At 34.9% G+C, this 69,810-nt stretch overlaps 8 protein-coding genes, 1 non-coding gene and 3 pseudogenes across 10 annotated transcripts; 8 read left to right on the top strand and 4 right to left on the bottom strand.

Annotated features, from left to right (window-relative positions):
* Window positions 1-2,577, bottom strand: part of LOC147947824 (uncharacterized) — a 2,985-nt pseudogene extending 408 nt beyond the window's left edge.
* The window catches only part of LOC109131285 (uncharacterized), a 10,915-nt pseudogene extending 2,414 nt beyond the window's left edge, over window positions 1-8,501 (bottom strand).
* Window positions 8,502-12,994: 4,493 nt separating this feature from the next.
* LOC147947822 (uncharacterized) lies at window positions 12,995-19,627 on the top strand. 2 transcript variants are annotated; one of them, XM_087507003.1, is made up of 11 exons: window positions 13,151-13,412; window positions 13,711-13,770; window positions 16,525-17,023; window positions 17,112-17,315; window positions 17,385-17,474; window positions 17,557-17,664; window positions 17,745-17,996; window positions 18,077-18,115; window positions 18,204-18,503; window positions 18,600-19,118; window positions 19,196-19,627. In XM_087507003.1, exons 3-11 carry the CDS (start codon window positions 16,535-16,537, stop codon window positions 19,469-19,471), a joined length of 2,277 nt encoding a protein of 758 aa, XP_087363129.1. In that variant the 5' UTR covers window positions 13,151-13,412; window positions 13,711-13,770; window positions 16,525-16,534; the 3' UTR covers window positions 19,472-19,627. The 2 variants fall into 2 exon arrangements, with proteins under 2 accessions (XP_087363130.1, XP_087363129.1); XM_087507004.1 differs by lacking the exon at window positions 13,711-13,770 and having other exon boundaries at window positions 12,995-13,412.
* LOC147947823 (uncharacterized) lies at window positions 13,711-16,362 on the top strand. Its single transcript, XM_087507466.1, has 2 exons — window positions 13,711-14,059; window positions 14,157-16,362. Exons 1-2 carry the CDS (start codon window positions 14,028-14,030, stop codon window positions 16,360-16,362), a joined length of 2,238 nt encoding a protein of 745 aa, XP_087363592.1. The 5' UTR covers window positions 13,711-14,027.
* A 1,616-nt stretch (window positions 19,628-21,243) lies between the features above and the next one.
* Window positions 21,244-23,120, top strand: LOC104778138 (aquaporin TIP2-1-like). The gene is made up of 3 exons (XM_010502509.3): window positions 21,244-21,503; window positions 21,951-22,201; window positions 22,601-23,120. Exons 1-3 carry the CDS (start codon window positions 21,377-21,379, stop codon window positions 22,991-22,993), a joined length of 771 nt encoding a protein of 256 aa, XP_010500811.1. The 5' UTR covers window positions 21,244-21,376; the 3' UTR covers window positions 22,994-23,120.
* An 81-nt stretch (window positions 23,121-23,201) lies between these two features.
* TRNAN-GUU (transfer RNA asparagine (anticodon GUU)) lies at window positions 23,202-23,275 on the bottom strand. Its single transcript has one exon. It is a non-coding gene; the product is annotated as a tRNA-Asn (tRNA).
* Window positions 23,276-23,312: 37 nt separating this feature from the next.
* On the top strand, window positions 23,313-26,985 carry LOC104778137 (tRNase Z TRZ3, mitochondrial). Its single transcript, XM_010502508.3, has 10 exons — window positions 23,313-23,723; window positions 23,805-23,894; window positions 23,979-24,023; window positions 24,108-24,162; window positions 24,252-24,295; window positions 24,378-25,003; window positions 25,097-25,244; window positions 25,330-25,380; window positions 25,471-26,442; window positions 26,516-26,985. Exons 1-10 carry the CDS (start codon window positions 23,403-23,405, stop codon window positions 26,834-26,836), a joined length of 2,673 nt encoding a protein of 890 aa, XP_010500810.1. The 5' UTR covers window positions 23,313-23,402; the 3' UTR covers window positions 26,837-26,985.
* Window positions 26,986-30,585: 3,600 nt separating this feature from the next.
* On the bottom strand, window positions 30,586-32,862 carry LOC104778136 (uncharacterized). The gene is made up of 9 exons (XM_010502507.2): window positions 32,601-32,862; window positions 32,364-32,440; window positions 32,048-32,276; window positions 31,791-31,945; window positions 31,654-31,699; window positions 31,473-31,564; window positions 31,279-31,375; window positions 31,113-31,169; window positions 30,586-31,017 (listed from the first exon to the last, which is right to left on the bottom strand). The coding sequence occupies exons 1-9, from the start codon at window positions 32,736-32,738 to the stop codon at window positions 30,949-30,951; spliced, it is 960 nt and encodes a 319-aa protein (XP_010500809.1). The 5' UTR covers window positions 32,739-32,862; the 3' UTR covers window positions 30,586-30,948.
* A 2,709-nt stretch (window positions 32,863-35,571) lies between these two features.
* LOC104778134 (homeobox-leucine zipper protein ATHB-15) lies at window positions 35,572-40,776 on the top strand. Its single transcript, XM_087507002.1, has 18 exons — window positions 35,572-36,689; window positions 36,794-36,953; window positions 37,080-37,180; window positions 37,276-37,366; window positions 37,480-37,575; window positions 37,682-37,795; window positions 37,872-37,955; window positions 38,045-38,200; window positions 38,295-38,369; window positions 38,467-38,579; window positions 38,666-38,855; window positions 38,942-39,118; window positions 39,210-39,290; window positions 39,377-39,511; window positions 39,598-39,923; window positions 40,016-40,121; window positions 40,205-40,354; window positions 40,438-40,776. Exons 1-18 carry the CDS (start codon window positions 36,484-36,486, stop codon window positions 40,582-40,584), a joined length of 2,508 nt encoding a protein of 835 aa, XP_087363128.1. The 5' UTR covers window positions 35,572-36,483; the 3' UTR covers window positions 40,585-40,776.
* A 1,685-nt stretch (window positions 40,777-42,461) lies between these two features.
* Window positions 42,462-43,395, top strand: LOC104778133 (uncharacterized). The gene has a single exon (XM_010502504.3). The coding sequence runs from the start codon at window positions 42,547-42,549 to the stop codon at window positions 43,171-43,173; it is 627 nt and encodes a 208-aa protein (XP_010500806.1). The 5' UTR covers window positions 42,462-42,546; the 3' UTR covers window positions 43,174-43,395.
* Window positions 43,396-51,651: 8,256 nt separating this feature from the next.
* On the top strand, window positions 51,652-60,393 carry LOC104779320 (jacalin-related lectin 13-like; annotated as a pseudogene).
* Window positions 60,394-63,439: 3,046 nt separating this feature from the next.
* Window positions 63,440-65,406, top strand: LOC104778132 (jacalin-related lectin 12-like). The gene is made up of 4 exons (XM_010502502.2): window positions 63,440-63,722; window positions 63,832-64,269; window positions 64,382-64,813; window positions 64,912-65,406. The coding sequence occupies exons 1-4, from the start codon at window positions 63,519-63,521 to the stop codon at window positions 65,239-65,241; spliced, it is 1,404 nt and encodes a 467-aa protein (XP_010500804.1). The 5' UTR covers window positions 63,440-63,518; the 3' UTR covers window positions 65,242-65,406.
* The last annotated feature ends 4,404 nt before the right edge of the window (window positions 65,407-69,810 follow it).

Raw genomic sequence — 69,810 nt, 5'->3', positions numbered from 1 at the left:
AAAAAAAATATTAATCAGGAATTCAAATATGGTTAATTTAGTAATAATTTCTTACATATTCCCGTAACCAGTCTGCAAATTTTTTTTCTTTTAGGACGTTTAGATTGTCTGCAGTTATCTCATGATGAGTAGCAGCCATCTCCTCTTCAAACAACCTACATAAAATTGTAATATAATGAGAATCATAACAATGTCTTATATATAATATATAAAAACTGTGCAAGTGTAAAGTTATTTATTTTCACGTACCTTTCATATGGGCTTACTTCTTCACAGTTCAAAAGAATATATGTATGTGCAACATGGTAGTCTTCATTTTGAAACCATTTCTCGTTTGCTTTACCACTGCACCTCCCTTGTTGAGAAAAAATATATGGGACTTCATCAGGTTGTTGTGTACAGTGATCATATCCATCATAGTGTCGATCTCCTATTCGACTTTTCGTCTTGATGTGGGGTTCAAAATAATAAGAACAAAATGTAGAAATTTCTTCATTGATGTATTGTTCAACAATCGAACCTTCTACTTTTGCTTTATTTTTCACTTTTTTCTTTAAATGACCTATGTATCGTTCGAAAAGATACATCCATCTAAATTGTACAAGTCCTCCAAGTCGAGGTTCATGTGGTAAATGAATAGGCAAATGTTCCATAACATCAAAAAAAGATGGTGGAAATATTTTCTCCAAGTTGCAGAGAAGAATACAAATGTTTTGTCGCAATGTTGCAACACCGTTTTGGGATAATGTTCTTGCACAAATATCCCAGAAAAATAAGCTAATACCTACATTAAAGAAACATTAAATTATATTCTTCTAATATATACACTAAGAAAAACACTAAGCAAAAGGCCATATACCAAAAGATAAACAAAAAGGTCATGAAATAAATCAACTTAGGAATAATAATAACATTATACTATAGTCATCATAATTCGTAAGTTGTAACGTTACTCCATATACACCGTCAAAATAAAATATTATATTAACTTGGTAGAGTAATGTTATGATTATAGAGTATTTGGGTAAACATTGATATTAACTTAGTAGAGTAATGTCACGAAGCACTTTACCATCAATAAAACCCATTGATATTTTCACGTCAATAAATTAAAAAAACTTACGAAAAACCAAACAAAAAAAACTTTATCACTCACTCACCAGTCACCAAGTAATAAAAAAAGATTAAGCTAGTTGCTATGTCTAACGTCCTCGTGTTCATTAAGCTAATTTTTGGCTATTGTAATCTAAGTCCATGAAAAATTTACAAGATCTCAATCTAAGACTAATCCAATCGACGTAACACAACTGCATTTAATCCAACAGTTCTTAAAAATTCTATTAATAAAAAAGTTAACTTAAATATAATAGCAAGACCGAAGACTATACTCTAATTAATTCAACAAATTAATAATATATATATACCAACGTGAAAGTGCTTCGTGTATAGATTTATTCATAAGCTCAGCAAAAGCAATTGGTAGTAACCGTTGCATTAAAACATGACAGTCATGGCTTTTCATTCCTCGTAATTTTCCTCCGGTTTGATCAATACATTTTGACAGATCTGATGAATACCCATCAGAAAATTTAACATCTTTTTTGAGCCACTCAAAAAATGTTGCTTTTTCATCAGCTTGAAGTCTGAAAATCGGAATTGGTGCCTTTCTATCAGCTGTTAATTCTAGTTGTTTCCGATTACAATACTCCTTCAAATCAAGTCGTGATCTAATGTTATCTTTGGTCTTCCCCTGCACATTAAGTAGTGTATTGATGATATTATCATGAACATTTTTTTCGATGTGCATCACGTCAAGATTATGTCGGAGTTTAAGATCCTTCCAATATGGTAGCTCCCATAAGATGCTCTGTTTATGCCAGTTGTGAGTGTCACTGTATCCATGTAATCGCCCATGGTTTCCACCACAATCAACTGTTTTAGGCAAAATTTGACTTTATTCCACAATTCTTCACCTGTTAGCAATTGAGGTGGACTATCATTCACAACCCTTCCTTTCCGAAAATTTTTCTTGTTCCGCCTGTAGCTATGGTCATTCGGCAAAAAAGAACGATGACAATCAAACCAACTCGTTTTTCTACCATTCTTCAGTTGAAATGCATTTGTCTTATCCAAACAATAAGGACAAGCCAACTGGCCATGAGTTGTCCAACCCGAAAGCATCCCATAAGCTGGAAAATCACTTATTGTCCACATAAGTACAGCTCGTAAAAGAAAGTTCTGCTTTGTATAACGGTCATATGCTTGAAAGCTGTTATACCACAAACATTTCAATTCTTTTATCAAAGGTTGAAGAAAGATATCAAGACTTCTCTTAGGATGATTTAGACCAGGAACTAGAACTGATAAAAACAGAAATTCTTGTTTCATGCACATTTCAGGTGGCAGATTATACGGAGTTAAAATTACCGGCCATAGTGAATAATTATGTCCTGACATACCAAATGGATTAAAATCATCTGTACATAACCCAAGGTAAATATTTCTTGGTTCAGATGCAAAATCGGGATATACCTTATTAAAATGTTTCCAGGCTTCTCCATCTGATGGATGAGACATTTCTCCGGTCTTCACAAAGTGTTATGCGTGCCATCTCATATCTTTTGCTGTATTATCAGACTGATACAGTCTCTTTAATCTATCGGCTATTGGCAAATAAAACATCTGGCTATATGCAATTTTTTTTTGCTCAGGCTTTTCAGTAGGACAAAATCTGTCTTTGCCACAGAACTGACAGTTTTCTTTCGATGCAGCATCTTTCCAAAAAATCATGCAATTATCTCGACAAACGTCAATTTTCTAATAAAGTAAACCCAAAGATCGCATAAGCTTCTTTATATCATAGTAGGAATTCATTGAGTTGTAACCTTCTGGCAAATATTCTTTCACCATTTTTGAAATTGCATCCATAAAGTTTTGAGGCAAATTATAATATTTCTTCAAACTCATGAGTCGAGCTGCTAAAGATAGATGCGAAAGACTTTCTTTACAACCATCATAAATTGGATTTTTTGCAGCGTTCAAAATATCATAAAACTTTTTTGCTTCAGCATTAGGCTCTTCTTCCATGTTTTGATTAAATCTTGACTCTGGATTATCAAATGCATATGAAACCATTGTCACATAAGGATCCATTGGTTCTGTGTGAGACTCAGAACCAAAGACATCTTCGGTAGAAGAATGAATATCAGCAGTATTGTAATTTTCTCCGTGAGAAATCCAAACCCAATAGTTAAGCATAAATCCTCTCGTATATAAATGATTTGTCACGGTCTGCTCATCCCACCTTTTTCCGTTCATCACAGTTTCAAAAATAGTTAACTTTTTAAAAAATAGTTAACTTTCATTATGAACGTGTTTCAAAAACCATGTTAATTATATTAGTCAAGTTTTCACACATCATGGAAACACAAACAAAGAAGTGATATAATGATAATGGACACTAGTTTAATTTTTAATATAACACAAAACTTTCAAGGATACCACATAAAAAAAATTTGAATTAGACTTTTACCTATGAGAAGAAAAATCTTAGAACTGCTCGACAAAAACTTCAAGATCTCTTCTATTGTTCTGCTCTTTAGTATATTTGTGATATCTTCCACAAAAGCAATATATATATATATATATATATATATATATATATATGTATCGATGGATGATATTCCTATTCTCAATAGAATTATAGAAACAGCTAGTTAAGTATTTTGTTGACTTTATCTAATAAGAAAAAAAAATTAAGTATCTTTTAAGTTTATCTAAAAACAATAATAATAAAGATAAACTAAAAACCTGTTAGAAAATCTTTTAACATGTAAATTAGATGATTATCCTATTTCAAAAATATGTTACTAATTTCTGTTTACCATAAAAAAACAGTCAAACAATATGACACTCAAGTATAACATATTTTTGCAATTATTTCATTACAAATTAAGTTAAAATAAATAATTGTTAAAATCAACCACTATTATGACAATCTTGTTACAAAATTATGTAACTATCTATCACAAAATATTATGCTAGTCATTCGTACCAATTTGTAACTACATTTTCGTCACTTTAATGTCACAAATTGTGACTCATATATCTGTTATAAATTCGTAACTAATTTACGACTATATATTAGTCACCAAATCATCACATTTGTTACAATCAATAATATCGTCACACTTTCAACATTAATTGTGACATAATTTTTTTCTGACTTCAAACGTCACAAAATTGTGACAAAATATCTACGAATTTGTGACAAAAATAGTTAGTCGCAATAACGTATCTAAAGTATCACAAATTTGTAACGTGAAATTTTCGTCACAAACGTTCGTCTCAATAAGACCATTTTTTTGTAGTGAAAGGAACGTAAAATTTTAGTTGAGAAAGCAATATTTAGCGTTTAATTTGAATTTATTTAAAATTTATTTCAATCTTAAGTAACTATTTAAAAAATGTTGTGTCGACATTAAACTAGTACTTTATTCCTCTGGTTATATCATGAGTTGAAGAATCAATTCGAGGTTGCTGTTATTGCCATATTAACTAGAATAATGATACAAATTAAAACATGTTGAGACTAAAAAACATAGATAATGAAATCAAAAAAAGAATTGTTTTCGAGATAAAATTATAGTGTATATTAATAAAAAATGAAAACTAAAAACAAAAGAGGTTTGTGTTAACCCTCTGGTATCTATATGTGGCCAAGCGATGACGCATTTAGCTAGAGCAGATATAGAGTTGAAAGTTGCTAAAGCTAGTGAAAGAATACAAAAGTATAAAGAGAGATGTTGCATCACCATGCACAAATTCAATTTGCATTGGAAAATCTTGACAAATTAATGAGGTTGGAAAATCTTGACAAATTAATGAAGGTCAAATTATAGGAAAAATTGTATTGAACTCTCACTAAAAGGGATACATGACTTTAAATTCTTGACCTAAGATACATGATTTAAATCCGTGGTATACTGATGAACAATTTTTTGTTTATACAATCATAGTAAAATTAACTTAATTCGACATGTCTAATATTCTAATTTTGGTGGTATTAGGAAAATAATAAAGTGATGGTATAACATAGGTTAATAAGATTTTGAATTTATATTAATGTCTATCTTAAACTGTCCCATCATATAACCTGTTCTGAAGTAACTTTTCTTAAATAATTCAAATGTTCATAATGTTTATATTTTTTAGTAAAGCTTAGTTATATCATTAATAATATTTTTAACTTTTAATATCTGGTATAGTTAAACTATTTTATTAAAAAAACAAGATTAAGCCGATAAAAAAATTAAATTTAGATACTTGTTAAGTTCAAATTTTCTATTTATTTGAATATAACCGATGTAGAACATTGAACATACACTTTTTCATTAATTTAGTAATATATGTCCGGTTTTAGAAAGAAACACAACATATGCAGAAAAATAACTTTAGATTTTTATCAACTAACTTTTTTACTAACTAATTTTCTATATAATATGATGAGTAAACAATTTAAAAAAATCATTTATGATAGGAGAATCATAATTTTATATATTAACAAAATCTTCTATATCTATATTTATCTATATATAATAGCAAACTCACTTTTTTGTGTCAACTTTAATCCAATGGTTTAGATTAGTTCTATTATTCCATCTAACAGTTTAAAATTATTAATGATCCTACCAGTTGCAAGTTTTTTCTTTCAAATAATCGCATCTATTTATTTTTGCATCTCTTCGTCGTACCCCCATCTTTCAAAAATCGCACCTATTAATTTTTGCACCTTTTTGTTTTACACATCTATGTTTTACACCTTTATATTTTACACATCTTTGTTTATTATATATAAACTTTTAAGGACTACAAAAACAAGTTTCGAATTTGTTGTTTTCTGAATATTTTTTAAACTTACAAGTTAATAAAGAAAATCAAAAATTTTTTTTATTGGAGTGCTTTTTAATTAATCTGCATCAGTCTTCAATTCAAAGTATTTTTATATATGCGTTGTATTGTAATAGATATAGATAGATTAATGAAACTCATCGAACAAATGACAAAAAGCTAACAAATGAACATGTTAGTGTCTACTTATGAACTTGTTAGTATCCATTCGGTTAAATACAAATAAAGTTAATTTCTTCTCTATTAGATTATTATTATTATATGTGTGGTCATATAGTTCGGAAAGAGTATAACATTAATGATCTATAAAGACATAAACCTTCAGGCCTACAAGGTTTATTTTACTCTTTTTGTATTGTTCTATTTCTATTAAACTCATTTTTGGGGGTCAACTTTAATCTAATAGATGAGATTATTTATATTATCTCATTTAACGATTTAGAATTATTAATGATCCTAGCTGTTGCAAGTTTTTTTTTCCATAATCGTGTTTCTTCGTCATATCTCCATTTTTCAAAAATCGCACCTATTAATTTTTACATCTTTTTGTTTCACACGTCTATGTTTTACAACTCTGTATTTTACACCTCTTTGTTTATTATATATAGATATTTATGGAATATCAAAAAAAGTTTCAATTTTTTTTTTTTTTTGAGTATTATTTAAATTTTAAACTTACTAGTTAATAAATATAATCAATTTATTGGAGTATTTTTTTAATTTTTATATAATAGCAACCCACTTTTATGGGTCAATTTAAATATAATGGATGAGATTGTTTTTATTGTCTCATCTGACGGTTTAGATTTGTTAAGAATCTCAAAAGTTGCAATGTTTTGATCCAACAGTTGTGTTTCTTTGTTTTACCCCTAGCTTTCAATGTTTGCACTTGTTAGTTTTCGCACCTCTTTATTTTACACATTTTTATTTCACACTTCTTTGTTTTCACACCTCTTTACATATATATACAGATTTTTATAGACTTTGAAAAGATTTATTGTTTTTTGAGTATTGTTTCACACCTCCAAGTTTTAAAAATTCTGAGTATTATTATTTTTCAATTTATTAATCAACATTGATTCACTCATCTTTGTTAAAATTTGGATTGTTTTATTTATTGATTCCATCGTCTAACTTTTGTTTGGTGTCGTTTTCTATTTATACCGCATCAGTCATCTCTTCCAAGTATTAATCTAGGTAATTGATTGTGATTTCTAATTTTTTTTTAGATTTATATGTTTATATATTGTAGCAAACCCATTTATAAAGGTAAATTTAAATCTAACGGATGAGATTATTTTTATTATCTCATCTAACTGTTTAGATCTGTTAATAATCTCGAAAGTTGAATTTTTTTGATCCAACAATTGTGTTTTTTCATCGTACTCCTAACTTTTAATGTTCGCACTTGTTTGTCTCATACATTTTTGTTTCACACCTCTTTATTTATATATATATATATATAGTTTTTTATGGACTTTAAAAAGATTTTTTATTCTTTGATAACACCTCCAAATTTAAAAATTCTGAATATTCTTTTCTTTCAGTTTATTAATCAACATTGATTCACTCATCTTTGTTAAAATTTGGATTGTCTTGACATTCTGAACAAACGTTTCCGGCTCTAGACCTAGAGGGACTAGCTAGGTAATCCTGGACGTCCCAGAAGACGCATGTGCCAACATCTGCGAGGTTTAAGAATCAAATGAAACCGGTATATACACAAACAATTTGATTCAACATATGAGCGAGGTTTAAGAATCAATTTGATGCAAATACCTCTTCATTTGATTCAACATGCAAAGTCGAATAGCAATGTATGAGCGATCGCCCATTTATGACCACCTGAATGTATATAAGTTTTATGAGTTAAGAATGAAAAAAATAAGCGGAAAGCCAAATCGATATAACGAGGTTCCTTGAAAAAAATACTCTCCTTAGAGGGGTGCCACCTGTTAACGTCCCAGAAGAAAAATGCCCGAACATCTGCGACACGGAACAACTCATACACAATCACGAAACGGGAAAAAAATATACTCATAAAACAATCATCAGACAATTAAAAACAGATGAAATCTAGAAATCTAAAAACAGAGAACTTACGGTCTAGGATTCTTCTTCTGACCTTGGTGATGGTGGTCTAGAGTCTAGACGGAGTGCAATATCGAGAGAGAGACGATAAAGAGGAAAAAGAAGAAATACAATGGACGTGAGAGTTAAGGGCAACCCCAATGGGGAAATATATTTTAGGCCTCTTAAGATTGTTTATTAATAGATTTTGTGTTTTGAGTAGATTAAGAACTTTGTGATTATTAATTAAAAGTTTTCCTCCGAATTCTTATTTTGAGTCTCTTAATTTAATTTTTTTTTGCATTTATGTTTACACTTCTACCTACATTGGCTTTGGTGCTTTGATCTCTGAAGAGCTTTCTTGCAAAGTCAAAGGTACATTGAAGGAAAGGTCATACCCAGACCACAGTACACGAACTCCATTGCCGGATCCGACCAAGACGGAAACGAAGACTCGTCCCAATTCTCCCTTCCGAAACCACCACCACCGCCGCCGTAGTTCCATCCCTTTCTGCCTCCATCGTTACCTCCGCCTCCAAATCCGAATGGACCGTTGTTACCACCGAAATCACCATCTAACAGAAAACGACTAAAATCTCCCCGTCGTCTCCATCACCACCAAATGAAACTCGCCTCGTCCGTCGCTTTTTACGGATCTGGAGGATGGAAAAAATTGCAGAAAACCGAACAATTATACAATATTTACCTTATGTAACGCGATGAGATTATTTTTCTACTATGTTACAGAAGCAATAACAGTAAATGGACCAGAACAATTGGGAAATATTCAAGTTCCTAAAAGGGCCAGCTATATCAGAGTAATTATGCTGGAATTGAGTCGTATAGCTTCTCATCTGTTATGGCTCGGCCCTTTAATGGCAGATATTGGTGGACAGACTCCCTTTTTTTCCTACATGTTAAAGAAAAAAAAATGTAGGAAACTGAAACGCTAATCCAAGATTGTAATAGTAAAAAAAACCTAAAACCTAAAGGATTATTCAATTTTTCACTAACATTTACACCTTATTCATTGATATGACATTTTGCCAGTGTGTACAAAATATTATTGAATCAATGTAGCGAAATTACACAATTCTTCTTTTCGATATATATGCTCATTCGTTAGCAAAAGTTCTTTAAATTTTCATCAAGAAAATCACATTAGAGATTACATACTACTCCTCAACTTAATCCCTTTCGTTTTGTCTTAGTATGGAATATCATCAACCGCTACGTTGGTCATTCATAATAGCCTTTCTCGTGAGTTTTAAGAATATTTTTGTATCTTTTGCGTCTACCTATTTTTGGAAAAAAAAAAGATTATACATGCTTACTGAAAAAAGTAAATTATTCAGGAAATATTTTAATATGTAAAACTTGTTACATTGAGGGCAAACACTAAATCAAAGATGAGTAAAAGTTGGAGTAAAAACTAGGAAAACAATATATAAAGTCAACAACTCTTAATTGGTAAATATTCTTGTTCATGGATGGAGGCAAGACAACGAAATCAAACTTATTATAAAATTTTAAAGATTTGTTTAACTCAGCCTCCAACTTAGCGGCCACCTAATCTCAACCCATTATGTAAAGCGTAAACTAAGTTTAGGTTTGACTTTTAAGTTTAATTAAGTTCTACACTTCTGCTGCATTAACTAATCAAATAAGTTAGATCGTAACACTAAATTCACATTTCCATTTAGTTTTAATAATTAGAAGAAAGTATAATATACACATTAATTACTATTCTAGCCATACACTGTCCATTTCATAAATATATACATATGTATGTTTAGATATTGTTTTGTTTATATACAGAAAAATATTTTGCAATAATGATATTTAACATAATAATTTACTCCATGTTATTGTCGTTGTTCAATCAGCCGAGTTTAAATACGTCGCATTAATACATACAACAACATCGCATTAATACAAAAAGTTTACAATATTACATGGTTTGGTCAACCAAATTACCATCATATTTTGTTAAATCTTGAACTAAAATGATCCGCCAAAAAAAAAATCTGCATAAAAAGGGAAAAGAGCTCTTTAAAATTAGTCAAAGTGTCTTCAAAATCTCACCATATATCACATGGATCACAGCTCTTTGATCACAGCTCACACTTTTTTTTAAACATCTGGAGTTGATTATATTAGGATATTAAGTCCGAGACTTTACAAACGTTTACACTAAGAGCCTTGTGAAAAGGCTTGTCAAGAAGAACATAAGCTTAAATCCCCAAAGGATGGGTCTATACCAAAAAACGAAGGAATACCTAACCGTTCACCTTATCTGAGCCCATAGAGGACTAAACTCTCTCATTCTCAAACACCGAATTTAGCCAAAAGGGGTGACTGATCGCAACATAAGATTGTAGTATGCAATCTGATGTAACGCTTTTTGCAATGAGAGCAGCTCCTCTATTCGCAGCAGGATCTTCTACTATTAATCTCCAAAAAATTATTCTACCTAGTACCCTCCATAACTCTGAAGCTTGATATCGGAAGGAAGGCCATGCATTTGGTCTGATAACCGCAACTAGCTGTACATCTTCAAAAGCGAAGATGACCTGATTATAGTGATGACTGACCATACTTTCTATCGCCCATAACACAACACACAAAGTAGCCGCATCTTTAGATTTTAAGTTACTAAAGGCTCTTCTACTGTGCATCAACACATCCCCTGTGCTGTCTCTTAGAACCCATGAACCGCCTGTCAAACTGTTTCTCTTTAACCATGAGACTCCAATGTTACATTTGACCCATCCGTTGACAGGTGCCTCCCATGAAACCAAATGGGTAGGAACCACCACTGCTTGAGGATTTGGGACCATCTCAACCTCGGTTTGAACAATCTGAGCTAAGAACCATTCTTCAACGTCTAGCTTTATCTTTTGGATGGACTCTAAGGGTGAGAAAGTTTCACCTTCAAAGAAAAAGAGATTGCGGTTTTTCCAGATTCGCCAAATGATCCACGGAAAACTTTTCCTCAAATCTCTAGGCCAATTTAAGTTATCCTTGTTTATGAGAAAGTGATGAATGAAGGAGAACACTGAACCGGTAGCCAATTCTCCTTCTCGCATTGGATAGTCTGAAAGTGCCCAAATCTGTCTAGACAAGGTGCAGTTGAAAATCGCATGTTCAATTGATTCTCCTTCAAGTCCACAGATTTGACATCTGCTGTCCACCTTCAATCCTCTATGAGAGAGTAATTCTGCCACCGGTATTGCTCCACTAAGGAGTTTCCAAAGAAAGACTTTAATTTTGGGATCAGTAGAAACTTTCCAAACCTGTTCCTTAAGTGGATTGATAGAAGGTTGAATGGAGGCTTCATGCAGTAAAGTGTTATCAAGAGTGTTGTTCGCCAACCAATAGGCTAATTTAACTGAGAAATCCCCACTTTTATTATGCTTCCAAATCCAAAAATCCTCCATAGAAACCACTCGCTTAAAAGCTTTAATCAACTCTATATCTCCGGGAAAGAAATGTTCCTCCAGTTTTTCCAAATCCCAGTCTCTTGTTTCAACATTGATCAGTTCCTGAACCCTGAGATCTGGGTTGATGAAGTCATTTTTTATCCAAGGAGCTCTTATGCCTTCAACCTCGTCCTCCAGCCATTTGTCTACCCAAACTCTGAGAGAAGAACCATTACCAACTTTTTTAACCAGACCTTTAGTAAGCAGGTTACGTCCATGCAGAATGCTTCTCCAACCGAAGGAGGGTCTCTGGCCAAGATAAGCTTCAAGAAAGTTACAATCTGGGAAGTATCTGCTTTTCATGACTCTAGAGAAAAAGCAATCAGGAAATTGAATGATTTTCCAGGCCTGCTTTGCCAAAAGAGCTTGGTTGAAGAGTTCAATGTCACGGAAACCTAAACCTCCATGAGTTTTTGGGAGACACATTTTTTCCCAGCTTTGCCAATGAATCTTACGGTTATGCTCAAAGGAACTCCACCAGAACTGAGCCATTGCACTAGAGAGGTTGGAGCAGGTAGTCTTAGGCAATTTGAAGCACGACATCGCGAAGACCGGCATAGCTAAGGCAAATGATTTCAATAGGATCTCCTTACCTCCCTGTGATAAGGGTCTAGCGTACCAGCCTGTGGTTTTGGATTTTAACCTGTCCTTGATGTAGTCCAACATCTGAACCTTGGAACCACTAGAACACTCAGGTAAACCGAGATACGTACCTGCACCTCCTTCATTTTGAATTTGAAGAGTGTTCTTGATTTCTTGTTTGTGAAACTATGGTACTTTTTTCCCAAAGGTGATTGATGACTTGTTGAGGTTTACTGATTGCCCCGTAGCCTTGCCATAGACTTTAAGGATCAACTGTAGCACCATGTTTTGCTCTTTGTTGGCCTTACACACGAAAAGACTATCATCTGCGAATAAAAGGTGGTTGATTGTAGAACCTTTGGAGTCAAATTGGATACCATTGATGGGACCAGATGATTGAGCAGAGTTTAGTATATGTGATAATCCTTCTGTGCAGAGGACAAAGAGGAAGGGAGATAAGGGATCTCCTTGTCTGAGACCTCTCTGGGGAATGATCATACCAAAGGGTTGATCATTTATTAAGACCGAGTAAGTGACAGAGGATACACAGAACATGACCAGATTGATCCAGTTTTCGTGAAAACCTAAGGCTCCAAGAATGGATCGCAAGTAACTCCATTCAACCCAATCGAAAGCTTTTGACATATCAGATTTTACCACCATGTATTCTGAGGAGATGATCGAATGAGCATTAAGACTATGGACCATTTCATGAGCCACCATAATGTTGTCGGAGATGAGTCTTTCATAAACGAATGCTGATTGAGCTTCCGAGACAATTAAGGGGAGCAATGGTTGTAATCTTTGTACAATGATCTTTGAAATAACCTTGTATAGTACTGAGAAAAGACTAATTGGCCTCAGATTAGCCATTTCAGAAGGATGAGGAATCTTGGGAATTAAACAAAGATGAGTGTAATTCCATTCTGTGCACTACAACAAATATGTACATTGATAGCAGACGGATATAGCTCATTTTCCGTCACTGCTATGAAAGATGAGATTTTTTTTCGCTTACTTTTTAATAGCATCTTATTAACGCTATGATAGGAAAATTATGTAGCGGGAAACAAAAGTGACTTTTGTCCGCCAATACTTAGTGAAATTATTCACTTAATCGCCAAATAAAAAAAAAACCCAAAAACTCGACACACTCTCTCTCTCTCTCTCGTTACAACCTAAGCTCAACCTAAGAAGATTTCTTCTTCTAAATTCTCTGTGTGTGCTCAAATTCTTCTAAATTTCTTATCAATTCTTCAGTTTTATCGCCGTTTGTGAAAAGCCCCAATTTCGCCGTTTGTGAAAAGCCCCAATTTCGCCCTAAATCTCCATATCCATCGCAATTGATAGCTCGAATCCATTTTTGAGGCATGTCTTTCTTCTTCCTCCTAATTTCGTTATTTGTTTCGATTATTTGTGATTTCAAACAGCTTTTGATTTCGATAAGGGTCAGATTTAGTTATCTGTTTTGTTAGGGTTCGATTTATCTAGATTTATTTCGTTATCTGTTTTTTAGGGTTCGATTATTTACAGATTTTGAGAATGTGGAGTTTCGAATCCATCTGTTTTGTTAGGGTTCGATTATTTACAGATTTGACTCAAAAATAGCTTTTGGATTTGAGTATTTGCGCCTTCATAAACTGAACGATTTTTTTTTTTTCCCAAGTGTTGGTGATTGAAATGTTGGGGAACTGAAGCTTCTCATTTCTCTGTACTCACACAACAGGTTAGTATCACTCAACCAATAGTTAAACATTATTATTACACACGAATATTGGTGATTGCTATGTTTTGTCCTTTGAGTCTGATTCGTATAAATAGTGATTAGATTAGTGAGATTTTACACAGTTAGATATTGGTTTAAGAGCATCTGTATGTGTCTGAAGTAGTGCAGTATTGTCTGAATTGTTGCTTAATGTGAGCTTTGTATAATATGTATCTCTATTTTATCTATAAAGGTTAAAATTTATATTATAACATATAATGTTGGACAAGGCATGGGTGCATCTATGCAGGTAAGGAATTATATTTCATAATTAGGTTTTATTTTGGGTTTGGATACTTTAAGATGTTCTTTTAGTTATGATTTTTTTCTTTAATTATCCATTGAAGAGCTGATCCTGGTTATAAAAGTGGAGCTTGGAAATTTGTAAGGGATGTGTCTGCGGCTTTAGGTGACATAGAAATGATAATATGTCCTTGTAAAGACTGTCGTAATGTAGTACGACAGTTAAACAGTGTTGTGGTTGAGCATCTTGTAATAAGAGGGATGGATGAGGCATACAAGGTGCATAGTGATTGGTATCATCATGGAGATGTGAAGTCAGTAGATGAATTTCAAAGTAAACCAACTCAGTGGAATGAGGAAGTTTTTGAGTTATATAAAGCTGCTGAATTTTTTGATCAAGAGTTGGCTTTTAGAGGTGACTTAGCTGACCAACCTGTGGGCGACTTAAGTGAGATTGCAGAGGGTGAGGACCAACAAGAGGATGAGTTCCTTGCAAAGATCCGGGATGCTGAAACCCCACTATACCCTAGCTGTTCAAACCACAGCAAGTTATCGGCTATTGTGACTTTGTTTAGGATTAAGACACATAATGGCTGGTCGGATAAGAGCTTCAATGAACTGCTTCAGACATTGCCAAGCATGTTGCCAGATGGTAATGTCTTTCACACATCATTGTATGATGTCAAGAAATTTTTAAAGAGCTTTCATATGGGATATGAAAAGATCGACGCATGTGTTAATGATTGCTGCCTCTTCAGAAAGAAGTTAAAGAAGCTTGATAAATGTCCCAAATGTAATGCTTCACGGTGGAAGACTAATAAGCGGACTAATGAGGTAAAGAAAGGTGTCCCACAGAAAGTATTAAGATATTTTCCAATTATACCAAGGCTGAAGAGAATGTTCAGATCAGAGGACATGGCTAAGGACTTACGGTGGCATTACACTAACAAGAGCACTGATGGAAAACTTCGACATCCAGTAGATTCTGTTACATGGGCTCAGATGAATGAGAAGTATCCTTCATTTGCAGCTGAAGAAAGGAACATACGGCTTGGGCTGTCCACAGATGGATTTAATCCATTCAACATGAAGAATAGTAATTATAGTAGCTGGCCTGTGCTATTGGTAAACTACAATTTGCCTCCTCACCTTTGTATGAAGAAGGAGAATATAATGTTGACATTATTGATTCCTGGTCCACAACAACCAGGTAATAATATTGATGTCTACCTAGAACCTCTTATTGAGGATTTGAATCATCTGTGGAAGAATGGAGAGCTAACGTATGATGCTTTTAGTAAAAGTACATTTACTCTAAAGGCAATGCTTCTCTGGACCATTAGTGATTTTCCTGCGTATGGAAATCTTGCTGGTTGTAAAGTAAAAGGTAAAATGGGATGTCCTATGTGTGGGAAAAATACTGATAGTATGTGGTTGAAGTTTAGCAGGAAACATGTCTACATGTGTCATAGAAAAGGTTTGGCTCCAACACACAGATATAGGGAAAAGAAGACTTGGTTTGATGGAAAAGTTGAGCATAGGAGAAAGTCAAGAATTTTAACTGGTCATGAAGTTCATCAGAATCTGAAAAACTTCCAAAATGATTTCGGAAATGTGAAAAAGGCTGGGATGAAGAGAAAGAGAACTGTCTATAAAGAACCAGTGTTTGACAGTGATGATGATGAAAGTGAATCCGATGAAGATGAGGAAGTAGAAGTAGATGAAGATGAGTTATCAAGGTGGAAGAAAAGATCCATTTTATTTACTCTGCCTTATTGGGAGGATCTACCAGTACGGCATAATTTGGATGTAATGCACATAGAAAAGAATGTGACTCACAGCATTGTATCCACATTGTTGCATTGTGGAAAATCTAAGGATGGTCTTAATGCTCGTAAGGATCTTCAACATCTTGGTCTAAGAAAAGAGTTGCATCCTACCACAAAAGGAAAGAGAACATATCTTCCAGCAGCACCTTGGTCTTTGTCCAAGAATGAGAAGAAGATTTTTTGCAAACGACTATTTCATTTTAAAGGTCCAGATGGATACTGTTCTAATATTTCAAGAGGAGTTTCAGTAGAAGAGTGTAAGGTAGGAGGTCTGAAATCACATGATTATCATGTCTTGATGCAACAGCTTCTCCCGGTTGCACTTAGAGGATTGTTACCAAAAGGTCCTAGAACAGCAATACTACGGCTATGCGCATTCTTCAATCATTTGTGTCAGAGAGTTATTGATATTGAGGTTATTACAGTATTGGAAGCTGAATATGCTAGATCTGATTGTGAAGGCATATATGTGCAAGAGTAGATTCTTGATTCATTTATATATATATATATATATATATATATATATATGTTTTTGTTTATGGTTGATGTTTGTTGAATGTTGTAGATTTTATGATGTATTCTATTATATAAGTTCTACGTGATTAAGTTTCTGTTCTAAGTGATTAATTTTCTGTTTACGCAGGTGAATTAAAATGGGTGGAACTAAAAAGAAGGTTGGAGGGAAGAAGGGTGGAGGAAAAAGAAAGAGAAAGTCTAAGGATGATGACGAACCTGAGTTTATTTGTACTGTGGAGGCCCAACCTGTAGCAACAGAACAGCATGTGGAGGCCCAACCTGTAGCAACAGAACAGCATGTGGAGGAAGAGGAGCATCATTCCGAAGAACCACAAACTCAACAGCAACCAGAAGAACCAGTAGGAGAGTTTGTGTTGTCTGAAGAACATGAGCAGCCTGCTACGCGTAAAAGAAAACGAGGACCAACAAAGATGAAAAACCTAGCCAAGGATCCATCTGTTAGAGTGAAAGTTGATTACAATGTACTTGGAGTAGCGGTTGGTCCAGGGTCAGTCAAGTTGGCATCATATGTAGGGACATTGATGCGAGAACACATCCCTATCAACATACCTAACTGGAAGAAAGTGAGTCCAGATCTTAAAACACTTCTCTGGAGATCTGTTCAGGTAACAAGAATTTTTTTTTGTTTTTAAAAAGTCTCTCAATTGAACATGTTTACTTTTATAGTTATGGTGTGAGTGTAAGTGAATGCAGGCAAGGTTTGAGCTTGATGAAGATTGGCAAAGGATATCTGTGATTCACCAGATGGGACATTTGTGGCGATCACACAAGTCTGTCACGGTGAAGGCTATAAATTTGGCTGCAAATAACCAAGAGAGGATGAATTTGAGACCACCAAATATTGGTCCTGTTGATTGGCAAAAATTTGTCAAACTCAAAACTAGTGCTGCATTTAAGGTAATTACTTGTGATTATAATTGTTTAGTAGTTGATTGGTGATTAGTAATTAACATGTTTCATTATTAGGCCGTGAGTGAGAAATATAAAGCAAAAAGAAAGAATCAGATACCTCACACCACTAGTCGTAAAGGGATCAGCAGACTAACAGAAGAAATGGCAAGCATATATACTACAACTATGTTGTTTATTATTATACATAGTGCTTGTACTGTTACTGAAATTTTGTTTTCTGGAACAGAAAGCTGAAAGTGAAGATCCTTCCAGCGTGACAAGACTAGATGTTTGGATCAAGTCTCGCACCAAAAAGGATGGTACACCAGTAGATACGAATGCAGCTGATTTGATTGTAAGTCTGAATAGAGTTGTACACCAGTAAATAGTGTGTTATCGACTAGTAAAACCTGAAACTGTCTTTATGTTTTTCAGCAAAAAGCAGCTGAAATTGGTGGAAGTGATGCTCCAGCATTTTTAACAAATCCAGATGAAGATCACCTCGCCAAGCTTTTAGGACCTGACAATTCTGGTAGGCTGAGGGCAATGGGTAGAGGCATGAGTAAGACCAAATTAGCTTGTTTACAAATGCAGAGCAAGTGTATGGCTGAAATGGAAGAGCGGCAAGTAAAATTAGTAAAACAGGTCAATGCCTTGGAAAGTGAACTTGGCAGAATCAAGAATCAGGTTAGATACTTAAGAGTTCTCTACTATTCATCAGCCAGTTAGAGTAATATAAATTGATGTTATTTTTGTTTATGTTACAGAGACCAGAAGCTGAAATGGATGAAAACTCAGCTGCAAGAGTAACATATTCTTACTTCTTTTCATATCAGCTAAGTGATTCTTCTTAGTGTCGTTTATGATTCTTAGTTGCTCATGAAATTGTTGCAGAGTGTAAACAAAAGAGCACATCCTAAGTGTGTGTTTGTTGATTGGTCTGACATTGATGAAAATGTTGGTGAGGGTCGGATTCTTTCTTCTGATCCGGATGACATAGTGAATGACTGTCGTCTTGGCCCTTATGATCTCAAAGTGTTAGTTGAAGCTGCATATAAACCAGATGCATTTCTATGGAGACCTGCACAAAAGATCTTTCATATGAAAGAAGCTGTTGGACATATAATCGCATGGCCAACTGATAAGTGTAGACTGGTAGACAACAACATCCAAATGGAAGACATTGCCCCTATGGTATTTATAATTTCTAGCAATGTGTTAGCAATGTATTACCCCTGTCTATAATGCTAATTAATTATATTGGATTTGTTTACTGATTGTGTTTAACAGGGTATACAAGGAAACAAATGTAAACTATTGGATTTGTCTAAGGGTGACGTCATTGTTGCTGAGGGGCGTTGGGAGACACAAGAACCAAGTGCGTTGGTTAACGGAATTCCTCTTGGACCAAAAGCAGTTAAAGTATTTGTGGATTCAGTAAAGCAGCCTGATACATCACTATGGAGACCTACAGCTGAAATGTCATTTCTTGAGGACTGTTTGATGGCTTACGTATCTTGGCCCCTGAGTAAGGTTGATTTTGAAAATCCCTCAACTCCAACTGGTCAGAATGCTACATCACATGCTTCTTTGTCTGCATCAAAGGCCAAGTCTGCAGCCACAGCTTCTAAGTCTGCTACAGAGTCCAAAACTTCAGCAACAGCTTCAAAGGCTGCATCGCAGGCCAAATCTGCATCTATGTCTTCTAAGTCTGCATCTGGTTCTGAGTCTCCTGTTGATGATGCAACGGGTCCAATATCACCAATAAAGAATACTTTACCATCACAGTCTCCTCTCAGGAAGTCTCCAGTAAGTGTTTTCATATGTTATGAAGTTGTTTTTGTTAATTATATGATGACTGATGGTTTATATTGTAAACATGGCAGCGCATTAATAAAGTTATTTCCAAGGAGAATAAGAAGTGCAAGTTGATGGATTTAACTGAAAAGAATAGGGTTGTGGCTGAAGGACGATGGGGAACAAATGATCCAGAACATAAGGTTCACTTTACTCGCTTGGGTTCTAATGCAGTTAAAGTGTGGATAGATGTTGTGAAGGTGAAAAATGTAAAAGTTTGGAGGCCATCCGATGAAATAGAGATTATTGAAGATGCACTTAGCTCCTGCATTGCTTGGCCAGAGAACAAGGTCATTATGTCTTAAACTGATGGTTTTATTGTGTAATGTTAAGTACTTGAGATTGCTTGTTTATTTTGGATGTTCTTGAGACTTTGATGGTAAACTGATGTTCTTGAGACTTTTGTTATGTATTTTGGATCTGAGACGTTTATTAATCAGATTTTATGAGATTTTATAAAACAGGTTATGTGTGCTATAATCACATATCAGAAAATGCTATAAAAGTACAGGTAAACGTTATGATAAAAGAATATACCATAGCACAGTAAACAAGATAAAACAGCATTTCGCAACAGCTATATTAGATATGTATAACATAGCACGAAAAATTAAATATTGTATAAATTTTTGCAAAATTATAATCTTGATAATACAGCAGTTTATTAGAGCTATGCTATAAAACTATAACATAGCACGAAAAAACAAATGTTGTATAAATTTTTTCAAAATTATGATCTTGATAATATAGCAATTTCTTAAAGCTATGTTATATTTTTATAACATAGCATACGTAATAAGTGCTATTGTATATGGGGTACATATAATAACAGTGCCCTAAAACAGCGCTCATGAAAACGCTATCAAAGACCTATGATAGCGTTTTTCTCTGGTTAACAATGTGCATATTTGTTGTAGTGGTGGGGAAATGGCCAGTTTCAAAAAACTTTTTTACTTCAAAGGTAACTTGGGGGCCAACCGTTGACAAGAAGTGTTGGAAGAATAATCCCGACATTCCATCTGCCCCTGGAGCACTAGAAGGTTTGATTGCAAACATAGCTCTTTTAATTTCCTCATCTGTAACCGGTTCTAGTAGAGACTTGTTCATATCTTCTGTTACTTTTGATGGAAAGTCTTCAAACCAATGTGCAAAGCTAGAAGGATTGGATGAGGTGAAGAGGTTCTGAAAATAAGCACAAGCTACTTCTCCTTTAGCTGCCTCAGATTGTTGCTCGTTTCTATTGATGTCTTTATGAACTTCGATCCTTTTCTTGGACCTATTGCCTTTAACAGAGGAATGGAAAAATTTTGTATTCCTGTCCCCACATCTCATCCATTTATCTCTACTTCTTTGGTGCCAATAAATTTCCTCATCTCTGTAGGCTCTAGCTAGCTCTCTTTTTAGGAACTGGACATGATCTAGGTTCGGAAATCTTGCTGATTGGTCATTTTCGAGAGCTACTTCGACTTGATGAATCTTGTCCTTTGCATTTGTGTTATTTTTCTTCTTCCAGGAGCTAAGCGCCTTTCTGCAACCTCGGAGTCTGTCTGAGGATGAGGATCCCACACGAGTATTAGTAAGATTCCAGGCTTTTTTGACCTCAGCTTCTACTTCCGGTTTGAATATCCCTCTCATTTTTGTCCCCGTATTTACGTTCTTTTCGTCTCTTTATATCTTATCCTCTCCGTTAATATTTTAGGTCCACCAAACCAAAATACTATTAGTTAGTGTTCCCAAAACAATATGATCATTGATCAATCATGTTAATTGCGGTCACCTAATCGAAAAAATGAATTCTTGATTCAAGCTACTGAATTAAATAACCATCACGTATTTATGTGAATTGATAAATGGCTAGCTAAACTTTAATCATGGATTTATATTATTTTTAACAATTACTCATGTCGTTATCATCAACATTTCGTTAACCGGCCATGACGTAAAACATTATATGATAGGGGAAAAAACCAATCATTAGAACTCATGTCCAGCCCACTACAAAACTTATATTGTTAAAAGTGGGGTAGTTAATTATTTGTGGATTATATATTAAGAATATGCTCTTATATATAGAGTCGGACATGGAAAGGGTCCTTGTGTGTTTCGCATCGGCAACTAATCTTATTCTTCAGTAAGAGGAAACTAGTTTTTATAATTTACAAAAAAAATATTCTGCTTCTTTCTTCTATACGTTCTTCTCGCATTCAACAATGGCCGGTCTTGACTTTGGTTCCTTTGAAGACTCCTTTAAATTGAACACTTTAAAAGCTTACCTAGCCGAGTTCATCTCTACTTTGCTCTTTGTTTTTGCTGGCGTTGGTTCCGCCATTGCCTTTGGTTCGTTCTCTATCTCTCAGTTTGCACCATATGCAACCTAATACATTTCAAATTCGCTCATTTCGCTCGATCATATAAGATCGATTGTTAATTACTAACCAAAGAGGATCGAATCTTATTTATTGATAACTAACTATATGGTAGTTTTTTTTTTTTTTTTTTTTTTTTTTTGTAATTATAGACGATGGTTATAATCAGATATATTTAATCATGGGCCACTACTTAACCAGCTATAACATAGAGGGCTAGTAGGGAAGCTAACGTTGACCAACCAAATAGAATCGAAACTTACTTTTATCTAGTTATATTGGTAACATTGTTTTCAACTGTTACACCGATTCTATCAAACTATTACCATTTATATCCGTAGAAATTTTGATTTAGTCTCCTAATTTGATAAAATTGGATTATTACTTACCGAATGTCATTATTGTTTGTAAAATACAGGAAAGCTAACAGAGAACGCTGCTCTTGATGCATCCGGACTAGTGGCGATTGCGATTTGCCATGGTTTTGCTCTCTTTGTGGCGGTTTCGATCGCAGCTAACCATTCTGGTGGCCATGTTAACCCAGCCGTGACTTTTGGACTTGTCGTCGGTGGAAAAGTCACAATCATCACCGGAGTTTTCTACTGGATTGCTCAGCTTCTCGGCTCCACCATTGCTTGCTTCCTTCTCAAATTTGTCACCGGTGGTTTGGTATGGTCTAATATACTCACTATAACTAGATTAATAATATCTATATGTTTTCAGTTTTAATTCTAATTAATATAGAGCATTCATTACGGAAAATGATATGTTTTCTCAATAGAATAACCTCAGTTTATTTGATAAGGTTACAAACTTTTAATTTGTGAAAATAATTAGTTACAAAGTGCATGATTCATATTTTCCACACTCAACAACTTCTTCTTATATTAGTTTTTTTTTTCTAATTATTATTAACATACAATAACTTCATATTATATTATTATTTAAAGTGTCGTATTTTTTTCTTTTCCGTTCATAATGCCATAATAAAAAAGCTATGAACTGAGTTGTTTCAAAAAGAAAATGTTTTTTTTTATTAACAAAACGCAACAAAACTTTAAAACGCAGGCGATTCCAATCCACAGCGTTGCGGCTGGAGTAGGATCAACACAAGGAGTAGTGATGGAGATCATTATTACATTCGCATTGGTCTACACCGTTTACGCCACAGCCGTTGACTCCAACAATGGCACTCTCGGAACCATCGCTCCACTAGCCATCGGACTCATCGTTGGTGCTAACATTCTTGCAGCCGGTCCATTCTCTGGTGGTTCCATGAACCCTGCTCGTTCCTTTGGACCAGCTCTCGCAGCTGGAGATTTCTCAGGACATTGGGTTTATTGGGTCGGTCCACTTGTTGGTGGTGGACTTGCTGGAGTTATCTACTCCACCGCTTTTATCACTGAGACCAAGCCTGAGCCAACCGAGTCCGAACGTGTTCCTCTTATTTCCTCTGCTTAAGTAATCTTTGCTTATAAATGAGATGAATGATGTGTGTGTGTGTTTTTTTAGTTTGGTATTCTTGTTTTTCAATCTTTTGCTTGTTTGAGTTTGGTTTACAAATGTGATTGCATGTTTTTTTTTTTTTTTTTTCCGGTTCTTCCACCATATTATCAAAAAAACATTCACTAATTTCAATAAAATTAATGAAAAAAATAAAATTAAACATCGCTAGAGAGAGGGGTCGAACCTCTGACCTTGTGGTTAACAGCCACACGCTCTAACCAACTGAGCTACTCCAGCTTGTTATATATTTTACCAAACAACAAATTAATATACTAAAGTCGTCTTCTTTTGACTCTGCTAAAACCCTTTCTGGGCGAAAGAGGAAAACTTCGAATTTTTTCTTTATCTCTCTCTCTCTCGAGAGATGATAAACTCAATGCCCTATATACCCAAAAACCTACGCCTTCTTCTTCTCCTCTCTTCGTCTTCTATAAAGTCTTGTCCTTTTCCTCTTTCTCTCAGACCCTTTTCTCCACGATCCTTCTCTCTCTCCACCCTCTTCTCTTCTACTTCGTCGTCTTCAATGGAGAAGCACGAAGCTATTGATAATGGTTCCAAGTCTTCTAATTCCTTCGTGTTCAATAAACGAAGAGCTGAAGGAATTGACAAAACCGATAAGAATAAAAGGAATCTTGAACGCAAAAGTCAAAGGCTTAATCCCTCAAACACCATTGCTTACGCACAGGTTTGTTTATATATGAATCATAGACTTCTTCGTTTTTCCAATTTTGGATTTTTAATCCTGATTGAAATTTGATCAATTTAGATACTTGGAACGGGAATGGATACTCAGGATACATCATCTTCTGTGTTACTCTTCTTTGACAAGCAAAGATTCATCTTTAATGCTGGAGAGGTATATAAAACCTGTTACTGATTCAGAAATTTCAAATTGTATGTTTCGTGATCACTTACTTGTATAATTGAATGTAATTTTTAGGGCTTGCAACGTTTCTGTACAGAACATAAGATTAAACTATCAAAGGTTAGTATCATTGAATCTCCTCTGTTTCTGTATGTGTATGATGAGGTGAGTTTGAAATTTGATGATTTGCTGAATGTTTTACAGATTGATCATGTATTTTTGTCACGTGTCTGCTCAGAGACAGCAGGAGGACTTCCAGGTTTGTTCCAGCCTTCGAGTTCTGTCTTTTGTTGCTTGAGCTTTTAGGTTTATGGTGATGCTTAAGTCATTCTTGTTTTGATGTGATAGGTCTTCTACTAACTCTTGCTGGTATTGGGGAAGAAGGTCTTTCGGTGAGTGTTCTTGACATATTGTTTTTGTGTTTCTTGTTGTGTTTGAAATTGCTGAAAGTATTGTTTTTTGTTTGTTACAAAGGTGAATGTATGGGGTCCTTCTGATCTTAATTATTTAGTTGATGCAATGAAGTCGTTTATTCCACGGGCGGCTATGGTTCACACACGGAGTTTTGGTCCTTCTAGTACACCTGATCCTATTGTTCTTGTCAATGACGAAGTTGTGAAAATATCCGCCATTGTCTTAAAACCATGTCACTCTGAGGAAGACTCTGGCAACAAATCTGACGAGCTCTCAGTTGTATATGTATGTGAATTACCTGAAATATTGGGAAAATTTGACTTAGAGAAGGCCAAGAAGGTGTTTGGTGTTAGGCCTGGTCCAAAATATAGCAAGCTTCAGTCTGGACAATCAGTGAAGTCAGATGAAAGAGATATTACGGTTTATCCAAGTGATGTTATGGGACCTTCACTTCCTGGTCCCATTGTTTTCCTTGTGGACTGTCCAACAGAGTCGCACGCTGCAGCACTGTTCTCAGTGAACTCTTTGGAGAGTTATTATTCATGTCCTGATGATCAAACCAATGGAACAAAGTTTGTAAATTGTATTATACATTTAAGCCCATCTTATGTGACAAGTAGTCCTACTTACCAAAGCTGGATGAAGAAGTTTCATTCGACTCAACACATTCTTGCTGGACATCAAAGGTTTGCTCCCTCTTTTTATAGTTGTTTCTACTTTCTAGTCAAAATTATGTAATTTGCTTGGTGCTAATGTTTCGTTTGGTGTATATTATCCAGGAAGAATATGGCTTTCCCAATTCTGAAAGCAAGTTCAAGAATTGCAGCGAGACTTAACTATCTATGCCCGCAGTTCTTTCCTGCTCCTGGATTTTGGCCTTCTCAACTTGCTGATAACTCGATCATTGATCCCACTCTTTCGAACGAGGTTTGCTAATTGCTTTTCTCATGTTAAGTTGTTATATAACTTTGATTCGTCAAATTTGATCAAGTAAAGTTGCATATTCTTACAGTGCTCAAGTTCAAATCTTGCTGAAAGCATTACTGCTGAAAATCTCCTCAAGGTATTGACACTCTCCAACACTTCCAAACTGAATCTATCATTAGCTCTTAAATCTCCTCATCTGTTAACTTTCTCTGTATATTGTGAGCAGTTCAATCTGCGTCCCCTTGCTATCCGTGGGATGGACAGATCTTTTATCCCTGCTCAGTTGACATCCTCAGAAGTAGTGGATGAGCTGCTTTCTGAAATTCCTGAGATTAAAGATAAAAGTGAAGAAATCAAGCTGTTCTGGAATAAACAGCACAACAAGACGATCATCGAAAAGCTATGGCTGACTGAGAGCAACACTGTTCTTCCTAGCTGTCTTGAAGACATTAGACGAGATGACATGGAGTTTGTTCTTTTAGGCACTGGTTCATCTCAGCCTTCAAAATACCGAAACGTCAGTGCAATTTATATTGATTTATTCTCTAGAGGTAGTCTTCTCCTAGATTGTGGCGAAGGAACCTTGGGGCAGCTTAAAAGAAGATATGGTTTAGACGGTGCAGATGAAGCGGTTAAAAAGATGAGATGTATATGGATCTCTCATATCCACGCTGATCACCATGCGGGTCTTGCGAGAATACTAGCTCTTAGAAGCAAGCTTTTGAAAGGAGTGACTCATGAGCCAGTGATTGTAGTTGGACCGAGGCCGCTTAAACGCTTTCTCGATGCATATCAAAGACTTGAGGATTTAGATATGGAGTTTCTTGATTGTAGAAGCACAACAGCAACTTCTTGGGCTTCTTTGGAAAGTGAAGGTGATGCAAAGGGTTCTTTGTTTAGTGAAGGAAGTCCCATTCAGAGTGTCTTCAAAAGATCTGATATCCCGACAGATGATTCTTCGGTTTTGCTTTGTTTAAAGAATCTGAAGAAGGTTCTTAGGGAAACCGGTTTGGAGGATTTGATTAGTTTTCCTGTTGTACATTGTCCTCAAGCCTTTGGTGTCGTTATAAAAGCAGCTGAAAGAGTAAACAGCATTGGAGTACAAATCCCTGGATGGAAAATGGTTTATTCAGGCGACACTAGACCTTGTCCCGAGATCGTTGAAGCATCACGAGATGCAACTGTTCTTATACATGAGGTAACTATATTTTTTTGTAACTCATTCTATGAGTGAGACTTCGACATTTAGAAACTGATTGTTTTTTTGACAGGCGACGTTTGAAGATGCATTGATAGAAGAAGCTTTGGCGAAGAATCACAGCACCACTAAAGAAGCCATCGATATGGGATCTTCAGCGGGTGTGTACCGGATTGTGCTAACGCATTTTAGCCAGAGATATCCAAAGATTCCAGTGATTGATGAGTCGCATATGCATAGTACCTGCATTGCCTTTGATCTGATGAGTATAAACATGGCGGATTTGCAAGTGCTTCCTAAGGTTTTACCGTATTTCAAAACTCTCTTCAGAGATGAGATGGCTGAAGATGAAGATGATGTCGCTATGGATGACTTAAAGGAAAAAGCTTTGTGATGACCCATCAAAGAATGCAATAGGTTGTTTCTTGCTCGTTTGTTCTCTGTTTCTAGTTTTATAGGAGTAAGAGTCTTAATTTAGGACATTGCTGTTTTGAATTGTGTTACATTGGACTAATGATTAAAATCAAGTAGTTGTTACGATGATTTCATACGGTTAACAAGTTTTTTTGTTAGTGTAGACATCTAGTTGATGTAATTTCAGCTATTATACAACAAATTGAACTCACTTGGAATAGGAACAAAAAATGAATGAAGCTTTGGCATGTCATTTATTTAAGTGGATCACTAAGCTCTAATTGTATGGATATATCGTATATGTGGAGTTTTGAGCATACAATCATATAGTAAGATTTCGTCTCATCACTAAGCTTTTATTTTCAAGAAAATTAGTTTGTTTTATATTTATGTTTTTAGCCTAATTAATCCAAATCTATGTCATGGGACTATGCTCCCATAATCTTGAATTAATTGTGAACCTCTTTTAGAATTCTTTGAATGAATAGATAGTGATGAAAATTGCATTTCCATATGCTTTGGTAGGTTTGAAAATCTCTTGATATTTCCTATTACTTTTTCCACAATATTAAAACTAGTATCATAATGTTCATATTTAATGTTATTTAAATAACACTTTTAGATTTGATTGCTGAAATATTTAACTAATGGTTGTATAATGATAAGTTTATTAAAAAAAATTAAAGTGTTGCACTCCATCCTTTATATGTGATTATTATGTCCAAAAACCATAAAAATTATTGCAATCCCTCTGCATCAAACACAAAATTCTGATAAAATACTAAGAGTTGAGACAAGTTTAATGTAGTTCCATAATTCCATTGCAATAACTTACTTTTTTTTTCAAATGGAAACAAATTGATGTATTGATTTTTGAAAGTCTTTTGTTTTTTTTCATAAAATTAAAATGCCTAATCATTTGTTTTTATTTTAAATGCCTAACCAGCTTATATTGCTTTTAGTTGTAATTTACAAGCATTTTAATACAAAAATACCACAACAATGGAAAATGGAAATATAAAGTTGATGAGACAATGAAACTAGAATTGTACCAAAAAAACTCAAACATCTTATTATATAAAGTTGGATTTTGAAAGTTAGTCATTAACATGATTATGACATGTGCCAAATTATCAATCTAAGATTTTGACATGTGTTAAGTTAATATGAATATTTTGAATTCATTGAAATATTATAACAAAAATAAAAAAATTTAGTTAATAGATTATGTATTTATAACTAATGAAGGCAGAATTTATACCTCACATAGATATATTTGACTTTTGATATTATGTAGTAACATATATCATAAAGTATTTGATGTTGTATATATTATGTTGATGGATATAAATTTTATATGTCTCATTATGATTTCAAGATTTTCTTTGATTAATACTTTTTATTTAATAAATAATAATCAGGAAATTTGGCAATAACTAACTGAAATCAGTATATTGTGTTGGTTATACAAATGACTTAAACATTAACATCAATGAATTATTGGCGTAGTAGGTGTGTCGACAAACTTCGCCAACAACAGCAGTATAGGTACCGGTACGACGGCGACTGACTTAGTTACTATCTGACGAAACTCATTATATATATATATATATATATATATATATATATATATATATTTATGGTTTCTTTTTAACCCGAATAGATTGGAGAGTCGCAAAAATCACTTATTTATACTAGCCATGTTATTTATAACATAACACCCTTTCTTATCCAAATCTAAAATTATGTGTCTTAAAATTTAAATTTAATTTCTTTTATTCTTTCGATCTAACAATTTAAAATTCCTAAAAGAAAAAGATGAATGCATATTTAAAATGATTAAAATTCATGTAAGTACATTATAATGTTGAATATTGATGCACACGATACTCTCTGTGTAAGAAAAACCAATATCTTTTTTTTTTAGTCAAAGAAAAAAATACCAATATCTTTATGAAACAAATATATGTCTAGTTAAATAAGATCCGATAGCCACTTTATCACAAATACTTAGGTTCACTCCTAGGGGTGAACCTTTGTATTTACCCCCTTCCCTCTCAACCAATCATAATGTTCCATCTAATATTTCATTTAAAAAATAATTCAAAATTAAATTAAAAAGGAAAACAAATTAAGGAAACAAATCCTGTATACATTTATTTAAGGAAAATTAAATATTGGTTTGGTTTAGATTTTACAATTAAACGAGGTTATATATCGGTTTGGGTTTATAAATGAGAATTAGGATTTTGATTTTACAATTAAAACGAAACTATATGTCGATTTGAGTTTACAAATGAGGTAGTTAGGGTTTAAATTTTACAATTAGAACAAAATTATATGTCGGTTTGGGTTTACAAATGAGGTGGTTATGGTTTAGATTTTACAATTAGAACGAAATTATATGTCGGTTTGGGTTTACAAATGAGATGGTTAGGGTTTAAATTTTAAAATTAGAACGAAATTATATGCCGGTTTGAGTTTATAAATGAGATGGTTAGAGTTTAGATTTTACAATTAGAATGAAATCATATGTCGGTTTGGGTTTACAAATGAGATAGTTATGATTTAGATTTTACAATTAGAATGAAATTATATGTCGGTTTGGCTTTATAAATAAGATAGTTAGGATTTAAATTTTATAATTAGAATGAAATTATATATCGGTTTGGGTTTATAAAAGAACGGTTTAAGTTTTTAATTTTATAATAATGTATACATATTTTATTTCCTTATTTTAGAAGGGGGTGAATGAAAAGGTGTGAACCCAAGTATTGCTCCCACTTTATTGACACAAATTAGCAACAAAATAAAATAAAATGAAGAAGTGGTTATTTCGTGGCTACCTAGCGATAAATTAATCACTTATAAATCTATGACAAACCTTTTCATGGAATAACCACGTAAAATTGGCTAAGCGTATGTAATGTAGTGAGAATGGTTTTTTTTTTGGGTTTTATCTCTGAAGGTAAGGCTTTTTTCAACACTCTCTTATTTTCGCCAGTCAGAATCTGTCATCTAATAAAAATGAATAAAATAAAATTTTAATATTTATCAATAGAAAAATGTTAAAGTTTAATATGTACCAGTTTAAGTTTATAAATAACAACATAAGGTTTACATTTTATAATTAAATGATGTTATATGTCAGTTTAAGTTAATAAAGGATTTAAGGTTTATGTTTTTACAATTAAAAAAGGTTATATATCGGTTTAGATTTATAAAAGAAGATTATGGTTTAGATTTATAAAAGAAGATTATGGTTTAGATTTTACAATTAGATGAGGTATATGTCGATTTAGATTTATAAAAGAGTATTAGAGTTTTGATTTTATAATGAAACGAAATTATATGTGAGGTTGGTATATAAATGAAGAGTAAAATTTATATTTTATAATTAAACGATGTTATATTCCGTTATGGTTTAAAATTAGAATTTAGATTTTACAATTACATGAAATTACCACATGTGGTGCAACTATGAAAAAATTATAAAGTAAGCTATTTAAATATAGTATGACATGGTGCAATTTTATTAGCCAGAAGCCTAAAACACTGAGTTACGCATCCCGTTAAGGAGCACACGGAAAGTGATTGAAAGACTTTTAGCTAGTCACCAAAATTATGCCATTATTCTTTATCCAATCCAATATGCATTATTGTTTTAGGCATGGATTTGTAGAGTGTGGAGAAGAGATATATTTTTTTTCTTAAAAGGATTCGGACAAATGTAGAGACTAGAGACGTCGAGTTCCTACTCGCTCTCTCTAAGTGTTTCATTTGATTAATTTTCTGAAGAAAAAGATGAAACATTTGTGTTTACATTTTCATTTGAAGCATATTATAGGAGAACTAACTTTTGCATCTATACAATAAAATCGACTTTTATTTCTCTATAAGTTAAGAAACCCCCCAAACCCAAAAGAGAGAAACAAAACTAACAACTGTAAAAGGACAGAGAGAAAGGTAGTTGCTGAGGAAGCATCTTGTCTTAATCATCAGAGAGAAACTTCTAGTCATTTTTCGTTATCCTTCACTCTTTTTAGGAAGATGAAGAGAGGAAACATTGTATCTTTTGCTTTCCTCATAATGCTATCGAGGATGCTGAATTATCACTAGAACTGAATCTTTTTGCTTTTCGTAGTTTGAATATGGCATTGGCTGCAAACAGAGATTCAATCACAGAACGAGTTACATATATAACTCTCGCTTGATCATCCCAATGGAACAAGAGAGCATAAAACGAAATGACTTACCACTCCGATGTTCCATTCCTGACTTCTGAATTCTTTGAAAGATTTTGCGTCCATTTCCTGAAATTTGTAGTTATATAGATTATTAGCATAAGTAGAACATTACTGCAACTAAAACATATTAGCAAATCAAGATAAGGCAAAAGCGAGTTTACATTGTGTTACTTACCATGCTATAAATAGGAGGAATCATTGTATTCTCTTTGGGTTTTAGTGTAGGCATTACTGAGAAGCGAGGTGCCATGTCCTGTGACCTAAAAGTCCAACTACCAAATGTATAGTTTGGAACTTCATTAGTTCTTGACCAAAGTGAGAGCATAAAAAAATGAACTTGAGAAGTTGAATAGTGGGATCATAACTTACCCAATATAGAGAAAAATGCAGAACTGAGCCCATTCTCGAATTAGCAACCGGAGCCAATAGTTCTGCGAGGAGTTATCCATGTTCATATAGATCTGCCAAACGTCAAGGTGAGTGTGTGAGTATAAACAACGAAGCAGCAAACCCAACATGATGTGAATATAAAAGAAAGATATGCTCATACCACAGTTTCTGGCATGGCTACAATCTGCATAGCTCCTTGGAATTTTCTGAAACCAAAAACAAAAGAAAGATATAAAACTCTTAGCCAGCTATGTACTTTCATCTACCACAAAACTGAGGGTTAATGGCAAAACGTACTTGAACATAATATATTTAGCATACACAGCATCATGCATAGCTTGAACATTCTCATCCTCAATGAAACTCAGCTGTTCTCGTAACACCGATAAGTTTTGCGATATGTGGTGGAATATAACATAGAATGAGATAATGTAGTTAAGTATCAGAAGCACCTGGAGAAAGTAAAAAAAAAAGATTGGTTCATCATCATCATCTGGTAAGTAAGTAAAAACAGTAGCTTCAAATGAGTAGATAAGAATGTAAAAATCACTCACCGCAAAATAAGGAACAGAAGCTCTGTATCCGACAAGAGTCAAGTAAAAAACACAACCAAGAGAAGCTGTGGTTCTACGTTCAGTCAACGAGAGCCGTTCACAAGTGATGCAATAACCATGAGAGATGAGTAAAAAAGACACAAATGAAGCTGTCTGAAACAGAACACCAGTCACATACACACCAAAAGACATCCAAAGAGAGCAAATGTGATGGTGAAAACATGAATGCCTACATCACACCAAAACACAGGATTCATCAATTTTTGCCAAAGGAACATTAACAGCAATAATAATAAAATTCAGAAAGAGGACTTACCAAAAGAGGAAAGACAGAGTGAGCTGTAAGGCTTTGATTAATGGAACTGAAGCAAGAGTCCATTGTAAACTATTCGTCTGCTCTAAAACAAAAACACATAATCAAAAATCAAATTGTGTTTATAAGAGAACAAAAATCAAAAACAGAATCATCTGAATTCATGGTTACAACAATAAATCAAAACCCAAGAGTGAAAAAAATCGAAGCTTTATACAAAATTAAGAGATTAGAATTGACCTGAACGTGTCGATTTTTAAAAGTGTTAACCGTCCAAGAACAAGCAGAGAGAGACCAGATCGATAGAAAGGTTAAGTAGAGAACTGGGAGATGACGATACGAATCATCGACGCCATTGATGCCCTGAGATTCTTCCATTGAAAGCTTAATTAATCTCCGAGAAGAATGAGATTTTTTTTTTTTTTGTATATATATATTTTTGGAAGCTTCACAATTCTGTTTGAGGGTTTCTAATTCTATAAGTTATATGAATCTCTTTAATATTTTGACACTTGTCTTTTTGCACTAATTATAATTTTGGTGTTTTTCTTTTTTTTGGATAAACCAAATTAATTAAAGACTTAACTGCCGGTAGATCAATTCCACTAATATCTCCAACTAATTAAATTACTCAGTTTTATTTTCATGCAATTTCATACAAGATTATCATAAACTATACTCATTCTGTATTAATAATTTTGTTATTACATGTTTGTAATATATATATATATTTTAAATCATAAATTAATTATTTTTTGTATATTAATAATTTAATATGTAGGTGAACCTTTTTGTATTGTTTAGAATTGGAATAAATAAAAGGTAGTTTATTATTGTTTGAGTCATCGGAAAAACAGGAGAGCATAAAAAGAAGGTGGAGAAGAGGGAGAGGAGACTGGAGAGCAAGACATGCGAACAAAATGGCCATTCAACTAACCCACTCTCTCTCTCTCTCTCTCCTTTTTGTCGTTGAGTTTTGATCACCAATACCATTTTTTTAATGTAATTTTTTGTTGGTCGTTGTGACTTTTCTCTTAATTTTAATATTTTTTAATTTTTTATGTATGTTTGTTTGTATGTGTAGTTCGTTGATTTCGTGGTGCAGTTTACCACTTAAATCAGATGCTTATTTGGAACGTGGAAAACACTACAAAACAACTTCAAGTCAAAACATCGATTTTTTTTTTTTTTTTTTTTTTTTTTTTTTTTTGTAGTTTAAATAAAATATAACAGGTTGATGATATAATTTGGACAAGTACTGCAATAGAATTACTTATAAAATAATAATTATAACGGGTAGAGAGAAAGATTCATGTAGGGGCATATATGCAAACATGCCACTGTTTTATAAAGAAATACTTATTATAAAACTATATGACCACACAACATTATCCAAAATTGTATACTACGTACAATTAACAGATGTTATTTTGACCAGAATAACATTTGATGTTTAATCTCAGCTAGTCTTAACCTCTAAACACCAATTAAGCATCAAACTAATCATCAAGTCGACGAACTTTAAGACCATTGACTACAAACGGCGAGCGAGGCAACAACAACACCGTCACATTTTGACCACAGTAACGACGTTGCTCGATGAATCTTTGGTCTTTGTTCTCGAGTTGCTCTCTTAATGCTTGTCTTCTGTGTTTGATCTAATGGTTTTCCAGCTATTATTATTTTATTATACAATCACCATTCAATTCTTGAAAGTATTGGTTTTTCAAGAAAGGGAGCAAATTTTATCTACGGACAACCTGGTACATACATACATGATGTGCATACGATTAGCATTCATTGGACAACATGTTTCAAGATCATATCGCACGTTTCAAACTCTCTCTTATCACCAAGATTGCTTCACTGATTTGGCAATTGCATGAACAGTAGGAATCATCTCTATCTCTTGCAAAGAATACAATATTTTTGTAAACGAAATCAACATTGGATTTTCCAAATACAGATCAATGGACAAATTAAAAAATCAGTGACCTTTTAAAGGTTCATAATGAAACAAGTACTGTACATTAAAATTTAAAACTCACATTTGCATAATTGCACTGGCCGTGATATAGATGATGGACTGGGCTTAAGTTTAGGCCTGACTTAAAGTTTACCGCTCCAAAGGTTATTATTTTTACACAATCACTTCCGCTTTATTATATTTTTTGTCTATCTATAGTTCTATACTAACGAATACAGTGAAAATATTTTGGTAATTGAAAAAGTAACTTGAAACCACTCGAAAAGACACAATGAATTTAATCAATTTATCATGATGACTAATTCAATTCAAGAGTATATAATATGCTAATACCATTCTTTTACAGACATTATATGGAAAAATGTAAGAATAATAATAGAGTTGACAAAAAAAAAAGGATTTGAGAGTGTGCAAAAAAGAAAAAAAGAAAAAAAAGAAGTGCAGCTTCAGCTTTAAGACGGAGGAGAGGAGACGCATGCAAAGAAGGTAATGATGTTGTCTCTGTCGACCTACGCAGTCCTCTCTCTCTCTCTCTCACACGCCCTTTGTTTTTTTTTTCTACGCCTCTGACGTTCCCCATTCCCTATCCTATTGTACCTTTGTTACCCCTCCATTTTCACCTCATTTACACTTCTGCCACTCTCTATAAAAATAAACTAGGCTAAGGAATTTAGACTTACAAGTTACAATTGCTAAAAACCTAGTCATATAGTTTCATATTACTACATGCTTGTAATGTATAAGATTGATATATATGTATGTGATATATGAATTGGTAGTTGAACATACTTAATGGAAGGAATGCCAACTATTTCATTAGATTTAATCAAAGTTTCACTAAAAATAATTAATTGCTAATTTTACTAGATTATGATCATCCAAAGGATGGTACAGTTGACGTTGTAAATATTTATTTACAGTTTTATAGTTAATTTTTCTAAATGTTAAACTAACTATAACATGTCATTATTTACATACACTTTATATATTTTTTTTAGTTCTAATACTATTGAAACGAAAAAATTAACAATTATGCCCATGAGAAGGGTACTTTAGACAAAAAGAGAAATATAGTTTTCTCCTTGAGGTGTTGTTGTTGGCTTATGAAATGTGCCAATCAGAAAAAAAAAAAAAAATGCAACACCACTATCAAATCATAGGTTAAAATAAAAAATTATTAAAACTAAATTATAATATATATAATTTAAAAAAGCTAAAAATAATAATAATAAAAATTCAAAGTTGCCATGAACGAGCTAGAGGAAAAAAAAAAACACAAAGTAGATAAACATCTAAAACAACAAACAGTACAGCAGTGTAGCTCTATGATTTGTTTTCTACATACATCTTCCTCCTCGTCTCTTCTACTACTTTTCTCTTTCTTCTTTTGTACCTTCCATTAAAAATTTCTAGGGTTCTTTTTTCTTTTTTTTTCTAAAGTTTTCAATTTTTATTCAATGAGAGCTCGGAGAAGGAGAATATGGGTTTGAGAACTGATACTATGGCTTCTCCGTTTCGAGTTATTTGGGGAATCGTGGTTTCTAATGGCTGAGTCTACTCGGTGATTCTGTTTTGTATCCGTCACGAGAAGAATTATAATAAAGTTTGTAACTTTTTTTTTTTTTCTAGGTGTGAGTTTGTGTTTGTTTCCAGAGAAAAGTTCGAATCTTTTTTCTTTTTCGGTGTTTGTAAAAGGGAAAGGTGTATTCTTGGGGGGAAAAAGTCTTTGTTTTTTCTTTCTTCTCTTGTGTTTTTGGTATTTGAGCTCTTAAAAAGGATAGATTTTGTCTTTGTGTCACCCTTTCGAGAGATTACACGAAGAAAAGCCTCTGCTATGTGTTTTCAAGTCGTTAAGGAAAACATAATTCGAGGTAATGTGATTTGTGAAGTCACTCCAAGTGCTTAGGATTTTGAGATGGTTTAGATTTGATTGGAGATTTGGAGTTGTTTCTTCAAGCTGTGGAGTTTGTGGTGGATTAGGAAGCTCTGTGTCTCCTTTTTTTAGTATGTTGTGGTTTTTTTAAGGTTTTCTTCTGTTAGAAAAAGAGTAGACTTTGGTTATCATTTGGAGGGGTGATTACAGTCAGTTGTGGATTCTGTGACTGTGATTAAGAAGAAGATTAGTTTTGAGGAGTAATGGCAATGTCTTGCAAGGATAAGTTGGGATGTTTGGACAATGGGAAGTATGTGAGATACACACCTGAACAAGTTGAAGCACTTGAGAGGCTTTATCATGAATGTCCTAAACCGAGTTCTATTCGCCGTCAGCAGCTGATCAGAGAGTGTCCTATTCTCTCTAACATTGAGCCTAAACAGATCAAAGTGTGGTTTCAGAACCGAAGGTAATGATTAAGAATTGCAGTAATTGGAAATTTCTTTGGTCTTCTGTGCTCTCTATCTAGTTGATCCAATCTTTGTGTTTTTTCGTTTCTGTTGTAAACTTCAGATGTAGAGAGAAACAAAGGAAAGAGGCCTCACGGCTTCAAGCTGTGAATCGGAAGCTGACGGCAATGAACAAGCTCTTGATGGAGGAGAATGATAGGTTGCAGAAGCAAGTGTCACAGCTGGTCCATGAAAACAGCTACTTCCGTCAACATACTCACAATGTGAGAATTCTACTCTTGCAATATCTTCACTTCTCTTATCTTAACGAGTTCTAGAATGTTTCTTTAAGGACAATAGTTTCCTTTAAATGGTATAAGCCTTGATTTTGTTTTTTTCTGGTTTCACAGCCTTCACTCCCAGCCAAAGACACAAGCTGTGAATCGGTGGTGACGAGTGGTCAGCACCAATTGGCGTCTCAGAATCCTCCAAGAGATGCTAGTCCTGCAGGGTTGGTTCTTTGATTGGAATATAGTTACTCTGTTAGATAAAAATTTCACTTTTCCATATTTTTCTGAGGTCCAATGATACATTTTATGTTTTCAGACTTTTGTCCATGGCAGAAGAAACTTTAGCAGAGTTTCTTTCAAAGGCAACTGGAACCGCTGTTGAGTGGGTACAGATGCCTGGAATGAAGGTATGCCCTTGATTCAATTCCTCTAATTTTGTTTTCGTTACTTGCATATAGTGTAAGATATCAAATAGTTATTCTGCTTTTTCCTTAATGGTTGTTTTGTATCTCTGTAACAGCCTGGTCCGGATTCCATTGGAATCATCGCTATTTCTCATGGTTGCACTGGTGTGGCAGCACGTGCCTGTGGCCTAGTGGGTCTTGAGCCTACAAGGGTATGTGTTTAGAGTCATTCTCATCGCTGATTTATACAGTTTTATTCTATCCCATGTGTGTTTGTATACATATTTAACAAATTAATTTGGTCTCTCTATTTTCTAGGTTGCAGAGATCGTCAAGGATCGTCCTTCGTGGTTCCGCGAATGTCGAGCTGTTGATGTTATGAATGTGTTGCCAACCGCCAATGGTGGAACCATTGAGCTGCTTTACGTGCAGGTTAGTTATATAAACTATATATGCTACAATTAGTATTTTTTTTTTGTAATGACCGCCATCTTCTTGTTTTTTACAGCTCTATGCACCAACTACGTTGGCCCCACCACGCGATTTCTGGCTGTTGCGTTACACCTCTGTTTTAGAAGATGGCAGCCTTGTGGTATGTTGCTCTAAGTATATGCTTTATTTTTGTGTGTTGGTTTTCTTATACATGTTGATCCTTTTCTCACTGAGTAACTAATTTTCTAGGTCTGTGAGAGATCTCTTAAGAGCACTCAGAACGGTCCTAGTATGCCACTGGTTCAGAATTTTGTTAGAGCAGAGATGCTTCCCAGTGGGTACTTGATACGGCCTTGTGATGGTGGTGGCTCAATCATACACATAGTGGATCATATGGATTTGGAGGTAACAACCCTCTCTGCACTAATTCTAATGAATCAATCAATCAGTGTCTTGGAAATGTTAACCAAACTTTTTGGATATTTGTTCTGTTAAATAGGCTTGTAGCGTGCCTGAGGTCTTGCGCCCGCTCTATGAGTCACCAAAAGTACTTGCACAAAAGACAACAATGGCAGTATGTTAATTAAACTCATTTATTCTCCTAAGCTTGCATTCTAATATAAAAACTTATTGTTCTTGAATGATGTACATTTATCCAATTTGTCTCAAAGGCACTGCGTCAACTCAAGCAAATAGCACAAGAAGTTACTCAGACTAATAGTAGTGTTAATGGATGGGGACGGCGTCCTGCTGCCTTAAGAGCTCTCAGTCAGAGGCTAAGCAGGTATTTATATACATTATGATTTGCCTCTTCTTTTTGGTGGGTTTGGGTTCTATATATTGCTATCTTATACATTTTTTTCACTACAGAGGTTTTAATGAAGCTGTTAACGGTTTCACTGATGAAGGATGGTCAGTGATAGGAGATAGCATGGATGATGTCACAATCACTGTTAACTCTTCTCCAGACAAGCTAATGGGTTTAAATCTTGCATTTTCCAATGGCTTTGCTCCAGTAAGCAGTGTTGTTTTATGCGCAAAAGCATCCATGCTTTTACAGGTCAGTGCACCACTTTTTTTTTATAGATCAACTGATGATTATTGCAACACTTTTTCACCTTTTTTTTTGGGATTTTGCAACTACAGAATGTTCCTCCAGCGATCCTGCTGCGGTTTCTGAGGGAGCATAGATCAGAATGGGCTGACAACAACATTGATGCGTATTTAGCTGCAGCAGTTAAAGTGGGGCCTTGTAGTGCCCGAGTTGGAGGATTTGGAGGCCAAGTTATACTTCCACTTGCTCATACAATAGAGCATGAAGAGGTTAGTTCAAGTTTCTTCGATACCCTTAATTGTTTTCTTCTATCTTCATAATTTAAGTTGAAGTAATGTTTGGTGTTGTTTTCATTCTCAGTTCATGGAAGTCATCAAACTGGAAGGTCTTGGTCATTCACCTGAAGATGCAATCGTTCCAAGAGATATCTTCCTGCTTCAAGTGAGTACTTAAGGTTGTCTATTCTGCATAAGGTTTTAATGAAGATCTCTAGTACTGTACGTAAAATATATGTTTCTTGTGATTAGCTTTGTAGCGGAATGGATGAAAGTGCTGTAGGAACCTGTGCTGAACTTATATTTGCTCCAATCGACGCTTCTTTTGCTGATGATGCACCTCTGCTTCCTTCTGGTTTTCGTATTATCCCTCTTGATTCCGCTAAGGTTAGAAGAAATAATGTTTTCCATTGTAGTCTTCTATTTTTTTTCAGTTTTTCAGAAACTTGAGCTTTTCTTGAACTCGAAAGCAGGAAGTATCTAGTCCAAACCGAACCTTGGATCTTGCTTCGGCACTGGAAGTTGGTTCAGCTGGAACAAAAGCCTCAACTGATCAATCAGGAAACTCGACATGTGCAAGATCTGTGATGACAATAGCATTTGAGTTTGGTATCGAGAGCCATATGCAAGAACATGTAGCATCCATGGCTAGGCAGTATGTTCGAAGTATCATATCATCTGTGCAGAGAGTAGCATTGGCTCTTTCTCCTTCTCATATCAGTTCACAAGTTGGTCTACGCACTCCTTTGGGTACTCCTGAAGCCCAAACACTTGCTCGTTGGATCTGCCAGAGTTACAGGTATAAGCCAAATTATCAAATATGTTCTACATTTCCACCAAATCAACAATGTATAGGTTTTAAAGCTAACTCATTTTGTCTGTTGATAATAGGGGTTACATGGGTGTTGAGCTACTTAAATCAAACAGCGAAGGCAATGAATCTGTTCTTAAGAATCTTTGGCATCACACGGATGCTATAATCTGCTGCTCAATGAAGGTAACAACAACACAACATTAATCGAAAATAGTACTTAACTAGTATATTCGCTAATCTGTTTTGGGATTTGAAATATGGGTTAGGCCTTGCCCGTCTTCACATTTGCAAATCAGGCAGGACTTGACATGCTGGAGACTACATTAGTTGCTCTTCAAGACATCTCTTTGGAGAAGATATTTGATGACAATGGAAGAAAGACTCTTTGCTCTGAGTTCCCACAGATCATGCAACAGGTTTTAGAAACATTCTCTGATCTACCTTCATTCTTGTCCAATTTCTATTTTACTTTTGTGACTTACGGAGATCTTTGTTTTAGGGGTTTGCCTGCCTTCAAGGTGGGATATGCCTGTCAAGCATGGGGAGACCAGTTTCGTATGAAAGAGCAGTTGCTTGGAAAGTACTAAATGAAGAAGAGAATGCTCATTGCATCTGCTTTGTGTTTATCAATTGGTCCTTTGTTTGAGATTTGCTGTATTTGTTCTCTTTTTTTCAGACGAAGCTTTTGCCTTTTGGCTGTTCTAAAACGGTCAGGTTGTTTTTCTTGATGTTGCTGTGAACACATAAACAGTGTTTTTTTTGAAAACTCAAGAATTATTTGCTTTGTTGTAATTTGATTATGAGTGATGGATGATGATGATGATCCTTTTCTTTTCTAGTTCTTGTTGCATTTAGCTTTCCAAAATTTTATGCGACTTCTTTACAAAAGAAATTGCCCATCACACAATTTATCTTCTTTTCCTTTCCTTAAATATATGTCAATCATTACACTAATGGACTCAACCATGGCCATCTCTATCTGGTGTAGGTTTCCCTAACGACAATTTGGATTGTTTAGGATAAGATTGCGATTTTTTTATAAAGGTAACCGGAGGCAAACCAAAATCTAAATTAATCTTTGAGAGCTCTAATTTAATAAACCTCAGCCTAAAATGAATCGATTAACTAACGGATCACTATAATTTGGTTCAAGGCTGAGATTCAGAGAAATGCTAAAACTGTAGACAGTGTTGATTACAATCCAAACCCCACCTCGAAAATTTAAAATGACTATTGTTAATATATAAACGGTTATGATTAATCCACTAATCGTGGGTTTTAGGTGAAAGTCCAAAATAAACCTAAACTTAACATGATATCAAAGCCCAAATTTAACAGATATAAATATTGTTTCTAGTAAAATCAAACAAAAATGTCTATCCAAAGTTTTCTTGGATCATATCAAATTAGTAAATTATAATTCAAAATAATTTTATATAATTATAGGATATTTCTTTACGTATCTAAACCATAAATTTGGTTTCACTTCAATGAAACTTTTACGAGCTAAAAATTATAAAATACTGAAATATTTTAATTTAAATCAGACGAAAAAGTATTAATGTTGGCCATTTGTTGAGGATGAATATTGTGTGCCCGATAATTGAAAAAGAATTATTTGTTTTTAATTTGAATTCAATTTCCTCAAAAAGATATTTAGAAAATGGATGAAGCAATTATGTAACCCTTAAAGCAAGACCTATAAAATCCGTATATAGATTATGACATACATAGTGGCATAGTGCAATTTAAAGTACAAAAAAGTTATTATATAAAATTTTGCTTTATAGCTCTCTTTCATCTTAAATTGTATCTTGTTTCTTGCTTTTATGTTATTTGTGTTGATTAATATTATATATCAAGTGGCTACATTTGTTTGTGGATTAGTCATTAGCTATTTGTTTTAATGATCGAATGACATAGGCATGTCGATTTGATCCCTAAGACTATCGAACTTCATTACATATATATATATATATATATATTTTTTTTTTTTGGACAAATCGAACTTCATTACATATAAATGTCTTAAATGTACGTTGATACCATTAACTTGCCAGTTGCCACATGCATGCATGCAAACGGTACACTTCGATCCAATACTAATTTATTCGAATTTTAATTCAATTTCATTCATGGACGTTGGTCACATATTGAATGGTAAAAAAGAAAAAACATCTGAGTTTTTATTAATCCAACTGTCAAAAAGAATTAAATATAATTCGGATATAATTTTACAAAAAAACTATTTAGCCTAGAATATTGATGATATCAAGTTTTGATCGGAGGCTGCAATAATTCACATATCCTTAAAAAGTAGAAGCAATCAAAAATAGAAAATTTGGTCCATATTCACTAAATTTGTTTTATTTTAAAGTGAAATGGATGCAATAATTAAGCGCCAATGGTAAGTAAATACATAACCTTTTTGCTTTGTCTTTGAAATCTTTTTTTATAATCTCTTGCACGTTTTAGTACCCCTCTCTCTCTCTCTCTCTTTCTTCCTTTATAAACCCTTCACATTTCTTCTCCTTAGCTCATAAGTAATCAAACTCCAAAAAAAAGAAGATAATAATACAAATCTCTCTTTCTCTTTCTAAAGATCGATATGGATCAGAACGTACCAATAAGCAAGAAGCTATGGAACATCGTACGTTTTCTCTTGTACATGATCCGCAAAGGTGTCTCAAAACACAAACTCATCGCCGACTTCAACGCCACTCTCAAACGTGGCAAGAACCTCATGTTCCACCACCGTCGTCGCGTCCCCGCCGCTTCCACCTCCTCAGACGCTTTAAACGCTGCTTCAGCCACCGCGATATCGCGACAAGAATACGAGTTTAGCTGTAGCAACACTCCAAACTATTCTTTCCCTTTCCCCAATATGGCTTTCATGAAGAAAAAGAGCCATAATAGTCTCTTTACGTGTGGTCAAACGCCTCAGACGCTCGACGACGACTCAGCCGCAGCTAGAGCAGTTCTTGAGCTTCTTAACGGCGTTGGTGACAAAGGAAACGTCACGCCGGGAGATTTAACAGTGGCCTTGTCTCCTTACTTCCCCGGGTTTGGAAGGACTCCGTTGGTGAGACCGTTGAGAGTAACGGACTCACCGTTCCCGTTAACGCCGGAAAATGGTGACGTGGGTAACATACACGTCGACAAAGCGGCTGATGATTTTATAAAAAAATTTTATAAGAACTTGAGTCAGCAGAAAAAGATGATTGAGTTCAGCTAAATATTTAATCTGAACAGTGTGTTTCTTCATATTTCTCTTGTTCCTATAATATTTTTGTTACTCCTTTTTTTTTTGTCTTTGCTGATTAAATTCCAAAAACGTGTTTAACAAAAAAAAAAAACAGTTCCAAAGATGTAATATTATTTTTGGGGGGTTTTAATTTCGCGTTTCTTAATACAATTGGATATCATGAATAAATAAAAATTACCATGGGTTTTATTAGTAAGATCTTTGGAAAATATGTAGTACACTAATGTAAAATTAATTCCAACGAAATGACTAATCTTTTGATCTACAAAATTTCACAACGACACCACAATTAACTTGTTTCAATTAAATTATTATATTCTTTTTCAGTTTATACTTTTCCTCCCTCTAACCAATGAATACATCAACCTAAAACAAGAGATCTCTCTAGCTTTTTAAATTACTGAAAAGTAGTAACTTAAAAAAATAATTATATAACACTCTAAAGTAAAAATAATAAGGAAATTTGGTACTTAACTGTCGTGACTGGAATAACTTTATTTACTGTATTAGTTATAAAATCTAATATTTCAGTAAAAACAGATGAATCCAATAATTTTTAAAAAAATATATTGTTTTTTTTTGGTAAGGAAATATATAGTTTGATGACATACTTCTAGTTTTAGCAAGAAAGATATAAGAACAAAAGATCTGTTTATAAGAATAAATATCTTATTAACTTAAAGAAACTAACTCAAAATTTTAGGTTTTTTCACACAATCTCTCAATCTCTTTTTCTCTCAAATCTCTTTCAAAGGTATACCACACTTTTGACAACTCTTTATATAGAGAAAACTTAGAACATAATTTCCTAATCCAAACATGTAAACTAACTTATTTAGATACCTCCTAAATATAACTATTCCTAATTGGATTGGAGTTTTCCTTTTCCTTTAAGCCACTTTCTTCTTCTTCAAGCTTAGCCCAACAATCTCCCCTTTAATCTTGAAGTCCTTTCTTGACATACTATGAACTCCAATGTGATTCCTCATAACCTTGAACCTGTTCTTGTCAAGTGCTTTGGTTAAGATATCAACCTTTTGCTCAGTTCCTGGAATATGCAGTACTTCAACCTGTCCGTTATCGACACACTCACAAATGAAATGGTATCGCCGGTGAATGTGCTTGTTGCGGCCATGGAAAACCGGATTCCTAGTGAGTGCAATAGCGGACTTGTTATCAACCCGTATCATTACTTTCTCACAAGCTCTACCAACTATTTCAGCAAAGAGTTCTTGTAGCCATATGGCTTGTTTAGCCGCCTCTGTTGCTGCCATAAACTCAGCTTCACATGAAGATAAAGCCACCACTTGTTGCTTCTGAGAACACCATGCGATTGGACATTCGTTAAAGTAAAAAACATGGCCAGCTGTGCTTCTTCTATCATCAATATCCACATTGTGACTACTGTCACTAAAGCCTATCAAACCTGTTTGTTCCCCTTGTCTAAAGTAGAGTCCATGATCAAGTGTTCCTCGAAGATACCTCAAAATGTGCTTCAGAGAAGCTCCATGCGACTCTCTAGGCTCTTGAAGATATCGACTCAAAATCCCAACAGAGTATGAAAGATCGGGCCTGGTATGAAGTAGATATCTCAAACACCCAATTTGTTTTCGATAGAGTCTTGCATTAATACACCGTGGATCTTGTGTCCTAGAAAGCTCTAGACCAGGTTCCATCGGAACAAGAACAGAGTTACATTCACACATTCCTGCTTTTTCCAAAATTTTCTTTGCATACCTCTCCTGTCTTAACTCAATCCCGTCTTCTCCTTGATGAACTTCAATCCCGAGATAGTAGGTGAGCTTGCCTAGATCGCTCATCTCAAACTTCCCAGCCATCTCTTTCTTGAAGTCAAGAATTAACTCAAGACTAGAGCCTGTGACAAGCAAGTCATCTACATAGACCGCTACAATGAGAAGACTTTCTTTACCTTGCTTCTTGTAAAGAGATGATTCTTTAGTGCATATTTCAAAGCCTTTCAAAGCCCAACTCGCCGAGAATGCTGTTTAACTTCAAGTTCCAAGCACGAGGTGCTTGCTTAAGTCCGTAAAGAGCTTTATGCAACTTGTAGACCTTCTCTTCATTATCTTTGACAGCAAAACCTTCTGGCTGAGTAACATACGCATCTTCTATCAAATCTCCATGAAAAAATGCAGTCTTTACATCTAAGTGGTGTATTTCCCAAACATTCGAAGCAGCCAAAGCAATAATGAAATGGACTGTTTCAATTCGAGCAACTGGAGCAAAAACCTCATCAAAATCTATCCCATGCCTCTGCACATATCCTTTGGCAACAAGTCTTGCTTTGTGTTTATTTATGCTGTTATCTGCGTTTCATTTTAACTTAAACACCCATTTCAAACCGATAGATTTCACTCCAAAAGGTAAATCGACTAAGCTCCATGTGTTGTTATTCGTTATCGACCTGATCTCTTCCTCACAAGCATCTTTCCATACCTTGAACTCGCTTGCTTCTCTGAAACTCCCTAGTTCTTCATTTGCTATCAATAAAAGATTTTCTCCTTCTATATCAGCTAATAACACATAGTCACTCAAGTAGCTTGGTCGTTTAACTTGTCTTTCGGACTTTCTTAAAACAGGTCTTTGATACTGAGACTGCGGCTGTGTAATAGAACTTTGCTGCACAGGTTGCGGCAGTTCTAGACTTTGTTCTTGTTCCTCTGCAGATTCAGTTTCAGACTCATCCGTAGCTTCTTCTTCCTCATAAACATCATTATTTCCTTCATTCTCTCTGTTTTCCTCTGTTTCATCTGTAACAATCGCTTCTCTAACTCCATTGTTACCGAAGTCGCCAAAACTAAGAACAAAAGTTCTTGATTCTTCAGAGTTATCCACATGGTCATTCCACCTCCAGCTCTTATTCTCAACAAACACAACGTCTCGACTAACAGTGATTCTCCGGTTGGTTGGATCAAGAAGTCGGTACACCTTAAAGCCAGGTTATGTTCCAAGATATATAAGCATTTTCGACCTATCATTTAGCTTCTTTAGATGTGGAGTCTCAACTTTAGCATAGGCGACACATCCAAACACCTACAAATGTCCCACATCTGGCTTCTTCTTCTTGAAACATTCATATGGTGTCTGAAAATCTAAACTTCTTGTTCCTACCCGATTAATGACATAGGTTGCATGTCTCACTGCTTCTCCCCATAAGTAGTTGGGCATGTTCATATTCTTCAAGAGGCTTCTGGTCATCTCCAACAGTGTCATATTGCGTCGCTCAACAACACCGTTTTGTTGCGGTGTATATGGCGCCGTAAAGTGCCTATTGATGCCTTCTTGTTCACAGAAAGTGAGAAATTCTTGTGACATGAACTCACCCCCTCTGTCGGTTCTAAATGTTTTGATCAAAGTGTTGGACTCCTGTTCTACCAATGCTTTAAACACTTTAAATTTCTCGAATGCTTCGCTTTTCTCCTTCAACAAAATGGTCCACATATATATTGAATGATCGTCAATCAGTACAAAAATATACCTTTTGTGAGATCAGTCCACAGAGATCTCCATGAACAAGTTCTAGTGTTTGATTTGCTCGATAGGATGTTGCCTTTGGAAAGGTTTGCCTTGTTTGTTTACCAAGTAAGCAAGACGCACAAGTCTCCTTCTCTTTTGGTACACGATATCCCAACCACTAACTGTTTTGCAACCATAGTCTTGATAGTCTTGAGACTCACATGTCCCAAACATGAGTGCCACATATTAGAATCACTTGAAGCTAGAAGTTGCAGACACTTTGTACTTTCAACCTCCAATTTGACTTTGTAAAGTCTGTTTCTCGAACGATTGGCTCTTACTAACAAATTCCCTTCTCGGTCATGCACAGTGAGATGACCATCTTTCATCCTGATATCACAACCATCTTCAGTAGCTTGTCCCAAGCTAATGATATTGCTCTTGAGATTTGGTAAGTAGTAGACATCAGTTAACAACTTGCGTCCTCCTCCTTTGGTGATAAACAAGATTGAACCCTTCCCTTTTATGTCGATGTGTGAATCATCACCAAATCAAACTCTTCCTGTGACCATTGGATTGATTTTGCAAAATAAACCATAGTTTCTTGTCATATGGTTATTAGCACCATTGTCCAGATACCAAGTCTCATCTGAGCAGTCTTTAAGCTCTTTTGGTTGTATCTTCTTTTCATTAAGATACACTACTTCATGCATCATAAGAGATTCAGCCTCATGAGTGTTATCTTCTTCCTTCTCCGAAGTTTCTTGTGCTTTGATTAATTTCAATAACCGATCAGGACAATTTGATGCATAGTGTCCAATCTTGTCACACATGTAGCAAGTAATCCTTGATTTGTCCCTTTGTTGAAAACCAGAACGACCTCGACCTCTGCCTCTTCCACGATATGAGCCTCTTCCTCTGCCACCATCATAGCTGAAATCGTAGGACTGCGACTCTGAGTTGACGTACATAAGCTTGTTTTGGTTTTCTTGTGGATCCTCTTCATCATTAATTTGTTCCTCATAGGTCTTTAATCTGCCAACAATATCTTCAAAAGTTGTTGTTTTTAGATCAAGAACCTGCTCAAGTGCTGCGATTATATGAATATATTTCTTTCTTGGCAAACTTTTCAAAAACTTCTTCACAATCTTAGTTTCTTCAATGATTTCTCCCAACGATGCTGATTTTGTGGAGTTCTCTGAAAGTTTACCAACAAAGTTGTCAATAGTATCGGTTTCCTTCATCTTTAGTCTGTCGAACTCGGCCATGAGAGTCTGTAGTTTAGCTTCTTTAACGCGATCAGCGCCTAGGTTCCTTGCTTTGATGGAATCCCATACACCTTTAGCGGTAACTTGATCACCAACTTGTAAGATCATAGACTCAGGTATGGACTGAAAGAGTAGGGCTCTTGCAAGGTCGTTCTTTTCGGGTTTGGTAGTTCCAGGATCAATTGCCTCCCATACTTTATGAACACACAACGCAACGTCCATTCTCATTGCCCATACTGTATAATTGATTGGTGTCAACATAGGGCAGTGAATGGATGATGGCGTATTCTCCTTCGGCTTGTTGCTTGCAGCTATTAACTCACTCATAATTCGAATATCAAACCTAGAAGCTCTGATACCAAATCTAGTTTTAGCAAGAAAGATATAAGAACAAAAGATCTGTTTATAAGAATAACTCTCTTATTAAGTTAAAGAAACTAACTCAAAAACTTTAAGTTCTTTCACACAATCTCTCAATCTCTTTCTCTCTCAAATCTCTCTCAATGGTATACCACACTTTCGCAACTCTTTATATAGAGAAAACTTAAAACATAATTTCCTAATCCAAACAGATAAACTAACTTATTTAAATACTTCCTAAATAGAAATATTCCTAATTAGATTGGAGTTTTCCTTTTCCTTTAAACCGCTTTCTTCTTCTTCAAGTTTAGCCCAACAATACTACACAATTTTTCATACATATTTTGTTTCTATTAGTGACAATCATCATAATCATACGGAAAAAACCAAATATTATTAAAATTTAAATTCAATTTTGTATCTGTTTTGTTGTCTCATATATATAATCATATATATTGGACATGTATGTGCAATATTCTCCGTATCCGTCCTTTGATTACCTACATTTGTCGTACGGTTTGACTCTTATTAGCGTTTTAATAAATTGCATGTCATGACTCCAAAATAGACCCAAGAGGTTACGTTTTATATTTTGCATATTACTTTATTACAATCATATCCACGTCCTCGGAGGTTATAATCTCATTCAAAATACCGAATTTTTGTAAAGTGATTCAATGATATTACGGTAGTTTAATAAGTGCAGTCTCACTTTACAAAAACATTTACGCACTCAAAACATGCATAGAAAATTATATTGTTGTGAAATATACAACTTTGGTGAAATAAAACACAAAACTTAAAGTAGACATTGCAAGCTGTTTAACTCTTTCCCTAAAGCAAAAGAGAGAAAAGTGCTCTCTTTTCCAACTTTTTTTCTTTAATTTTCTTTTCAAGCTTTTAATTTTCTTAATAGTATATTCACAAGTTTGAATTCATAGTCATAGCAATAAGCCAATTACATATCAAAACAACAACTCTACCACTATCAAGAAAAGCTTATATATGGCAGAGTCAATAAAAACTTCTTTAATAAGTCACTATTTTCATCTTTTTAGATTCTCAAAATCAAGAATGAAGAGCAAGGTTCTAAGATATTCTTTGCTTAGTTGGGAAATAAAAGTGATTAAGACAAGTAGACAATTATACATGTGTCTGATTAAAAAAAAACTTCCTGTGCATATCCAAAGGAAAGACGGATAGAGACAATATATATGTTTATGTCGTACGTGAATTATGATATACTGAAACTGTTAACAAAGTATGAAAATATCTACAAATTAAAATCTATAGCATAAATAGTTATAAATAGATTACAGTTATTGAATCTAATGTAATACTTATTGAATCTAATTATTACATTTGCGTATAATATTCTTTCATATAAAATACTAATCACTTTTGTTTTAAATTTTTTATCTTCGAACTCAGCACATAATTAATAACATTTAATAGATGTATATTGTACATTCTGAAACTGTAACACGCTAGTTATCACAATTTTTTTTAGTTACATTAGGTGACATTTTTAATGGTTATTAATATTTTTAGTGAAATAACCTGTATAAATTTGAAGAAAGCATGCTTTAAAACTGGTGCATAATATTTTTAAAAAGTTGATCGGTCAGAATATAGATAAAATGTTTTTGTTTATGCATATTGTAATCTTTTACGTACTTAATATCGACATAAATTTAAGTTTAGTTATTTTTATTTTATATTTTTTGTTCAAAAAGTTATTTTCTAAAATGGGGTCGATAGCGTATTAATATATTAAGAGCTACCAAAAGTTATTGACCGGAATTCTCCTATGGTTTGATAGAACATTTTGGTTGTTAATCGTACAACTTGAACATTTCAAAAGACGCAGTAGCCAATGATTTATGAGGGAACTGCATTAAATATTGTTACTTAGAGGAGTAGGATGAATCTTTATTAAATTATTTGGATAATCACAAAGAAAATAGAGCTCATGTAGCAGCTTTTATTCTGGTAGTGGGCCTTTTTAGGGTTTGATTGAACATGTGTGAGAGGCATACCTCCAAATAAATTATGAGACTCTTGTTGGGTAAGGACATCTTCTTTCTATTGTTTTTTGTAATAATCATCTGCAATTGAGTTACCTTTTAATTCTCCCGATAATTTGATGATTGTTATGTGAGACTAGACAATGTGTTACTTATAATCTATAAGTATGAAAGAAGAGAGGCTCCAATCTCATATGAGTTTCCAGCAGTGTTCAAGAAAGCGCTAGGCGGAATCCATGCGGTAACCCAACGCCTAGCGCCTAGAAGGATTAATCGGAGTTTAAGCGTTTTTAAGCATTCTAAGCGGATATACATATTTATGCAAAAATATAATATATAATATATAATATGTATATGTATATATAACCAAAATTCAAACAGGGATGAAGACAAATATATTTCATTATAACATTTGGTGAAGTTATTAAATAAAACCTATTATAATGAATAAAAATAACAAGAAACGTGAGGACAAAAAAGAAAGACAAGAAACATAACATTTGTTGGGCCAAATAAGAAAAACCATGCCAATTTTTAAAGCCTATTAAAGAGTTAAGTTGTTCACGTGACTCTATTCACTGAGTAAAAGCATAAAACAGTCATCGTCTTCTTCGTTTGTAAATTAGGGTTTATGTTAAGAACATGTTTTTGCAGCCGCCTAAAACCGCCGAATCCGATTAAACGCTGCTGAAACCGCCAAATAGCTTGCCCCGCTTAGTACTGCTGATAAAGAAAAAGCGTGGCGAACCCCTCATGCCCAGCGCCTAGGGCGATTTATTGAACACTGGTTTCCAGCAATAACCAAAACCAGAATTTGAATGGAACGATTATATCATGGGCAGGCACAGCCCATTATATTCTCCAACCCAATATGATTGAACCAATTCATTGACTTATTATCATAGAGCTAACATGGGATAAATAAATCCAAATACCACCAACATAATATGTACTTCCAGTAATACTAATCTATTTAACATTTTTACGACATGCCTCAAAGAGACAAGTTAACGCACGTTCGTCATTTCTTTATGTAGTAGATTTTTTTTAATGATTTAATTGATATTTTCAAAGTTGAGAAGTAAAATTAACATCCCAAATTTAAAAGTTTATGTATTTTTAATGAAACTGCTATACGAGGTATAAAAATACAACTTCTTAATGAATACATATTTGTTAAACATTTCAAAACTAGTACAACTGAAACATTTCAAAAGTCACGATACTGTTATTAAATACAACTTCTTAATAACTCTTTAACAAAATATTTATATGACTCCCGCTAGTTCGATAGTCACTATTTACATCTATCCGATATGACCCATAGGCTGGAAGCGGAAGGATACGAGCAGGCGGCAAGCAAATATGAGTGGGATGATGGATCCGACCATTATGATGTGACAAAGATATATGTACGAGGTGGTCCGAAAGGCATACAATTTGTCAAGTTCGACTATGTCAAGACTGGACAACTGAAAGATGGATCATTCCATGGTTATCCAGACACAGGTTTCACAGAGATGGTATGACTTGGAAATATGCTTTTATTCGTGTTCATTGATATATTATGGTTTTTGTGGGTTTTAACCATGATATAAGGAGTCTTTTTGAGTCTTTTGATTTGTTTTCTAGGATGTTTTTGAGTATTTGCAGGTTTTTTAGGACTTTGGCACAGAAGGAGCAAAGTGGAGCAATTTAGATCATTTTGGAGCATAAATCTCGAAGAATCAATTTGGACTCGGATCAAAACAAGAGCATCGGTCGACACCCTCTTCAGCCGATGAAGAATCACAAATTTCGAAATTTTACAAATCTGCCCCAAAGTTTTCTATATTTGCAACACAAGTCCCTGACGTGTTTTAGGACATATAAATAGTATTTTTAGGTTTTAGAAACCGTTAAGTTTTATTCTAACAGCTTTTTGAGAGAGAAAAACCCTAAAAGATTTTTAGAGAGCTATTGGAGAGAAGAATCAAGACTCCTTCAGAGAAGATTCAGAACTCCTTTACTTCTTCTTTTGATTTCTTAATGTAATTTATTCAGTCTATGATGTGTTCCTCATTGATTATGTCTGAGTAGTTTGCTTGTTAGGTTCAATTTTTTTCACATGGATTTTATGATTTATTAGATCTGTTTATTTAGGCTTCATTATCTTTCTAGATGTTCATCATAGGTTGTTCTTCATATTAATCCTTGATTGGCCATCTAGAATTAATAACCTAGGAAAATAAATTGATGTGAGAATATAATTGATTTTCCTGATAAAACCTTTTGATGAGAAAAATTACTTTCTGCAAAGAGATTTGATTTAGTAATTTTGTGAACTTATCTAAACCTGTTTTTAAAGCTAATTTTTAACCTAGAATTTTACAAAGAGATTTGGATTTTCTGGTTTTTAATTTAGATAATATTTGCAGTGAGAACTGATTTATTTTACAAAAGAGTTTAGAGTTCTAGATCTGATTTTTAATTGCTTGAATCCTAATTAATTTATTGATTTAATATTTTGTAATTTCCTGAAAAATTTCCTAGACATAGCTTTTTGATCATCTGAATTTACACAGCTTTTATTTATTATTTTGCATTGTTTATTTTAATTCAAATTATTATTGTTTAGCTTAATTATAAAACTCTATAATTTATTATGTAGACTTGAGTCCTTGTGGAATTCGACCCCTAAGTATTACAGTGACCTCTTAATTTGAGAGATAAGCTCAAGGGTAAATTTGAGCATATCAAATTTTGGCGCCGTTGCCGGGGACTCTTTGATCTACCATTAGATTTGAGTTTTGTATTTCGTCTAAATTTTTTTTTTTTTTTTTCTACTTACACGTTTTTGTTTTTCTTCTCTTTGGTGTTTCAGGTGCATGCCTCCTAGACCTCACACAAGGAGCAACAAGACTGTTCCTACTGTGAAGCTTACAAATCAAGAGTTGGGAAAACTTGAGCGTGAGAACCGAAAAGCAGCCAAATCCTTGAAGATTGTTAACACAGTTATTCTGATGCGTGATGAGGATGGTGCTTTGAGGGATCAAGAGGGCCACTTGCGCAACGAGCAGGGCCAAAAGCTTGATGCAGTAATGTTATTGCTGAAGTTGTTGTTGGCGACGAGCAAGCTGCTGTTGTCGATGGTGTCGATCGCCAACCAGAGGGTATCGATCGACACCCACCTCCAGCAGACGGACGTAGAGCTGCAAACCACGTCCACAACCCAGTTCGAAGACAGGATCAAAATCGGGATATGATCAGGACTATTGCAGACTTCAACAGAGCTGATTTAATGTATGAAAACCTCTCTGCAGTTGTTCCACCTCCATTTCCAAAGAATGACTTTGAGCTGAAGCCTGCATACTTCCAGCTAGTTGGACAAAGATCCATCTCTAATCTGCCCAATGAGAAGCCTTTGGACCATATTGAGCATTTTGAAGACTTGGTGACCAGTATCAAGGCCAATGGAGTAACTGAAGACTACATCTACTGCAAGCTTTTCCCATATTCACTTGCAGGAGTAGCATCTCAATGGCTAAAACAGTTGCCAACTGGATCTTTGACATTTTGGCAACAAGTCAAAGTGGCTTTTCTCAACTACTTTTATGATGATGCCATGTCAGATGAGCTAAGAGTCAAGCTGTCCTCCTTCAAGCAAAGACCAGATGAAGCTTTCAAGGCAGCTTGGGTGAGATTCAAGGCTTATCAAAGGGTCTGTCCACACCATGGATTTTCAAGAGTGCAACTGCTAAGCATCTTTTTCAGAGGAATTGACTGGGAATATCAGCTAGCTTTGGATGCTGCAAGTCATGGGAACTTCAAGACAAGATATCCTGAAGATGCTGAAGCCTTGATTGAGAATTTGGCCTCCAGCAATAGTACTAAGAGAGCTGATGCTGAAAGAAAGAGATTACATGGAGGATTTGAATCAAACCAGCTAGCTTCAGTCAATGCTAAGCTAGATTCAGTGCATAATCTTCTTGTGGGTAAGAAATCAGTTCACTTTGCTGCTGAAGTTGAGACATTTGAGCCAGAGCCAGAAAATACAGAGGAGAATGTCAACTATGTTTATGGAGCTGGGTATCAAGGACAAAGATTCGGTAATCAGCAAAGCAACAAGCCTTACAGTGGGAACTCTTTGGGCTACACTCCTAAGCCTGATTTTCAGAAGTAGCAACAAGGGAACAACTTCACAGGGACTTATGGGAACTCTTCCTATCAATCTCCACATCCACAAACTCCTTCTGAGAGTAGAATGGAGGCCATGCTTGAGCAGCTTCTTCAGGGACAAGAGAATATGACAGTGACATTCAATGGGAAGATTGATAATGTCTACACAGAGTTTACTGGAAGGATTGATGCATTGAATGTACATGTTAAGCAATTGGAGAGTCAAGTGGCACAGACTGCTGGGTCTGTTAAAAGCAAGAGGGTTTTCTTTCTGGAAGAGCTGAGTCAAACCCCAAGCATGATTGCAATTCCATATCAGTGAGAGATGAAGATGCTGGTGCAATTGTTTCTGCAGAACAGAAAGAAAAATCGGCCAAATTCTCGGGTTCAGATGATGGTGTCGATCGGCACCACCTGGGTGTCGGTCGACACCCCTCTCAGACAGGACCCGGCAACACAAAATCTCAGATTCCAGCAGCTGTTGAGAGGGTATACAAGCATAAGATTCCTTTTCCTAAGCCAAGAAAGTCCAAGCAGGAGATGGAGGAAGCTAGATGTAAGGCGATGATGGACAAGGTGATGATAGAGATGCCTTTGATTGATGCAAAACCACCGCCTATCAGGCCCCTGACTGATTCATTCAAATTGATAGGCGTACCTCGTGAAAAAAAGCACGTGGCTACGAACCACGGTGTCGGGGGTTCGGTAAAGCTTTCATCACCACTTAAGCGTTATGTGAAGAGAATGGTATCAAATGGTTTGAGCCCTGAGGAAGGAGCTTTGCTAACTAAGGATGTCAGTGCGATTCTGCTGAACTAGCCCTCATAGAAAAAGAAAGAGAAGAAGCAAGAGGTGGTTGTCTCTAAGGAAGTGAGTGCAATAATTCAGTGTAGGACTGCATAGAAGTTACTAGACCCTAGAAGCTTTGTACTTGATTGCTTTATCTCTGCAGAACGGTTTGCTCACTCACTATGTGATCTAGGCTCTAGTATTAACTTGATGCCACATTCTGTTGCTATGAAACTTGGGATGATGGAATTCAAGCCAACTCAGATATCTCTTATCTTAGTTGATCGATCCCGAAGAATTCCTGAAGGTGTTTTAGAGGATATTCCAATTAAGGTTGGAAACTTCATGATTCCCACTGACTTTGTGGTGCTGAAGTATGACAAAGAGCCTAAAGACCCTCTCATCTTAGGAAGATCTTTCTTGGCTACAGCTCGTGCCATCATAGATGTACAGAAGGGACATATAACACTGAATGTGGGAGGTTTGAGTATAAACTTTGAGATGGATAAGCTGAGGAGGGCTCCTACTATTGATGGACAGACTTTTTCTGTTGAGAAAATTTCTGATTTTTGAGCATCAAGCTCAATGTCGATCGACACCGCTGCAGCATCGATCGACACCCCTCCACATCCGAACCTGCACTTGTCCACAACTGATGCTCCAAGTCTGACAACTGTTCCCAAACAGAAGACACACCCCTCCACACCCCAGAGTCCTCAGGTAAGGCAAAGGTATGCATCTTCTTTACCCAACCCCCCTTCTATCATTAACAAGGCTTTCAAAGGTACAAAAACTGTTTTGCAGTTAACCGAGCCATGAGATTATCGTAGAGCGCTTGTTTCTTCTGTTGGTTATTGTGCAGGACATAAAAGATGCAAACCCTACCCTAAATCCCACCCAGGTCCTGTTCCTCATATCCTTGGTAGACCTCACTCTTCTACTGCTTATACACCACCTTGGATGAAGAGGTCATGCTCTGGGAGGCATGCATTGCCATGTTCTGATCTACCCAATGCCTGAGCTTCAACGCAGTCCAGCTAATGACTGAAAACAAGCGCTTAGTGGGAGGCAACCCACTTATAGGTTTTTCTTTTCCTTTTGAATCATTTTTCTTTTTTTGCATTGAGTCAGTTTTTGTTTGAATTTTGTTTGAAATCATGAACTATCTATCTATCATGTTGCTTTTAACTTGTGTTTGAGTGTCTCTTAACAGAATAATCATCCAAGGATTGATCCATCAACACAACTATCTGCAACTAACAAGGACATACGGCCAAAAACACCATTCGTGATGAGTGTCGATCGACACTGAAATGGTATCGGTCGACGACGCATGGTAACCCAAAAACAGTTCATCTTTTCCTTACAATTTTCCATATGTTTTTGTTTCTTTTTGCTTTCTTCTTACTTGAAGACACTGGGGACAGTGTCGTTTAAGTCTGGGGGAGATTAGTACTAACTACTAACAGAGTTTTTGGTTTTTAGTGTGTCAAAACCGAATTTTGTTTTTATTGAGTCAAATTTTTCATAATTGTGTTGGGGACTATGATTTTTCTTTTTAGGTGTATTGCCTTGGTTGATTAATGCTGCCGATTGAATCCACTAATCCGACTAATGAAAAATCCAATGGCTAACCAGTGAACCAGAGACATCCAAATTTCCAACGGAATTCATAAAAGCCTGAGGTAACTTCTGTACTTTTCTTTTTAACTCATTAAGGAGATTGATGTTCATAAAGCTTGTCTCCTTGTTCATACCTGACAAGTAAGATCTTCAAAAGAAAATGGTATTTCTCTCCCTTATTTAAGTTGAAAAAATCACTCCTAAGAGCTTTGTTAAAAAAAAAACGAGAATAGAAGATGAGATGATTTTGATCAGTTTAGAGAGAGAGGTAAATTACCAATGACCTCATTATTCTACTCTTGAGTCAAATGATCACACAAAGCTTGGAAGCGAGGGATAGGTAAATTACCGATGACCCCATTATTCGCCTACACCTTTGCTTGTAAAAAAAAAGTCAGTAAAAAAAAACAGCAAGGCAAAGCTCAAAGGAGGCTTAGAATAGAATAAGTCTGGGGGGAGAGGAAGAATACCACATATTGTAAAAAGATATATCTTGCTTGTTAAAATATAGTACGGGAATAAGTCTAGAAGGTTCTTGACATTGATCAAATTGATGAGTCCCATTGATGAAGGCTTAATGGAGGAAGTAGTGGAATTTGGTTTGAATTTGGGAATGATACGAATGTCAATGGAGAAGTACATGGTGGTTCTATTTGGATTTGTCTGCTAAGCATATGGATTATGGTTTGAATGATCATGGCATTACCTTAGAAAGAAAATGAGTTTTTCTGTTGTCAAACCTCTTTCACAGGTCTAAGTTTCTGTTTTGCTTGAGGTCAAGCAAATGCTAAGTCTGGGGGAGTTGATATATCATGGTTTTTGTGGTTTTTAACCATGATATAATGAGTCTTTTTGAGTCTTTTGATTTGTTTTCTATGATGTTTTTGAGTCTTTGCAGGTTTTCTATGACTTTGGCACAGAAGGAGCAAAGTGGAGCAATTTGGATCATTTTGGAGCATAAATCTCGAAGAATCAATTTGGACTCGGATCAAAACAAGAGCATCGGTCGACACCCTCTTCAGCCGATGAAGAATCACAAATTTGGAAATTTTACAAATCTGCCCCAAAGTTTTCCATATTTGCAACACACCTGACGTGTTTTAGGACATATAAATAGTATTTTTAGGTTTTAGAAACCCTTAAGTTTTATTCTAGGAAGTTTTATTCTAGCAGCTTTTTGAGAGAGAAAAACCCTAAAAGATTTTTAGAGAGCTATTGGAGAGAAGAATCAAGACTCCTTGAGAGAAGATTCAAAACTCCTTTACTTCTTCTTTTGATTTCTTAATGCAATTTATTCAGTCTATGATGTGTTCCTCATTGATTATATCTGAGTAGTTTGCTTGTTAGGTTCAGGGTTTTTCACATGGATTTTATGATTTATTAGATCTGTTTATTTAGGATTCATTATCTTTCTAGATCTTCATCATAGGTTGTTCTTCATATTAATCCTTGATTGGCCATCTAGAATTAATAACCTAGCAAAATAAATTGATATGAGAATATAATTGATTTTCCTGATAAAACCTTTTGATGAGCAAAATTACTTTCTGCAAAGAGATTTGATTTAGTAATTTTGTGAAATTATCTAAACCTGTTTTTAAAGCTAAGTTTTAACCTAGAATTTTACAAAGAGATTTGGATTTTCTGGTTTTTAATTTAGATAATATTTGCAGTGAAAACTGATTTATTTTACAAAAGAGTTTAGAGTTCTAGATCTGATTTTTAATTGTTTGAATCCTAATTAATTTATTGATTTACTATTTTGTAATTTCCTGAGAAATTTTCTGGACATAACTTTTTGATCATCTTAATTTACACAGCTTTTATTTAATATTTTGCATTGTTTATTTTAATTCAAATTATTATTGTTTAGCTTAATTATAAAACTCTATAATTTATTTTGTAAACTTGAGTCCTTGTGGAATTCGACCCCTAAGTATTACAGTGACCTCTTAATTTGAGAGAGTAGCTCTAGGATAAATTTGAGCATATCATTCATGTGATGACTTTGAATTTTTTTTTTTTTTTTTTTTTTTTTTTAAATGTTGTCTGACCAATGTTTTTGCAGTTTGAGATTGATCATGAAAAAAATGAACATCTTTTATCTGTTGAGGGTTACTTCGATTGCGGGTACTGGTGTAATATTTGCACTTCAATTCAAAACCAACTTGAAGATCTCTGAAATGATGGGTTAAGAATATCATAAACATAAGTTTACGCAAGCAATGGACGGAAAGAAAATCATCGGTTTTCACGGTTTTGCTGATGCTAGCCTCTTAGCTCTTGGAGCGTATGTTACTTCGATTACTCCTGCAAGAATGGAAGCCAAAGGGGGCAAAGGAGGCAAGGAATGGGATGATGGAGCTGATTATGAGGCTGTAACAAAGATTCATGCACGAAGTGATCATAAAGGCATAAAAGACATCACATTCGATTACGTTGACAAGGATGGACAACCTAAAAATGGAACCCATGGTTGTACCTCGGGTAAAAGTTACATACTTGAGCCGGTATGTATGGGGTATGGCCAGGAAAATAAATTTTAAATCTCCCAAGAAAATTTAATTCCAAAAATATTTTATTAAATGTTTGTTAATTTAAGGTTTTTAGGCCATTTTTAAGTTTTTAGTTTGAGATTAACCATCTCGACAGGGAATATCTACTGTCTATTGACGGTTACTCTGACGAGACATCCGGTGTCATTCAAGCACTCCAATTCAAAACCAACATGAAGACTTCAGACCTCATGGGATACTATGAAGGCGCTGTGAAGTTTACAATTGGTTGCAATGGTAATAAGATCATTGGGTTTCATGGATATGCTGAAAATAATCTAAACTCTCTTGGAGCATATTTCACAACACTTCCTCTAGGCTGTAACTAAATTGGAATACCAAGATGGTTTTCATGAAAAGGTCTATAAGAATGGTTCTTCAGGTAACCTTTGGGATGATGGTAGTTTCCAAGGAGTAAGAAAGGTGAACGTTTATTATAATGGATTATGGATATAGTGTGCGGTGTGTCAGGTTCGATTACGATAACAGCGACAAAGTTGAATCCCGTGAGCATGGTTTAAAATTGTTTCTGGGGTACAAGAAGGAGAGGTCATAATTCTTTATCTGTTCTTGAATTAAGACTTATACTTCGTAAGCTCTTTCTATTGCGTTTGTCCTGGACTATCTAAATGAAGTTATTACGTCCGTAAACGGGATTGCTTCTACCATTAATAATAGAAACATCTTTTGTACTGGAAACATGATGATTAAATCGTTGACTTTCAAAACATCAAAAGGTAGAACATCTCCGACATTTGGTAATGTGTTTGGACGATCTTACAGAATTTGTGCTTGAGAGTGAAGGCTGTCCTATTGTTGGGTTCCATGGACGATCTTCTCCTCAGTCTATTCATGCTCTTGGAGCATATCCCTCCTCATGATGGGTAAAAACTGGAAGCACAAGGTGATGATGGTGGTTTGGGCGGTGTTTGATCACGTTCTTTGTTCTCACATATATCTTGCACTCTACTATGTATATCTCTCTTATGTTTGTTTTGATTTGTCTTTCCCAATCTCATTTTGATAGACATTCTTTTCTAAGAAATAGTAAAAACTCATGTTTCTTTCCATAATAACAATTGTGAGATTATATTTCCTAAGTAACACAAAGAGTTTGGTAGGACAGGACCGGTTAAGACTACAAAGCTATAGATAAACTAATAGGCCTCATTTTTTTGAATCCTTTATTTGGTTCAATTTTTTAAAGAATTTTTGAGACATACCTCTGTTAGTATGATTTTTTTTTTAAATATATTTTTTATCTGTCTAACTTTCAAAAATATCTCTTATTAAATTTGAAAAGTTTATAAAATTTTGTAATGTTTATAAGATATTTCTTGATGATATCTACTACTCTAGACTCGTTTCAAGTGTTTGTTAGATTTTATAAGGGTTTAAAAGTTTTTTTTTATGGTCTTACAAAACATTTATAAAGCTTTTATAAAATATTTATACGGTATTTATAAGATTTTATATACATATATATATATAAGTAGTTTGTGTGTCCTTTTATAATGTTTTAAACTTATACTTATTTGAGTATATTTGATAATTTTTTTTTAAATTGCATTTTTGAAAAGTGGTATGGAAAACAATTTTCAAACTCACATAAACTTTTATATTTTTTGGGTGTGTTTGTGATTTAGTATGTCTTCAAAATTTAATAGAAATTATAATACGTTCACTATTTGTAATATGAGAAATACCCATCTTTTATTGCGTGTGTAATAGAATAGAGAGTTTGTGAGATAGGTTAATCGAGTGGTTTTGGGAAATAACAAAAATTATTTTTGTTGTTGTTGTTGTCAAAACAGTATATTTTCGATTCATGTTGTTTCTGAGCCTAGTCGTCACATAAAACATCATATTCCCACAAGCGGAATAACTAAAATTTATAACTACACTATCAAGGCTGATAAACAAAATTAGAGATTTGATTTAGATTAGTCCTGAGCGTTCGGATTTTTGGTTCGGATTGGATCAGATTTTTCGAATTTTGGATTTTTTGAGTTGGGATATATATAGAATCTATTAGAATCCGACTGTTTTTTTGGATAGGATCGGTTCGGATTCGTTCGGATTTAGATCAGTTTTTAATTTTTTTAAAAATTTCGAACTTAAACCGAATCCCTTATATATATAATATGGAGAGTAAAATCAAAAAATTTGGAATAGCTCATATGGCTAGAGCGTGTGTCCCTAACCTCAAGGTCTCAGATTTGAATCCTCCTTTTGGTGATTTAAGTTTAAATTTTTATAAAAGATCCATTAATAGTTAATGCGCTTCTAACAAGGCCCGAAAATAATATTAACTTATAAATCTAAATATATATAAATTAACTGTGTATTCGGTTTATTCGGATCTGTTCAGATCAGTTTGTTCGGTTTCAGATTATATGCTCAGGACTAATTCAAATGATTCTTAACTAATAATCCAAGGTCACTAATTTAAAGCAATCAAACTTTATGGTTCTAATCAAGAAATTAAACCTAATGTGTGTTCTTAGGTCACAAAGCTTATGCAACTTCCCCTCTCGGATCATAGATCTTCAGTCCAATTCTTCAACTTTCTATTGATATCACTATCATTCATTTGCTTCATTTAACTCACAATTAATACATTTTTCCAGTTCCATTAAACCTAACAAGAACGAATGCAAGTGCAAATGAAATGAATGGAGAGAAAGGTGAAAAATGCCTTAAAACTATCAAAAACACAATATATCACATACTTTTCTTCTCTAGTTCAACATTAAAAAGAAAGAATCAAATATATTTTGGATCTATATGTACATATTACTTCTAAATGATGTAAATTTTGGTGAATCAAGACGAAATTAATGTCTTGTTTTTTATTCTCTCTTTATTAGTTACAATCCGAAGCCTAGACTTTATTTACTTAGTGACCAAGTAATACGTAAACCTTAAATAATTAATAGATGTCAAAATATAATCGTTTATTTGACATATGCTAAAATCATAGTTAACTTCGTGAATATTAAATGTAACGGATTAACTTGATTGTATCCTTTTAACAAGTCCAAGAAGGCAAGAATATGAGTTATTAATAATTTGTAAATTTTATCCTTCTACCAAGTCCAAGGACGAAAATGCAAGCGTTGACAAATTAGAAGAAAATTAGCTAAAATAAAGATACTTTGCAAGTATATAGTTCCATTATGTAAGCACAATGTGAAGGTTTCTAAACGGTGGATCAAACTTACAATCTCGCAAAACAGTAATCGTGGGAAAGACTTCATTTCGTCTTTTATATAAGATTTTATTTAAGATTTCAAAACAAACTCAATGTTTTAAGATGACTATGCAGTATAGTGGATGGAATTTTCTAAAAAGGTTATAGAAGGCATTGGAAACTATCTTGATCAAGTCAGAAACCTTTTCTTTTCTTTTGAAGTCTAAATCATTTATATCAAATAAAACTATGGTTGACATAGTCCAAATTAGAGTTTCAAAATTCAATGTTGCAGAGGACTCATTTAACAATTTGCTCCCAATAAAAGACCCAGTTGTATTTTACAATTATAAAAAGACTCAAAGCCGATGGATGAAAAGTATTTATATATATATAAAAGACCCAAAATTTGTATATAAATAGCTTTCATCCATGGGCTTAAAGATCACCGCAGTACTATCTATTCTTCGACTTTCACTACTCCATCATCAGAGATCAGCTCCCTCTCCCTCTCCTTATGCATATTTGTTTCTTTTTTAAGTCAATGTTTAAGCCTTAAGTTCTTAGATAGATTTTTATAAACATAATGATAATTGTTTTAAACAATCTAGACAATGTTTCACTCCAGTTAATTATATACATTATCTTATATATATATTTATTCATCTTACCATTTTAAGAGGGACGTACGTCATTTACAAGCTAGATCTTCTTTATATGTATTTCTGCAAATGGTCTTCTTCCTTCACTCTAGATCTGTATGTTCCCTGTCTTGAAATGGTTTTATTTTCCTTTTTAATTTCCCAAAATGAAAAACAAGTGGGTATTGATGCAAATTTTCAGGTAAGCAACGCAGTACAACACCATGTCTGGAGATTCAAATGCGTTTGGAATGACCCAAAGGGAAGGGACTAAGTGGGATGATGGATGCGACCACGATGATGTGACAAAGATATATGTGGTAGGTGGTAAATACTACATACAGTTCATCAAGATTGACTATGTAAAGTCTGGGCAACCGAAAAATGGATCATTCCATGGAGACTCGAATGGAGGTTACATGCTGATGGTACGACTTGGAAAATATGCTATTGAATAACCCTTCCCTTTATTAAATTTTGTATTCAGGAGGATTATTAATATTGATATTTTTTTTGTTTTCACCAACTGTTACACAGTTTGAGATTAACAATCTTAAAAATGAATATCTTGAATCCGTTGAGGGTTACTGCAACCCCGGTCGGTGCATTAATGCAATTCAATTCAAAACCAACTTCAGGGTCTCTGATATGATGGGATATACTACCGGAGATAAATTTAAACTGGCAAGCCATCGAAAGAAAATTATTGGGTTTCAGGGATCTGCTGACAATGCACTTAAGGATCTTGATGCATATTTCACTTCGATAACTCCTACAAGAATGGAAGCGCAAGGGGGCAAGGGAGGGAAAGAGTGGGATGATGGAGCTGACAATGACAGTGTAACAAAGATTCAAGTACGTATTAATACTAAAGGCATACAATACATCAAATTAAATTATGTCGACAAGGATGGACATCCGGGAAAAGAGCAAATCCATGGTTCTGAGACGGGTCCAGGTAACAAGCTAGAACCGGTACGTGTGAAGAAGAATATTTAAATATTAAATTTTATGAACCAGGTAACAAGCTAACGCGTCTTGGTTTTCTATATATTAATGTTAATTATTTATTCCATTTCTGTTGTAGTTTGAGATAAACCATATCGACAAGGAATATCTGCTATCTATTGACGGTTACTACGACGAAGTTTCTGGTGTGATTAAAGCACTTCAATTCAAAACCAACATAAAGACTTCAGAAGTAATGGGAGACGTTGAAAAGGGTACAAAGTTCACACTTGAATGCACCGGCCATGAGATCATTGGGTTTCATGGATTTGCTCAGGATAACCTAAACTCTCTTGGAGCTTATATCACAAATCTTCCTCTAACTAAATTAGAATACAAAGGTTGTGGGGGTAACATATGGGATGATGGTACTTTCCAGGGTGTGAAAAAGGTGTGCGTTTATTTTAATGATTTGATTAGGTGTATCGAGTTCGAATACATTAATGGCGGAAAAGAGGAAACCCGTGTGCACGGGATGAAGATTTTCATGGACGATGTTTCAAAAAAAGAGGTCATAATTCCTAAAGCTATAAATATTGATTGAACAATATATTTATCTATCTATATGTGTGTTCACAGCTTATACGTACAAAACTCATTTTGTTGCAGTTTGTATTGGATTATCCAAATGAGTATCTCACGGCTGTGGAGGGGACTTATATAAATCCCTATGGCTACACGAAGATAACGTCATTGACTTTTAAAACATCAAGAAATAGAACCTCTTTAAGAATGGGAAATGCCTCTAACAGCAGTTTCTTGCTCGAGAGCAAAGGTTGTGCTCTTGTTGGGTTCCATGGACTGTCTACGACAGATCATCTTTATGCTCTCGGAGCATATTCTTTTCCGATGACTCCTCTTCCTGGAGTGAAGAAACTAGATACACAAGCTGGTGATGGAGGAGTTCCTCAAGATGATTGTGGTTCCCATGGTGTTTGATCTTCTTCATGCTTTATCTTGTTTTTTTTTTTTTTTTTTTTTTTTAATTAATTATCATGTTCTTTGATATCTCTTAATCCTGTACTATATTACATATGTATTAATTATCATGTTGTTTGAAGAATCAATCTCAATATCATTTAATAAGAAAAATTGTTTTTCTAACACATTTGACTTCCAATCGAAAAGTTTGGTCACAGGTTGCCTTTACAATATATATAATCACATATCCCGAAGGTTTTAAATCTAATCTTCCAATAATATATATTTTTGTCAACCAACAATAGTAATGACGGTGTATTATAAATTGACTACCAAAGTCTGAGTCTTATATTATACTAGAAATAAAACCCCAATAGTTGACATTTCTATAAGCACCAAATGTTTTACATTTTTTTTTTAAATCCCAAAAGTTTTATATAAACTATCTTCATCAATCAGCTTATGCACCAGTACAATGCTCTCTTCCCTTTTTTTAACTGTACCACGTTGATGCAAATCCTCCAACAATACGAATTAGCATCAGGTCAGAAAATTAATGCAGACAAATCAGCTATAATTTTCTCTGTCAAAACTCCATTGGAGACAAAAGAGAGAATTAAAACCCAACTGGAAATCCAGAAAAAAGAAAAATTAGGCAAATATCTTGGATTACCTGAGTTATTTGATAGGAAGAAAAAAGATTTATTCACCAGCATAGTAGACAAGATCCGGCAACGAGCTTGTAGCTGGTCAACTTGTTACCTATCGGCAGCTGAAAGACAACATTACTAAAATCAGTCTTAGAGGCCATGCCAACTTACTCCATGTCGTACTTCAAGCTCCCTAACTCCCTGTACAAACATATCCAATCGGTTTAACACGCTTCTGATGGGATGAAAGTATGGAGAAAAAGAAAATATGCTGGGTATCATGGAAAAAAATTCCAAGAGCAAAAGGAGAAGAGGGACTAGGCTTTAGAGATCTACAGAGCTTTAACGGCGCACTCCTGGCAAATATTAGTTGGAGAATCCTGACTAACCCTGCTTGTCTCTTGGCAAGAGTTCTCCTAGGAAAATACTGCCTCTCTACCCCATTTCTAGAGAGTGTAGCTCCTACTTCCTCCTCTCATGGCTGGAGGGGAATACTAATTGGAAAATATCTCCTGAAATCACACCTAGGGAAGGTAATTGGTAATGGGAATGATACCTTTATCTGGACAGATCCATGGATCTCTCTTACCTCCTCACTAATACCAATGGGGTCTCCCCCGCAAGACACAAAAAACCTCACTGTTACAAGTCTGATATCTCCAGCAACCAAGGACTGGGATAGAGAAAAATTACAACAAACCCTCCCAGGATACGTCGACAAAATCCTGGAGATCAAGCTGAGTAAATTAGGAGCAAAAGATACCTAAGCCTGGCTTCCAACGACATATAGTATTTATTATGCAGAATCCGGTTACTATGAGAGCATTGTCCACGGCCCAGATGGTGTCCCCTAACAAGACTTGACTAGAGGCTTTAACTGGAATGCCCATATCTGGAATTCACAAATTTCACCAAAGCTAAAACTCTTCATGTGGAAGTTGATGAGAGAAGCATTACCGTTGGGAGAAATCTTGAAGATACGAAATGTGAACAAAGAGGTGGTCTCCCCTTTATGTGGCAACCTTGAATCTATCCTTCACCTCTTCTTTTCCTGCAATTTTGCAAAAGAAGTCTAGAGTCTTAATCCTCTGAAAGTACCTCTGAATCTGCACCGTTTTGCTACCATTAGAGAGGGTGTTGAAACTCTCCAAAGCGTCATTGTCTTGCAACCCTCCGGTGTTGGACAAGGCCCCATCCACCCTTGGATTCTCTGGAATATCTTGAAGGAGCGAAACAATGAGATATTCTCTAAATGCCATGACTCTCCGAAGGACACGCTATCATGCAATAGCCCTAGCTCGGGAATGGCAGGAGGCCCAAGGAACGCTTCAGGAGCCAAAACAAATACGCACAAAAGTGAATACCCCCACTGCAGGTTCGGATGTACTCTTACTACATATGGATGCGGCCTGGGATGCGATCTCCCGAAAAGCGGGTATAGGCTGGCAGTTCTCCAATCACAAATCAGGTTTCAAAATTTCGGATTCCACTATAGCGCCGCATGTAGGATCACTGGTGATGGCTGAAGGACTTGCGATGCTCCACGCCTAGAGACAAGCATCGACACTAGGCTTCACAAAAATTTCTGTAGCTTCAGACTCAACTCAATTGATTGAAGCCATTAATTCAGAGACTCATCAGAAAGAGTTCCACGGGATTCAACCCATATCCTGATTATTGATGTTCATATATTTTACCCTATTTTCCCTTAATATATTCACATCTTTTGCATCTTTTGCTATCCATTTTGACCATTATTGCATAGCTTTAGGACTGTTCTTGCATTAGAGTTTAGTTGCATTGCATTTGCATCTTTTCATGCATAAACAGGTGATTTTGGAGCTTAAGGAGCATGGAAGCAATGCTGAGGAGAAGTGAAGCAATCATGAGGAGAAAGCAAGAGAGTTAAGGCTGAAGAACCAAGGTCCGGAGTCCAACTCAACTGCCCACTCGACCAGACACTTGACCGTGTGCTGAGAGGGACTCGACCGAGTGGGAGGAGCACAAGAGGAGCCAACTCGACCGGTCACTCGACCGAGCACCAGGTCGAGTTGGTCGAGCCGCCTGGCTATTTTGTCTTTTAGCTTTTTTAGGGCTTCCACTATTTTTTCTATATAAGGGCTTGTACCTGCAGCCACAAAAGAGTCCAGCTTTTTAGAGAGTCAAAAACCTAGTTTTTACCTTTTTAGGAATTATTCCTTTTGCACTTTTATTTTTAGATCTTGTACCTCCTTGAAGGAGAAAAACATAAGATTCTTGGATTTTGTTGGTTCCATAACTTTCAAGATATTAAGAATTCGTGTTTGATTCCTTCTTAAATATTGTAGATCTTTGCTTTATCTATCTAATCATGCAAGTTTCATCATTTTTTGGGTTTATGACTTTGATGTTCATCATGTGTTCTTGTGAGTAGTTGCTTAGGATCTTGAGGATGGGTTAGGCTGGGTTGTGTTTGAGGTTTGTTTGATTTGGTCAAGCTTGTTTGTTGTAGATCTCTTCTAGGCTAGATGTTCTTAATGCTGGTCCTATAACTGAGAGGGTAGGATCTGATTTCAAGCATCTTAGCATCACACCAATGTCTAAGAAGCATAGATAAGGCTAGATCTAGAGACTATCATTAGGCTTGCTAAGAGATTAGAAGTCTTGTTTGATTTTTGACTTATTGCTTAATGCCTGCTTGTGTAGATTCTTTACTTTGTGAGAACAAGTCTAGAGATGCATGAGTTTGATTGTTTCTTGCCATGAGAGTGGATTAAACATGTCTTAGAAATATATATCTAGAGATTAGCTCAAGTTGTTTGAGATTTGTTGACCAAATTAGATAACCTCAATCATAGTCCAGCCCATGAATCCCTCCTCAAGGCCTTCCTTGTTTATTGATTTCCTAGTTTAAATCCTGTTGTTTGACCGTTGTTTGATTTGTTTTTGTATTGCTCTGTTTTTCTTGCATTACGCTGTTTCCGGATTTGTCCAGCTTGGCCCTGCACTCGATCTACACTCGATCGAGTGCTTGCTCGAGTTCATCCCCAAAATTCTTGTTTATGCTTTGTAGTTGTCCTGTCTTGTTTCCTGTTTCATTTTAGTTGCATTTCTGTTGCATTTACTTAGTGTCCTGTTCATTACTTGCCTTGCATTAGTTCATTACCATAATTTCTATTTTTGTTCTAGCTTCATAATTGTTATAAATCATTCTGTTTCATTTACATTTAGCACCTAGTTCTAGTAGCTTTTACATTCTGCATTTTACATTTCATCATAGGATTGTTAGTGACAAACATCCTTAATATTTGGCTTGACTTAGACATACATGCACATCCCGATTGCTTGCAAACACTCAGATTGGATTGACACCTCTTATACTACAACTGCATAAGGGGAATTGAAACACCTTGCTTTCACCATTGTTCATCATCATATCATTCATTCACATTCCACTTCACACCACCACAAGAAAAATATAAGTTTCAATTTGGCGTTGTTGCCCATTTGAGTTTGTTTTGTGACATTTAGGATCATTATTTGTCTAAGATTAAGTTCGTTCCTACACTTGTGAAGTTACTGAACTCGAATCTTCTTTTGCTTGGCTGTCTTGAGTTTCAGGTACCCACTCGACCACCACTCGACCGAGTAGTGATCGAGCACTTGATCGAGTCAGAAGCCGGATACAAATAGACATCACTTCCCAGTCGACTCGACCACCCACTCGAGCTTGCGCTCGACCGTGTACCTGTTCGAGTCTGTACTCGAGTTTGTTGTTGCACACAAGGTCAAAAGGCAAAGACAATCTTCAAAGGCCTATTGACAACATCCACAGGCTACAAAAGGGTTTGAGACATAAGCAAAGAAGAGTGTTCAAGAACAAGAAGAACAAGTAGTCATGGAGCAGCAAGATAACCATGATCATAAACCTAGACACATTGGTGCTGGGGATGCACCT

The sequence above is a fragment of the Camelina sativa genome, chromosome 3 (assembly GCF_030686135.1).
Source record: "Camelina sativa cultivar CO46 ecotype springtype chromosome 3, ASM3068613v1".
Taxonomy (NCBI): Eukaryota; Viridiplantae; Streptophyta; class Magnoliopsida; order Brassicales; family Brassicaceae; genus Camelina; species Camelina sativa.
The sequence above is the reverse complement of the archived record's forward strand: the minus strand, read 5'-3'. Positions and strand labels throughout refer to the sequence as shown.

Excerpts from the sequence above, each read along its gene's own strand:
- LOC104778137 (XM_010502508.3), top strand. The coding sequence starts at position 23,403 with ATGATAAACTCAATGCCCTATATACCCAAAAACCTACGCCTTCTTCTT. Across the intron at positions 24,296-24,377 it reads TTGGGGAAGAAGGTCTTTCG|GTGAATGTATGGGGTCCTTC; the intron begins GTGAGTGTTCTT and ends TTTGTTACAAAG. Across the intron at positions 25,245-25,329 it reads ATCCCACTCTTTCGAACGAG|TGCTCAAGTTCAAATCTTGC; the intron begins GTTTGCTAATTG and ends ATATTCTTACAG.
- LOC104778134 (XM_087507002.1), top strand. The coding sequence starts at position 36,484 with ATGGCAATGTCTTGCAAGGATAAGTTGGGATGTTTGGACAATGGGAAG. Across the intron at positions 36,954-37,079 it reads TCCGTCAACATACTCACAAT|CCTTCACTCCCAGCCAAAGA; the intron begins GTGAGAATTCTA and ends CTGGTTTCACAG. Across the intron at positions 39,291-39,376 it reads GAGATATCTTCCTGCTTCAA|CTTTGTAGCGGAATGGATGA; the intron begins GTGAGTACTTAA and ends TCTTGTGATTAG.
- LOC147947822 (XM_087507004.1), top strand. The coding sequence starts at position 16,535 with ATGGGTGGAACTAAAAAGAAGGTTGGAGGGAAGAAGGGTGGAGGAAAA. Across the intron at positions 17,475-17,556 it reads GCAGACTAACAGAAGAAATG|AAAGCTGAAAGTGAAGATCC; the intron begins GCAAGCATATAT and ends TTTCTGGAACAG. Across the intron at positions 18,504-18,599 it reads TGGAAGACATTGCCCCTATG|GGTATACAAGGAAACAAATG; the intron begins GTATTTATAATT and ends TGTGTTTAACAG.
- LOC147947823 (XM_087507466.1), top strand. The coding sequence starts at position 14,028 with ATGTTGGACAAGGCATGGGTGCATCTATGCAG. Across the intron at positions 14,060-14,156 it reads GCATGGGTGCATCTATGCAG|AGCTGATCCTGGTTATAAAA; the intron begins GTAAGGAATTAT and ends TATCCATTGAAG.
- LOC104778138 (XM_010502509.3), top strand. The coding sequence starts at position 21,377 with ATGGCCGGTCTTGACTTTGGTTCCTTTGAAGACTCCTTTAAATTGAAC. Across the intron at positions 21,504-21,950 it reads TGGTTCCGCCATTGCCTTTG|GAAAGCTAACAGAGAACGCT; the intron begins GTTCGTTCTCTA and ends TGTAAAATACAG. Across the intron at positions 22,202-22,600 it reads AATTTGTCACCGGTGGTTTG|GCGATTCCAATCCACAGCGT; the intron begins GTATGGTCTAAT and ends TTTAAAACGCAG.
- LOC104778132 (XM_010502502.2), top strand. The coding sequence starts at position 63,519 with ATGTCTGGAGATTCAAATGCGTTTGGAATGACCCAAAGGGAAGGGACT. Across the intron at positions 63,723-63,831 it reads ATGGAGGTTACATGCTGATG|TTTGAGATTAACAATCTTAA; the intron begins GTACGACTTGGA and ends ACTGTTACACAG. Across the intron at positions 64,270-64,381 it reads CAGGTAACAAGCTAGAACCG|TTTGAGATAAACCATATCGA; the intron begins GTACGTGTGAAG and ends TTTCTGTTGTAG.
- LOC104778136 (XM_010502507.2), bottom strand. The coding sequence starts at position 32,738 with ATGGAAGAATCTCAGGGCATCAATGGCGTCGATGATTCGTATCGTCAT. Across the intron at positions 31,946-32,047 it reads CTTCTGTTCCTTATTTTGCG|GTGCTTCTGATACTTAACTA; the intron begins GTGAGTGATTTT and ends TACTTTCTCCAG. Across the intron at positions 31,565-31,653 it reads TAGCCATGCCAGAAACTGTG|ATCTATATGAACATGGATAA; the intron begins GTATGAGCATAT and ends GACGTTTGGCAG.
- LOC104778133 (XM_010502504.3), top strand. The coding sequence starts at position 42,547 with ATGGATCAGAACGTACCAATAAGCAAGAAGCTATGGAACATCGTACGT.